The 69,937-nt window shown below is 53.0% G+C and overlaps 2 protein-coding genes across 6 annotated transcripts; both read right to left on the reverse strand.

The window, feature by feature from the left end:
* Window positions 1–20,511: 20,511 nt before the first annotated feature.
* Trim56 (tripartite motif containing 56) lies at window positions 20,512–32,555 on the reverse strand. 5 transcript variants are annotated; one of them, XR_008221823.1, is made up of 4 exons: window positions 32,414–32,555; window positions 30,773–30,899; window positions 26,392–30,662; window positions 20,512–21,493 (listed from the first exon to the last, which is right to left on the reverse strand). XR_008221823.1 is itself a non-coding variant. In XM_052754055.1 (3 exons), exon 3 carries the CDS (start codon window positions 30,659–30,661, stop codon window positions 28,439–28,441), a length of 2,223 nt encoding a protein of 740 aa, XP_052610015.1. In that variant the 5' UTR covers window position 30,662; window positions 30,773–30,899; window positions 32,414–32,555; the 3' UTR covers window positions 21,610–28,438. The 5 variants fall into 5 exon arrangements, 4 of the variants coding, with proteins under 4 accessions (XP_052610015.1, XP_052610018.1, XP_052610017.1 ...); XM_052754055.1 differs by lacking the exon at window positions 20,512–21,493 and having other exon boundaries at window positions 21,610–30,662; XM_052754058.1 differs by lacking the exon at window positions 20,512–21,493 and having other exon boundaries at window positions 21,610–30,662; window positions 30,773–30,933.
* An 18,537-nt stretch (window positions 32,556–51,092) lies between these two features.
* Window positions 51,093–64,279, reverse strand: LOC128120776 (mucin-17-like). The gene is made up of 11 exons (XM_052754985.1): window positions 64,168–64,279; window positions 61,519–61,713; window positions 60,389–60,510; window positions 60,012–60,070; window positions 58,646–58,797; window positions 57,497–57,565; window positions 57,215–57,377; window positions 54,264–54,425; window positions 53,996–54,090; window positions 53,061–53,140; window positions 51,093–51,134 (listed from the first exon to the last, which is right to left on the reverse strand). Exons 1-11 carry the CDS (start codon window positions 64,277–64,279, stop codon window positions 51,093–51,095), a joined length of 1,251 nt encoding a protein of 416 aa, XP_052610945.1.
* Between the last annotated feature and the right edge of the window lie 5,658 nt (window positions 64,280–69,937).

Below are 69,937 nucleotides of genomic sequence, written 5' to 3' on the forward strand. Positions count from 1 at the left end.
GAACTCACTCTGTAGCCCAGGCTGGCCTCGAACTCACAGAGATCCACCTGGCTCTGCTTCCCGAGTGCTGGGGTTAAAGGCGTGCGCCACCACCGCCCGGCCCAACACATTTTGTTTTTAATTAAATGTATAGACCTGGTGTGTGTGTGGGGGGGGTGTATATACATGAAAGAAGACACCTGAGGGAGACTGATCCTTCAGAGCTGGACTTGCAGGCATTTGTGAGTCACCTCCACGCATGCGCCGGGACTGACTGACCTTGGGTCCTCCGCAAGAGCAGTACGTGCTCCTGACCACTGAACCACCTCCTGCTCCTGCCGGGACGGAGGCCACGAGGACGGGCTGCCCCAGTCCCCCACGCCTGCTTCCTCTGCCCGCGTCCACTCCACCTCTGGTCCCGTATCCGTCCCTGCTAGAGTCCTGCCGTTGTTTAACGTCCGGGTTAGATTCCTGGCCTCGGGCGGTCCTCAGAAACAAGGACATCCGAGAATCGGGGATGCGGCTCAGGTGGTAGACGCAACCCTGGGTCCCACCCCCAGCATCACTACCCTGGGCGTGCTGGCGCACCCCTGCAATCCCGGCATTTGGGAGTGGAGGCGATATCAGGAGTTCAAGGTCGTCCTTGGCTGCATGTGGAGCTGGAGCTCGGGCTGGGCCGTTCACAAGTGCGTGCGTGCCTGTTCACGACATGGAGTGTGTGTGTGGAGGTCAGAGGACAAGTCAGAAGGAGGAGTCAGTTCTCTCCTCCCCCCATGTGGGTCTCAAGGACTGAACTCAGGTGCTCAGATTTGGTGGCAAAGACCCTTGTCTGCAGAGCCATTTTGATAGCGTTTTATTTATTGTTTTATTTATTTATTTATTTATTTATAGGCCATCTCTTACTGACCTCGGAGCGCACCGATTCGGCTAGACTGGCTGTGTGGCCAACCCGAGCATCCTCCTGTCTCTGCCTCGCCAGCTTTGACGTTACCAACACACACGGCACCTGACTATTACATGGGCACCAACGGGCCAGCCTAGGTCTTTGGCTTGCACTGTAGGTGCCCTACCCACTGAGCTCTCTCCCAGCTCCATCCCTTGGGCTCTTGGTGATAGGGGCCAGGACTCCTGCACTATCAGAGGTGTGATGAATGAATGATGAGTGAATGAATGTCCTTCAGTGAGGAGACCCCGGAAGCCGAGCAGAGGGAGGGGAGGTGGTCGGTCTGGGTCAGTGCTAGAGTAAGGAAGACCACCAAATGTTCTACTTTTACCTGTATCCAAACAGCAGGAAAGGAACCAGATGTTTGCCAAGAGCTGTGGCTCATTTAATCACCGTACTTGGGAGACATTGAAGCCAGCCTGGTCTACATAGAGTCCCAGGGCAGTCAAGGCTACATTGTGAGACCCTGTCTCTAAAACAAACCGACAAATATGTATACACACTAATTAATTAGTTAATTAATTGAAGGTCTCAGATGAGAGAATCATTACTATGCAGGGAACTTGGACCCGAAGCAGAGCCTTCAGGTTGGTACTCGCTGTGGCCCCACCTACTCCAGGAACCTCCTGGAGAGTTAAGGCTCACTCTCCTCCCTTCCTGGGGGTGACTCTGCTGCACCCCTGCTGTGCTCCCCAATCTGGGTCAGGAACCACCAGACTGGGTGAGTAACTGTTATTCATATCACACTCTGAAGCATGGCCTTCCTGGGGCCCTGGGGGAGGGGCTGGGGCTGCAGGAGCAAGGGGAGCTGAGGTGGCAGATATGAGGCAACTTCTGCTCAGTGGCTGGAGGAGCAGGGTAGCCTGGGGTGCATTTTGTATGCCAGGAATCACACTGGGACTCTTGAATTTCGCATGTGAGGGTGGGAGCTTCAAGGCCAGAGCCAACCCTCATCCCTGAATCTGCTCCTTCTCCCTTACCTTTGCAAACCCCGCTGGGTCCAGCATGGTGGCCTACACCCAGAATCCCAACACACCAGAGGCTGAGGCAGGAGGATTTCAAGTTCAAGGACAGTCTAGGCTACAAAGCAAGACCCTGTCTCAAGAAATTAGGAGGCCAGGGATACAGCCCAGCTGGGTAATGCCTGCTGGCCAGGGATACAGCCGGGCTGGACATGCCTCCCCAGCACGGCTGAAGCTTTGGACTGAATCTTCAGCTCTACATAAACTGGCCATGGTGATGAACGCCTGCAATCCTTTTACTTGGGAAGTAGAGGCATGGGGATCAAGAGTCCAAGGTCATTCTCAGTTATGTAGGGAGCTAGAGGCCAGCCTAGGCTACCAATGAAGTTAGAGGCTAGCCTGGGCTACATGAGACATGTTTCAAATAACAAAGAGGAGGAGGGATAGAGGGGTAGAAAGAGGAGAGAGAGAGAGAGAGAGAGAGAGAGAGAGAGAGAGAGAGAGAGAGAGAGAGAGAGAGAGAGAGAGAGAGAATGAACAGGACGTACCATGGGAAGGAGATTTGGTGCAGGGGTTGGGTAGACCTACTTCTGCCAAATGGCGCCCTTGGTCACTGGTTGCAGTCTCTGTCTGAGCATGCTGTCTCCTTCCACTGGAGGGAGGGCTCTTCATCAGATTAACTACCAAACTAGTGGGGGGAGAATGAAGTCTTCAGTGGTAGAGTCTGCCCCTCCGTGTGTGTGTGTGTGTGTGTGTGTGTGTGTGTGTGTTTCCTCACCTGCCCACCCCAGGCTTGTACCCCAGCACCAGACTTTCCTACTGCGTAGGGGATGGCTTTCTGTCCCTGGGAACACACCACCCAAAGTGGACACCCAAGAAGGCGCTGGGATGGAAGAGTCCCATTTCCTGCTTCAGTCCGTTGCTGTCTTCAAGCTGCTCCACCAATGGTCAAGCCTCTGGCTGGCGGCCAGCGCCTGTCTGGACAGGAGGAAATGGAGATAGGGGGAGCGGTACACGGTGTCCTCAAGAACAGAAATTCCACCGGAAAGGAAACAATAAGCTGAGGAGAGTCATTCTCCAGAGAGCAGAGGTCCTGGAGACGGCAGGACCTTCCTGCCTCAGCAGGATAAACAAGCCCCCTGGGGAAGCCCCAGCGGTTCACTACCCTCCAGGTGTGCACGTGGGAGTCTGAGCAGGGGCAGTTGCTGGGGGGGTGGTTGCTGGGGGGTGGTTGCTGGGGGGCGGTCCTCTGCTTTGACACCATTGGGGAGAAGTTCTCTCTTGCATCGTGGTCTAGCCATAGGTAGATGAACTCCCAAGTAGCAGAATAAGTTCAGTGGGGGCCAGTGAGATGGCTCAGCCAGTCAAGGAGCTTGCAGCCAAGTCTCATGACCAGAGTTCGATCCCTGAAATCCACATGATGTAAGGAGAGAACAAGCTCCCCAGAATTGTTCTCTAACTTCTTCTTCCTCTAACAACTTCTTCTTCTTCTTCTTCTTCTTCTTCTTCTTCTTCTTCTTCTTCTTCTTCTTCTTCTTCTTCTTCTTCTTCTTCTTCTTCTTCTTCTTCTTCTTCTTCTTCTTCTTCTTCTTCTCGTTGTTTTTTGAGACAGGGTTTCTCTGTGTAGCTTTGGAACCTGTCCTGGAACTCATTCTGTAGCCCAGGCTGGCCTTGAACTCACAGAGATCCGCCTGGCTCTGCCTCCCGAGTGCTGGGATTAAAGGCGTGCGCCACCACCGCCGCCGCCGCTCGGCTGTTCTCTGACTTCTACATGTGTGCTGCGGGGCGCATCCCCTTCCCCCACAATAAAATAAACAAATATATTTCAAAGAGTTAGGGTCAGGAGGATGAGAGCAAGGCCAAGGGCAGGCTGAAGAAGCATCTGGCTAGAGAATTTCAAGTGTGGAAGCCAGGCCAGCCGTAGTGGCCAGGTGCCTTTTAGGCACCAAGAAGGCAGGCAGTTCTAGGTTTTAAAGAAATTCAGACAACTCTATGGGTAGAAGGGGTAGATGGACAGAGAAGGCTAGCCCAGAGTCCCTATCTAGGGAACTAAAAAGAGCAACTAACTTCCTCTCCTTCCTCTTTTCCTCCTTTTTTTTCTCTTAAGACAAGATCTAGCCTTATAGCCTGGGTGGACCTTGAACTCTCCCTGTTCCTCCCGCCTCAGCCTCCCCAGTGATGGCATTACAGGGTTACAAGCATGTCACCATGCCAACTCTTCCTTCCTTCAGGGCTCAGACACAGTTTGCCTTCAGGAAAGGTACAGCAGAGCAGGAAGGAGGAAACCTCAAACCTGAAGAAGCCATGCGTGGAAGGAACAGAAGAGGCCTACAGGGTACAGTGTCCCTCAGGTTCCCAACCCAGCATGCTGTGCCCAGCAAGACTGGAAAGGGTAGCTTAGGGCCTGGATCAGTGGTAGAGCACCTGCCTAGAATCCCCCAGTGAGGGGCTGGGGTGTGGCTCAATGGTAGAGCCCCTGCCTAGAATCCCCCAGTGAGGGGCTGGGGTGTGGCTCAGTGGTAGAGCCCCTGCCTAGAATCCCCCAGTGAGGGGCTGGGGTGTGGCTCAGTGGTAGAGCCCCTGCCTAGGATCCCCCAGTGAGGGGCTGGGGGCACCATTCAGTAACAGAACACCTGCCTAACATTCATGGGGCCCAGCATGCAAAAGCAGGCTGAAGTAAAGACTGATGCCCAGAGAAAACTTGTGCGCAAAAGTCTGTGTTGGTGTTTGGTCCTTGGTTAGTGTGGTAATTTTTCACTCCGAAAACTCACTCATTTTTAAGATTTGGGGGTCCCCTTCCCCACATTTCAATAACGGCCGTGGCTAAAACATGTGGGCTCATTGCCTTGGTCAAACCTTGCTTCACACCCGTTATTTATTTCCCCCGTCACGCTGCTCAGAAATGGGTGTGGTTTGGCTTCCTCGCACGTGCATAGAGAAACAGACACACAGAGCGGCTGATCTCTGGCAGTGATCAAAGCTCTCTGAAGAAGCCGGAATCTTGAAGATTCCCCAGGTTTACTGGAAGTTGGAGATTCTGAAGAGATGAAATGGTGTCGTCAGAGAGGCAGGTTATCTGGGACTTCTCGACAACCCCTCTATCTGACCTAGCATCTCTGTGACTTAGTAGATGAAACATTTGAGCTCCCAGAACCCACGCTTCTCCGTCCCCAGATGTGGGGAGTTGACCGACACACATGGCCATGCCCAGCTCTTCGAGCGCTGAAATCCAAACTCAGGTCCTCAGGCTTTGCGCAGCAGGCCCTTAGCCACTGAGCCGGCTGCCCAGCCTCCTCCACCTCTGCTTTTGAGACATGGTCTCTCACTGAACCTGGATCTTGCTGATCGACTAGGCTGACCCACCAGTGCATGCCTGGGATCTCTCTGTCTGCCTCCCCAGTGGTGAGATTTCAGGTGTGTGCCACCAGGCTTGCTTTTTAGGTGGGTGCAGAGGATCAATCTGGGTCCTCACGTTTGCCTAGCAAGTGAGCAGTTGGCAGACTGCGCCATCTCCCCAGTGCCTTTTCCAGGCGGTTTTGAGCTATCTGGAGCCCTGAGCACCCGTCCCTGACGATTCTTATCAGAATTCTAGGGCGCAGATGCTTTGGTCTTGATTTGTTTTTCATTAGCCGTCGTTGAGGCGTATCTAGATGGAGATGACGGCAAACGGGTGTGGTATTTCAGGTCCTTGCTGCCCTGAGGCAGGTGCTGAAGTCAGCGTCCCCAGTCACACTGGGACCCAGGGGTTAGGTTCAGTGCAGACCTCAAGGGCCTGGAAACAATTCAGTCAACTTCGTAGGAATGTCACAGCTGGAGACGTGCTGGGAAGTAGACCAGGGCCACTTTGGGTCATTAACATGATTTCATCCGCAAAATTTTCCTCTGCCCTGGGGCCCAGAAAAGATGTATTGTTTTTATTTGTTTTAAATGGTTACTCTTTGTCTTTTTAATATTTATCTGTCTGTGTTAGTATATGTTTGGCACACGTGTGTGCAAAAGTGTGTAAAGCCCAGCGGTCGACACTGGGTGTCTCCTCTACCACTCAACACCTTACTTAGTATGTTTGAATTTTTAAATTACATCTTAGTGTGTGTGTGTGTGTGTGTGTGTGTGTGTACGCCTGTTGGAGGTTGGTATCAGGTGTCTTGATCATTATTGATTATTGATAATTGATTATTCTCCACCTTCCATTTTGAGGCAGGGTCGCTCATTCGCACCTAGTTCTTGCCAGTTTCTCTAATCTAGCTGGCCAGTTTACTCCAGGGATTATCTGACCTTGCCTCCCAAGGTTACAGGCAGCTCCCCGCCCCCCACAATCACACAGCACTTCAGGTGGGTGCTGGGGACCTGAACTCTAACCCTCACATTGGAGCAGCAAACGTTTTCCTGGCTGAGGCCTCTCCAACCATCCATCTTCTTTCTTGACACATGATCTCTGAGCTCACTGATGCCGCTATGCCGGCTAGCAAGCCCCAGGATCCTCTTGTCTCCGCCTCCTCAGAGCTGGGGTCACAGGCTTCCATATTCTACTGTGTCTGGCTTTGTTGTTGGTACTGGAAATGGAACTTAGACCCTCATGCATTTTATTGACCATTTTCCCCGTCCGCCCCACTCCCTATTCCTGCCAGCTCCCAAACAGAAATTTTAAAAGGGATGAGGCTTCTAGGTGAGTCCATGACAGTCGCCTCTTAAAACGGGGAATCCAGCAAGGAGTAGGTGGGGTTTGGGCCAAGCAAGAAAAAGCCCACAGACTTGACCTATGGGTAGTAAGAGTGTGGCACGTGGAACAGAAGGGCTTGGAAACGGGGTTGGGGGAGCCCTGCTGGGGGATTGGCACACAGGGAGCCTGAGGGAACCTTTTTTCCCCCGCCTGTCACTCACCTGCCCCGACCTGCTGTATGAGTCAGCACCAGGTGCTCCCTCCCCTGCCGTTCCAGGGCAGCGATGAGGCCCCCGTTATTCACAGACTGAACCTCAACTCCCAGGGTGCAGCCCAGGCTGCCAGCTCACTGTTCCCTTGTAGCTGGCCCCAGATCCAGACAGCCCCGGGCGTGCCCAGGTCAGGCCCCTAAGACAGAGCCCTCAGCTGGCAGTCACTGACCTCCAAGGAAATTGCAGAAACCAGTCAAAGCAGGCTTTCAGGTTCAGGAAATGTGGGCTCTTCCTTCTCACTCCGAGTCCTGCTTAAAATGTACATATGTATATGATTCATTCATTATTGTCTATGCATTTATACAAAATGTCTCTTTTTCATTTTAATTTAACGTTATTTACATGTGTATGGGTATTTTGCCTACGTGTATGCCTATATACCACATGTGTGCAGTGCCTACGGAAGAGGGCCCTGGACCCCCTGGAAGTGGAGTTACAGACGTTGTGAGCTGCCATGTGAGTGCCGGGACTCAAACCCAGGTCCTCTGGAAGAGCAGCCAATGCGCTCAGTCACTGAGCCATCTCATCTCCAGTTCTTGCTGGTATTTTTGTTTTTGAGATAAAGTCTTATGAAGTCCAAAATGGCCTTTAATTCACTCTGTAGCCGAGGATGACCTTGAACTTTGACCCCCCCCCCTCCAAGTGCTGAGGATGTATGTGCACAGGCAGATCCGGTTTATGCAGGATGGGAGATGGGATCCAGGGATTCATGCATGCTAGGCAAGCACTCTACCAACTGAGCCCCAGCCCCAGCTGCCTTAGTGGTGTGTGTGTGTGTGTGTGTGTGTGTGTGTGTGTGTGCACTGCAGCCCTGACTTTGTGTGTGTGTGTGTGTGTGTGTGTGTGCACTGCACCACTGTCATAGTGGTGTGTGTGTGTGTGTGTGTGTGTGTGTGTGCACTGCAGCCCTGACTTTGGGGTGTGTGTGTGTGCACTGCAGCCCTGCCTTAGTGGTGTGTGTGTGTGTGTGTGTGTGTGTGTGTGTGTGTGTGTGTGCACTGCAGCCCTGACTTTGGATGTGTGTGTGTGTGTGTGTGTGTGCACTGCACCACTGTCTTAGTGGTGTGTGTGTGTGTGTGTGTGTGTGTGTGTGTGTGTGTGTGTGTGCACTGCAGCCCTGACTTTGGGGTGTGTGTGTGTGCACTACAGCCCTGCCTTAGTGGTGTGTGTGTGTGTGTGTGTGTGTGTGCACACTGCAGCCCTGACTTTGGTGTGTGTGTGTGCACTGCACCCCTGATTTGGTGTGCGTGTATGTGCGCACGCGCGTGTGCACACGTGTGTCAGTTTCATCATGACATTTTCACATATGTGTACCACATGCTTAGTTCAGTCACTGTGACTCTCTCTTGTCCCCTCCCACTGAACCCCCTTTTTTCCCAGCAGCCCCTCTTCTGTCGCCGTGTTTGATCTGAAAAGCACCTGGCTTCCAAGTCTGTGAAAATCCACCCAACCTTTGTCTCTCTGGGCCTGGCTTCCTTCACTTAACACAAGGACCTCTGGTCCCACCCACGGTCCTGAAAATGACATCACGTTGCTCTGTCATCGTCTTTTTAAGACAGGGTCTTCTATGTAGCACAGGCTGGCCTTGAACTCACGATCTTCCTGCCTCGTTTCCCAAGAGCTGGGATTACAGGAATGTACCACCCCACCTGACTGACTTTTCTTTCTTTAAAATAATTTATTACATTATTGTACGTCTTGTGGGGGAGCACACCCGTGGAGGTCAGAGGATGACTTTGGGGAGTCTGTTCTTTCCTTGCACCATGTGGGGGTCCCAGGGATAGAATTCGGGTGGTGAGGCTTGTCAGCAGCGCCTTTACCCACTGAACCGACCTGCTGGCCCGCATTGTCTCTGTAAAACTCCCTTGTGTAGAGATGATGAGTTCTACTGTAGACCAGCACGTGCTTCCCGTCTCTGAACTTAAGTTGCTGATGCCGATCTCAAGGTACGTTATTTCTTCAGGAAATGGCGTGCCAAACTTTGTTTTGCTCTTGTCTGGTGTTGGAAGTGGCTCACTGACTTGGGGGAAATGAGTGTGGAGATGGGAGGCAGGACCTGAGCGTGGATAGAAAGTTCTGGAAACTCCCAGTTACTCTTCCTGAGAATCCCAAGGGGCTTGCAGGTGAGAGGTTATGTTGTGTCTAGAATGCCTGGCTGCCTTTCCGGGCTGATTCAGGGCCACGGTCAGCGGCCTCGCAGCAGGTGGAAGGCAGGAAGGATTTGGCTGGACAGAGTTTAACTACCCTGCAGAGACAGTCCCAGCAGCTGTACAGATGTGTGTGTGTGTGTGTGTGTGTGTGTGTGTGTGTGTGTGTGTGTGTGTGATGAGCAACTGCCAGGTCTATGTTTTCTGTTTTTGTTTTTATGAGACAGGATCTGACTTCATACCCCAGGCTGGCCTATAACTCATGATCTCCTGCCTCAGCCTCCTGAGTGCTGGGATTACAATTGTAGGTGTGTGCCGTGTTAATTACAGGGCATCCCTGAATATGATGAGTTTCTTTTGAAATAAATATGGGTTGTTGTTGGTGATGATGATGCAGTACTAGAGATACTTAAGGCCTCCGGCATGCTACCAAAGCACTCATATTATCGTGTGTATGAGCGTGGACATGCATGTTCCTTGGATGCCTGAGGAGATCAGAGCACAATTTCAGGGAGTCCATTCTCTCCTTCCACTGTGGGTTCCAGGGATGGAACTCAGGTCACCAGGATTGTGTAGTGTCTTAGTTAGGGTTTCTATTGCTGTGAAGAGACACCATGACCACGGCGACTCTTATAAAGGAAAACATTTCACTGGGGCTGGCTTACAGTTCAGAGTTTCAGTCCATTATCATCATGGCGAGAAGCATGGCAGCATGCAGGCAGATGTGGCGCTGGAGAAGGAGCTGAGAGTTCTGCATCTTGATCTGCAGTCGCAGGAGACTGCGAGCCACACACTGGATCTAGCTTGAGCATAGGAGACCTCAAAGTCTGCCCGCACGGTGGCACACTTCTTCCAACAAGGCCACGCCCACCCCAACCAGGCCACGCCCACCCCAACCAGGCCACGCCTCCTCATAGTGCCACTCCCTGCAGGCCAAGCATTCAAACATTCAAAATGGTCCATGGGGGCCATTCCTATTCAAACCACCACTTCTGGTGGGCAAATACTGCTGCTCAGCTGTCTTGCCAGGCCCCCATGGTGACATTCTTCATTTCGTTTACTTGTTCCCGGAGTCTCACGATAGGTCTAACAACGTTCATTTTACAAATGTGGCGCAGGAGGTCTGCGGAGGTCACACCACCAGTGAGTAGCGGGGTGAGCAGTGGGTCGGAATTCAGTCCAGCTCTGTTCTCCGTGCTCCCCCTCCAAGGAGAAGAGGGGTGTATTAATGACGACGTGTGACGTCACTGTGACGAAACACCCGAGGAGACCAACTTAGGGGAGAGACGTCGTTGTGGCTCCAGGCTGCGGTCAGTCCACCGCGGTGGGGAAGGCCGGCCGGGCGGCAGGGGCTGCGAGGCCAGCCAATCACATTCCATCTGAAAACAGACCACAACAACCCTCTGTGTTGGGACAGAGGCCTGGGAGAGAGGGAGGGCTGAGATGCGTGTGACAGGATGTCCTAGAATGCGATCCTCTGAGCACGCCTGGGAGGGGCGGTCTAGCTGAGACTGAGGTGGGAGACCCACCTTGACTGCGGTGGCTCCATGTCATGGGCTAGGGGCATGGGCCGCATACAAAGTGTGAAGCGTCCTGACTCGGGGTGCAATGTGACCAGCTGCCCGGAGCTGCCACAGTGGACTGCACCCTGGATCTGGGAGCCACAATGAGCCCTTCCTCTTTGGTCAGGTACTTTATATATATATATATATATAATTTATTTTTGTGTGATGTGTGTGTGTGTGTGTGTGAGCCTGTGTGTGCATATTTGTGCCACGATGCATGTATGGAGGTCAGATGACAGCATTCTACCACGTGGGGTCCAGGGATCAGACTCAGGTCGTAAGGCTCGGTGGCAAGCGCCTCTACCTGCTCAGCCATCTCGCTGGCCCTGGGTCAGGTCTTTTGCTGCAGCCACAGGGTAAGTAAGTACCGCAGGTGGACAGGACAGGCAGACGCTCGTGGAGGAGCCCCGCGCCCGGTCCATACCCCGCGTTCAGCCTTGGTATTGGCAGCTGTGGCCCTCCGCTGAGGACGAAACGGTAGGAAATGAGCTTCAGGGGGAAATTCCAGTCTTGATTATTCGAAGAGGCATAATCTGGCAGGGTGCCCTGACTGGGAACACCCTGATAGTCCAAGTTTCATTTCTGTGGCTGTGGTAAAATAGACTTACAGAAGGCGAAAGGCAGAGAGCTTTAAAAATCTGCCGCAATCAAGAGCAGAGAAATGAATGCAGGCAAGCTCACAGCCCAGGATCTCCTGTCTAAGGGATGGCGCTGCCCTCGATGGGGCTCCGTCTCCCACATCAATTAACATCATAAAGAAAATCCCCCTGCCCCCAGGCTTGCCCACAGGCCAACCTGATCTAGACAATCCCTGGTTGAGACTTTCATCCCAAGTGTTTCCAGGTTGTGTCTGACAAAACTAGCCATCACATCCCTTCTCCTATGTAGACACGGATGAGGATGATCTCCCCTGGTCCCATGCAGAGTCCCATGTATGAGTTTCCAACATGGACACCGGTTCTCCTTGGATGAAGTCTCACAGCTCTGTGTCTCCCTGAGCATAGGCTGAGCATCTTCAAATCTGCTAATGCTCTTGATCGACCCCCCCCCCCCTTGTTTGTTTTTAGACAGGGTTCTACTATGAAGTGCCACTGGCCTGGAACTCACTCTGTAGACCAGGCTGGCCTCAGACTCACAGAGCTCCGCCTGCCTCTGCCTCTCAAGTACTGGGATTAAAGACACGCGCCACCACACGTGGCCTCTCCCATCTTTCTCACAAGGGCCACACAGGAACATGTAACTGAGGAGAGGCCAATGTCTACCACAGCCAGATTGGATCAGTTTTCCCCCTGAGTTTTGGTAAGGACTAAGGTTTGCATGAATTCATGCCCCAAGTAATTTGTCTGGTCAGTATTTTCCTTTTAAAATATTTTTAAATTATTTTTTTAAATTTATGATTATATGTGATGTGTGTGTGTGTGTGTGTGTGTGTGTGTGTGTGTGCACATGTATGGAGGCCAGAGGACAATTCTGTGGAGTCGTCTCTCCTTTTGCCCTTGTATGTGGCGTCCTGGAGTTGAACTCGGGTCATCAGGCTGGAAGCACGGGCCTTTACCAGGTGAGCCCTCTCGCTGGCCCCACCTTATTTATTTAAATTTTTTTTTTTTTTTAAAGATTTATTTATTAATTATGTATACAATGTTGTGCCTTGCCTGCGTGTACGCCTGCAGGCCAGAAGAGGGCACCAGATCTCATTACAGATGGTTGTGAGCCACCATGTGGTTGCTGGGAATTGAACTCAGGACCTCTGGAAGAACAGCCAGTGCTCTTAACCGCTGAGCCATCTCTCCAGCCCCCTTATTTAAATTTTTATTTATTTATTTATATATGGGTGAGTGTTTCCCCCTGCATGCAGGTCTGGGCACCACACATACACATGGTGCTCGCAGGGTCCAGAAAGGGCCTGAGAGAGAGAGTTATAGACAGTTGTGAGCCACCATGTGGTTGCTGGGAATCAAACCTGGGTCCTCTGGAAGAGCAGCCAGTGATCTTAACCACTCTTCAATGCCTACCTTATTTTTTGAGTCATGGTCTCTCACTGACCCTGGAACTCTCTGATTTGTTAGATGAGGCTGGCCAGTGAGCTCCAAGGAGCCACCGGTTTCTGGAAAGTGCTGACGTTACTTGGGTGCACAGCCTTGTCTGGCTTTTACACCGGTTCTGGGATTTGAACCAACGTCTTCGTGTTTGTGCTTTAACCAACGGGGCCACCTCCCTGGCCCCTTTTCTGCTCTTTCGAAACAAGGTCTCACTGTGGAGAGCAGGCTGACCTGGACATCGTAGCTATCCTCCTGCCTCTGCCTCCTGAATGCTGGGATTATAAACCTGTCCACCGTGCATGGCTGGTCAACATTTTCCTTCCCCGGGATCGTCACACATAACTTGAAATCACCTGCAAAAGTCTTCCTTTTACCTTTATGGGCAACTTTTCTTTGATTGCAAAGATTTTTTTTTTCTTCCTCTTCAGAAAGTAAAAGCTGGTGGGTGGATGGGGGCTGGTAGAGGGCTGAAGAGACACACCCAGTGTTACACACTGTAAATATAACCCTTTGGTTCCCATATTGATGTTTGGAAAGAAGGCCTGGGGAAGTAATACTAGATGAAATCCTAAGCGTGGGGCCGCTGCCCGCCTCTTAGAATTCGAGAGACATGACACAGGCTTCTTCTGTTTCATCATAAGACGTCTGTCATGGTAATGTAGCAAGAAGACCCCATCTGATGTCAGGGCCATGTCCTTGAACTTCCTCTCGTCTGGAACTGCAAACTAAGCAAACCCACTGTTTTGTGTTGTTTATTGAGACAGGGTCTCTGTCTGGAGCTGCCTTGGGACTCAGCGTGTAGCCCAAATTGGCCTCAAACTCATTATAATCCTCTGGCTCAGTCTCATAAGAGCTGGGGCTACGAGTGTGAGCCACTGTACCCAGCCACTTATAAATAATGGCTGGTCTCAGGCGTTTGGTTATAGCAACAGAAAATGGGTGGTTAATTTTTTTGCATGGCTTTGTCTTGTAGACATAAACATCTATTCATCTCAGATAGGAAGAGTCCCAACGAACCAAATAAAGGCTTCTCTTCAAGGCCAGCCTGATGAACCAGTGAATTTATTGGGGTAACTTTCAGGGGCCTGGGTGACTCACAGGTGGCTGAATCCCTGGAAAGTCCCCTAAGTGACTTACAGACAACTACGGCCTGGAAATGTCCCATCCTGGTTCATTGTCTACCATGTATAGAGTGGGGATTGGAATGTCCAGGAGGGGAGGGGCCTCATGCCCTGATCTCAGGAGGTCATCATAACGCCTCAGCTTTATTATGGTGGAGGTCATGTTCAACCCAGAGGAAAGAGCTATGCTGCCCAGGTCAAGGCCACTGCAGAGACGAGGCAGCCAGAGTGTGTGGGTTTGTATTCAAACTGGCCCGAGGCATGTGGGCCCAAGGACCCCCTGCCCTTAAACCAGAACGGGGGCAAGAAGCAAGCACTCTTCACAGTGAACCCCAACTCTGATCCCGGCCCTAGACAGACTGTGCGGTGGCTCCCCAAAGCTCAAGTGCAGGGAAGGGGAACTCACCCCAAACCAATTTTCTGTGGGTTTCCTGCTTGGGAGGCTGAACTCCAGCACAGGAAAGGCCCTGCTGACCATAAAACACCAGCGAGCCAGGAGGAAGGGTGTGGTGCCAGCGAGGCCTCATTTGGTGAAGTGTTTACCATGAAAATATAAGGACCTTGCTTTGAGCCCCAGAACCTACACAAAAAGTCAGGCATGAGGGGTGCACGCCTGCAATCCCCGTCCTGGGGAGGCAGAGACAGGAGAATCCCTGGGCCTGGCTGGCCAGTCGGTTCAGCCAAATTGGTGAGCTCCAGGCCAATGGGAGATCTTGTCTCAAAGGAGGTGAGTGGCGTTCCTGAGGACACCTTCCAAGGATGTCCTCTGACCTACACACACACACACACACACACACACACACACACACACACACACATGAATGCTTACATACACGTTCATCCCTACGTACGTGAACATTAGCAGTTAAGAGGACATACTTCTCTTAGAGAGGACCAGAGTTCAGTTCCCAGAACTCCGTCAGGTGGTTCACACCAGGTGACTGACTCCAGCCCCAGGGAATCCAGAGCTCTTCTGGTCTCCAGGGGGACCGAACATGCAGATACCCCTCCCCCAACACACACACACACACACACACACACACACACACACACAAACACACACACACACACAGAGGGATCATTTTAAAAAAATAAATAAATCTTAAAGACAGAAAACAACAATAACAACACATAAGCTCCAAGACACCAGGTCCTCTTGTCTCTGCAGGTGGAGGGCAGGGAACAACCTGAAGCTCAGGCTAGCTCGAAGGCAGATCCCCTTCCCCATCATCTGCCACCCCCCAACCCCCACCCCCACCATCAATTCCTATTTCTCCCCAGACAAAATGAATCTGCACATCATTTTGTGCAGATTTGGGCTGGAATAGTGTCCCGTGAGAAGTTGGAAAGACATACACACACCTCCACACCTCCACACCACACACACACACACACACACACACACACACACACCACACAGAGAGAGAGAGACTGGCCAGCCATCAGATATGGAGTGTGGTGGTGTAGCTTTCCCTTGTCTGGGTGTGGTGACAGCTGGCCTCAGTCGGCCCTGAGGGCTCTTGTCTCTGCCTGGCTCCTGGTGATTCTGCGTGTGTTACACAATTCTGTACTCTCTCCTTTCTCAGCATGGAAACAGGCGTGACAGTAAGGCCAGCCTTGTAGAACCGGGAAGGAGAGAATTTAGATAACACACACAGTGAGTAGAAAAGGGCCTGGCTTAGACTTGGTGCAACTAGGTACCGTTGTCCGTCCGTCCATCCATCCATCCACCCATCCATCCATCCACCCATCCATCCATCCATCCATCCATCCATCCATCCACCCATCCATCCAATATGTTCTATGTATATCTCAGGAACCATTCTTTTTACATTTTAACTTGTTTTAATTACTTTGTGTGTATGTGTGTGTATGTATGATGTATGTGCGCATGCATAAGTGTGTCTGTGTGATGTACATGCACACACGAGGAAGATGTCTGTGTCCTGCCACTCTCTCTCTCACTCCCTTGAGGTGGTGTCTCTCACTGTCCCTGGAGCGAGGCAGGGATCCCCAGTGATCCCGCTCGTCTCTGCCCTCCCCTTACCCCCACAGCACTGGGGTTCCAGGCTTGTGTGTATACCTGGCTTTTTTAGGTGGGTGCCAGGGAATCCAACTCGGGCCTTCATGTTTGGGCCCCAAGTTTCTCTTACCCACCACACCATCTCCTCAGCCTCTCAGGAGTTATTCTAAGGAATTACCATCTATCCATGAGTGAACAGAGTTCCTAGGGGGTGCTCAACCCCAACGTTCAGGAGGCAGCGACCAGAGGATCCGGAGTTTGCGTCCAGCTCAGGTTGCATGGGAAGGCCCTGTTTCATAAAGCGGAAAGGAACCAGCGTGGTGGCTCCTCCATACAATTCCAGTACTTGGGAAGCTGAGGCAGGAGGATTGTCGCAACTTTGAAGCCAGCCTGGGCTACAGAATGAGACTCTGCCTCAGGAAACAACGACCACCAAAAAACCAAACCAAACCAAAATAAAAAACCCAGCCACCCCACAAAACAAAAAACAAAAACCCAGGGCAGGGTTGGGGCTGTATCTCTGTTCTGTGGGTTCTTGGCTTGCCTGGCATGGTCTCCAGCACCACATAAACTGTCTGTGGTGGTGCACCCCCATAATCCCAACCATTGGGAGGCAGAAGCAGGAGGATCAGAAGTTCAAGGTCATCCTCAGCTACAGAGCGAGTTTGAGGCCAGCCTGGGCTATCTGAAACTGTTTCAAAAAACACTCAGAAGAAAGTTCTCCTGGGTGAGCTTGCCATCTTTTCTCCCCAGACGGGAGCTACCTCAGTCTTACTCATGCTTACCTCCCAAGGAAAAGGGATCCCTGTGTTTGGCCCCAGGGCCTCACCCCAACTACGGAGTTGCCAGGAACCCCTAAGGTCTGGTTCAGGTTGAACAAAAACAGCTAGACTTGCCACAGACTCATGATGTGTTTTCTCAGCCTGCAGACCTCTAAGGAGTACCTGCCCTTGGCTGAGTCAGAGTCCTTATCCTGTTATGCATATAAGCCTGTCCATGCCAACAAGGCACGGGGATGCCAGCAAGGGCCAAGGTTGGAGGGAGATGGCCTGTGTGACCTTCTCTTTGAATGACCACGCCACGGCCATGGCTTCTCTCTCTCTGAGGATGCTGTTCTTCTTCTCAGTCCTTTCCTTCTCCTATCCATGTGTGCTCTTTGTTTGGGACAGTCTTGCTATGTAGCCCAGGCTGCCCCTTAAACTCCATAATCCTCCTGCCTCCACCTCCTAGGTGCTGGGGTTACAGGTGTGGCCCACCATGCCGAGCTGGGGATGTTCTCCCCGCCATCACTCCCCCCCCCCAATAGTTCATTGAACCATCCCTACGACTCTAGAGAAGAGAAAATAGACATTATCACTTCTGAGTCTGCCATGGTGTTTTTGGAGTTGGCCCCTGAGAAAAGTCAAGGCTGATGACCTCCCTTCCCAGCTTCTCAATACAGGCAGGGAGCTAGAATCATCATCCATCTAGCATGTCCCCAGCCTGGGATGAGTCCCTCCACCCCCATGTCTCTCTCTGTCTCTCCTGCTCTCTTTGAGACCCAGCTTCTCCCCGTAACAAGGCTTTTCACCAGAGCTGTGGGCGGCAGAGGTGGCCCCTGGCTCTGGTGTAGCTGAGTGCGCAGCAGGATGAGCAGGCTTGGCTGGAGGAGGCTCGTGGCCATCCGGCTCACAGCACGAGCCCCTCGTGGGTCTGACCACAGAGGCAGGCGCTCCGCCTTGGGGTTGGAAGCTGGGAACTGGTTGTTCCCTTTGTAATCTTGGCTCACATGGACGGAGGCTGTCTCCTGTCGCCAGGCCCCCTCAGCTTGCTGCTGAGTCACGTTCCCCGGGGTTCGCCCCGGCGCCCAGGTCCAGGCTTAGTCATCGGAGAATGAATTGCAGAATTCTTCTGTAGGCTGTCACTGCAGCAGTGAGGCCCTGTTCCCGAGCCAGGCCACTCACAGCATTCCCTCCTAGGCTGCCATTCTTTCTCCTTGTTGGGGGTCCTGGCTGGGAGAGCAAGGCAGGAGAGGGAGCCGGGAACGGGAAATGTCTCAGGTCTATCCTCCTATACCCCCATGGCAGACTTCTTCAAGGCCTCGAGTCTCTTTTGTTCACTGTGTCTTCCTGTTTTGTGTGTGGGCGTTCCTGAGCACGTGTGTGCCAGCGTGAGCCATGGGCTGTCGGTCCTCAGGCACCATTCACCTTGTGGTTGTGAAATGGGGCCTAAGACTCCAGACATCCATTCCAGAGAATCCAAGAATCTAGAGCTAGGATTATAAGTGCATGCTACCATGTCTCGCTTTAAAAAAAAATTTACATTATGTATTGAGTATGGTGTGCATGCATGTGTGTGTGTGTGCGTGTGTGTGTGTGCGTGTGCATGTGCGTGTGTGCGCGTGCCACTGCATATGTGTGGAGATCGGAGGACAACCTGAGGGATACCCTGTGGGCTTCAGAGACGGAGCTCAGGTCATCGGGCTTGGCAGCAGACATCTTTACCTGCTTACCGGCTCAGTGCCTGACTTTCAGGAAGGCGTAGATCAGCAGTGGCTCCATTTGTCCTGCAGAAGAAGCTGAGCTGAGAGGAGGCTGGATCACCGGGGGCCATCGTGTTGGTCGCTCTGGCTTCTGCAACGTCCCCAAGGAATCTGTGCGGCCACCCTGGGAGTGACCACCAGGCGACCATGACAATCTGACTCTGCTTCTCTGGTCCTGGTGTGGCACATTCTCCGTGTCTGTGAACTCATCTGCCTTGGTTTGGGTCTGAAATGTCTCCCACGGCCTCGTGTTTTGAGATTTTATTTATTTATTTTCAATTATGTGTATATGTGTGTTTGGGTATGTACACTTGCATGCAGTACCCAAAGATGCCAAAAGAGGGCGTCAGATCCCCTGGAGGTAGAGTTAATGGAGGTTATGAGCAGGTGGGTGCTGGGAACTGAACTCAGGTCCTTTGCCAGAGCAGTATAGGCTTTAACTGCTGAGCGTCTCTCCAGCTCCAAGCTTGTGTCCTTGGCTTGTGGTACTATTCTGAAGGGGGGGGGCTTTAGGAGGTGGGGCCTGACTGGTGGAGTATGTCACCGAGGGTGGGCTTTGGAAGGTAACACCTGCCCTTGGCTTCAGTCTGCACTACTTCCTGGCTTTCTCCGATACATGGAGTCTCCCTCACACACTCCCATTGCCACGGCAGACCGAGACCTCTGAACCTGTGGGCTGATATGCAGTGCTCCGCCCTTGTCTCTGCAGGGTCACGGCGTGTGTGTGTGTGTGTGTGTGTGTGTGTGTGTGTGTGTGTGTGCGCGTTTGTGTGTCTGTGTAGCTGTGTGTATGTGTGGGGTGCATATACACATGTAAGCCAGAAATCAGCATTGGGTGTCTTTCTCAATTGCTCTTTCAAACACACACGCAATCACACACACACACACACACACACACACACACTTTGTTATTTTGTATTTGTGCGGGAGTGGGGGTAGAGGGCACACACATGCCATGGTGAACATGTGAAAGCCAGAGGACAACTTGCAGGAGTCATCCTTTCCTCTACCCCGTGGATCCCAGGGATCAAACGCAGGTCATTAGGCTTGGTGATAAGCACCTGCTGAGCTATCTTGTCGCTGTATAACTGAGAGAGGGCCTCTCATCTAGCTGGAAGCCCACTGATGCAGTGAGGCCACTGATGCAGCTAGCCCACTGATGCAGCGAGGCCACTGATGCAGTGAGGCCACTGATGCAGCTAGCCCACTGATGCAGCGAGGCTAGCTAACCAATGAACACAGAGATCTGCCGTCTCACTCCCCAGCACCCGGGATCAGACACACATCCCTAAGCCAGGGTTTTTGTGGGTGCTAGGGGGTCTGCATTCAGTTCCTCCTGTGTGTTTGGCAAACATTTTACTCACTGAGCTTTCGTGAGCTCACTGTCAGCCCCTGTGAGGTAATTTTAGTCACAGCCAGTGTGCTGGATAGCTGGAGAGCTTTTTTTTTTTTTGTCAACTTGACACAAACTAGAGTCACCTAGGGAAAAGGACTGTCAGCCGAGGAGCAGTCTCCCTCAGACTGGCCAGCAGGGAAGCCTGGGGGGCATTTTCTTGATTGATGTTGGTGGAGGAGGGTCCAGCCCGCTATGGGTGGTACCACCTGTGGGCAGATAGACCTGAGTTGCATTAAAACAGCAAGCTGAAGGCCTGGAGGGATGGCTCAGTGGTTAAGAACACTGGCCGCTTTCCCACAGGACCTGGGTTCGATCCCTAGTACTCACATGGCAGTTCACCCACAGCTCTAACTCCAGTCCCAGGGGATCTGACCTCTGGCCTCTGAGGGCACTGCACACATGTGCCACACAGACTTACATGCAAGACAAATATCTACACACATGAAATTAAAAAGAAAAATGTGTGTTTAAAAAAGGGCAAACTGGCCGGGCGGTGGTGGCGCACGCCTTTAATCCCAGCACTCGGGAGGCAGAGCCAGACGGATCTCTGTGAGTTCGAGGCCAGCCTGGGCTACCAAGTGAGTCCCAGGAAAGGCGCAAAACTACACAGAGAAACCCTGTCTCAAAAAACCAAAAAAAAAAAAAAAAAAAAAAAAAAAAAAAAAAAATGGCAAACTGAGCAAGCCAGGGAGAGCAAGTCAGTCAGCAGCATCCCTCCATGGTCTCTGCATCAGTTCCTGCCTCCAGGTTCCTGCCTCGGCTTCCCCTGATGAGGGACAAGCTGAAATAACCCTTTCCTCCCCAAACTGCTTTTGGTTATGGCGTCTTTCTCACAGCCATAGAGAGCAGATGAGGCCAGCCACACAGAAGTAATTACCACAGAAATGTTCCAGAACTTTATTGAGAAACAGGAGGTACAACATAGGCAATGTGAGTCTTCACAGCATAGGCACTTGGTCCCATGGCATCGGAGAGAAGTGGGCAGGGCTGACCCTCAGGCCCTGTCTTCGAGCAACCCCCTCCTGGCCCCTGAGATAACCCGCTACAACTTCCCGAAGTTCCAGCTTCTTCTGGTCCTCTTCCCTACACAGGCCCACCCTCCTCTACTTGGTCACCAAGATACCTCACCGGGTGCATCGGGAGAGAAGGACGTCAGTGAACGTTCTCAGCTCCTCCAACCCCCGGTGTCTGGAAGTCCCTGAAGATCTAACCTTTCTTCCCCCCGGTGCATTTGGATAAACTAAGTCCCCGGGTCAATCAGATGGGCTGATTCTGGTAGCGTCTGTCCAGCCCACTTCTGAACAGGGTGCTCTCCCTGGCAGCTTAGTCCCAGCTAGGGTGAGACAGCTTTCTCCCCATTTCACAGGTCTGCACCCCTTCTCCAGTCCCCAGTGAAAAGACTGTTTCCACCCTCAACTTCCCAGCCAAAGAGAGATGGCCAGGCACCTTGACCCCGGCACCCCTCAATCAAACTCGCCGCTAGCTCAGATCACCAACGTTATCCATTTCCTTAAAAACAATTTTTTAAACACTTCCCTTGACCGTCTGTACCTTCAGAACTGTGCCCACAGGGACTGAGGAAGTGATACCACTTCACAGACAGAACAGGTCCACAGTGAGAGGGCGTCATCTTGCCCCACCGCCCCCCGAACCATATTTTCTCTATAAACTATACAAAGATAGGATACTCTCGTCATTTTGTTTTTCACTCTCCCCAAATGGCGACGGTAATCGGTCCTCATTGGGAACAGCCGACTCCCAGCCGGCTTGGCGGATGGCCCTGACTCTCAGCCAGCCGGGCTGCTGGTCCCTTGTGCTCCTGTGGTCACTTGTGTGTTTTGGTGAGTGGCTTGTTTGTATCACTTCTGGAAATTAAAACAAATATTATCCCCAGGAGAAGGTTTACAATGTAGCCATAGCCAGACTTTCTTAGGAATGTTATTTTTCCTTTTCTTTTCTTTTTTTTTTTTTTTTTTTTTTTTTTTGGTTTTTCGAGACAGAGTTTCTCTGTGTAGCCCTGGCTGTCCTGGAACTCACTCTGTAGACCAGGCTGGCCCCGAACTCACAGAGATCCGCCTGACTCTGTCTCCAGAGTACTGGAATTAAAGGTGTGCACCACCACCGGCCAGAATGTTATTTTTCTAAACATTTATTTTTAATTATGTCTATGTGTGTGGCTGTATGTGTACGTAAGTGCAGTGTCCTTGGAGGCCAGAAGATGGCGGTAGTTCTGGAGCTGGAGTTACAGGCTGTTGTGAGTCACCTGATGTGGGTGCTGGGTATTGAACCCAGGTCCTCTCTGAGAATAGCAAGCACTCTTAACCACTGAGCTATCTCTCCAGCCCTTGTTTTGAGACCAAGTCTCACCCTGTAGCTCAGGCTGGCATGATCTCCACGCTTCAGCCTTCCCAGCATTGGGGTTACAGGTACGCCCAGCTCTTGGTCCTGTATGTCACAACACATGTTTGCAACTCCCCCCATTCAGGCCTACTCCAATGAAGGAGCAGAGCCATTTGAATATAAAAAAACACAGACATGTTCTCTGTTGCCTTGCCTCCCTCCCCAAACAACATCGGCCTGTCCCCAATCACATACAACCTGGACTGTTCCAATCAGGAAGAGAATGATTGATCAAGTAGTTGCTATGTGGTTAAGATATTGGTTGAAGACAAAGAATGATTCTGAGTCTGGGTGGGATCCACCAGGAATCACAGGTCAGTTAAGGTGTGGATTTCTACTTCCAAATTATGCTCAAGGCCACCCCTTCCCTCACCCTCCACATTCTAGTGTGCGGTGCCTTCCAATCCTCACCCCTTTAAGTTCACACTTCCCTTCATCTTCCAAGGTCCCCCGAAGCCCTTGGTTCTGTCTCTTAAGCATTTGTGGGATTCTCTTTCAGACCAGGTACCTCCCTCTTCCTGGCACTGGGTATTGAATCCAGGACCACATGCATACTACTTAAACCTCTACCACTGAGCCACACCCCAGCCCCTCACTTGGGGATTCTAGGCAGGTGCTCTACCACTGAGCCACACCCCCAGCCCCTCATTGGGGGATTCTAGGCAGGTGCTCTACCACTGAGCCACACCCCAGCCCCTCACTGGGGGATTCTAGGCAGGGGCTCTACCACTGAGCCACACCCCCAGCCCCTTACTGGGGGATTCTAGGCAGGTGCTCCACCACTGAGCCACACCCCCAGCCCCTCACTGGGGGATTCTAGGCAGGTGCTCTACCACTGAGTCACACCCCAGCCCCTCACTGGGGGATTCTAGGCAGGTGCTCTACCACTGAGCCACACCCCAGCCCCTCACTGGGGGATTCTAGGCAGGTGCTCTACCACTGAGCCACACCCCAGCCCCTCACTGGGGGATTCTAGGCAGGCGCTCTACCACTGAGCCACACCCCAGTCCCTCACTGGGGGATTCTAGGCAGGCGCTCTACCACTGAGCCACACCCCAGTCCCTCACTGGGGGATTCTAGGCAGGCTCTCTATCCCTAAGCACTCTTTATTTCTCACTCTGAAATATAGTCTAGCCAAGTTACAGAGGCAGGACTTCAATCTCCTATTCTCCTGCCTCAGCCTCCCAACTTGCTGCACATCAGGCCTGGCTCCACTTCTAAAGGCCTCTCACTGAATTAGCGCCCCCCCCCCCCAGGTTCCCGTGCGCCTCTGCAGCACTGCCGCTACCCAAAACAGCACAGGAGCCCCTAGAATCTTGTCCCTTACTCCCCCTTCTCCTAAAAGAAGCTGGAAAACCACAATCCTCTGTTTTTGAAGTCTTGCCTTAGGAGGCGCAACAGTGCCCCCTACTGGAGACTTCCCATCAGCCACGATTTCTACACAATTTGGCTTAAAAGGCTGTGGCCGAACAGTCTGACCCCCTCTCTACACGTTAATTCATTTCACAGACGTTTATTGAGACTTACAGTTGGCTATCACGCTACCTGAAGAGACTCGGGGCAACACACACACTATCTGGGCCTTCATCCAGCTCCTCGGATCGCACCCCGTTCTGTGACCCCACCACTTGGTCTGGATGGGTCGGGAGAATTCAGCCAGACTTCCGGAACGAACGCTGGGAACTTCACAGCCATCCTGTCCCCTGTGGAGCCCACCCACAATAACTCAAAATAACAATCCTCCTCCGGCCCTCATCCTACGTGCTAGAGTTCCCGGAGCGCACTACCACATCTGGCCCAGTGGTTAGTTATTCTTAAATAGTATTTATAGAAGCATATTTTCTTGAAGTACTCAAGCATATAATACTCACTGAAAAAGAAATGTGCAGATGTGAATACCAGCTCAAAATAACTCAAAAAGACGTAACCTCCGAAATCACTGGCTATTTACAGATTAGGAATCCATTGTCTGCTCGGTAGCTATTCAGACGTATCTCACCTGTTGACATTGTGCAGTCAGAACGCTCCAGTCAACCACCCTCTTTTCTTGTGTGTGCAGGCAGGCACAAGGTCTAGAGGACACCAAGTGTCCTTCCCTGTTACTCTCCACCTATAACTTCGACACAAGGTCGTTCACTGAACCTGGAGCTAGCCTGGCAGCAACCAAGCCCTGACTCTGCCCCTCCCCCCCCCACCCCCCTTATAGCTCTGGTACCTGGCTTTTTGTGTGGGTGCCGGGGATTCGAACTCGGGTCCTCGCACCTGTATAGCAAGCGTTCTTACCCACTGAGCCGGCTCCCCAGCCCCCCACTCCCTCTCTTCTCTCCCCTGATGACTGCACCACATACCATTTATTTCTTCCAAATACTTTTCATAGTTGTTATCCACATGAATTCATTCTTCCGACAGACCCACAGCCTACTCAGCCGTCACCCCACCATGGGGCAGTTAGTTTCCAGTTAATAACAGCAAACATTTTTCTGCCCCTGAATTAATTCTCCAGAATGTATTCCCCAAAGTGGGATAACATATCACCCCCCCCCCCCGCCCCCGTGCTAGAGAGGGGACAGGAATCAAGGAAGCACTCCCCCACTGCGCCACTCACTGGGGGATTCTAGACGGACCCTTCAGCTCTCAGCCCCCGGTGGATTCTAGGCAGGCTGAGATTAATGTAGTTTTACAATCATTTAAAAAAAAAACAAACCTGTGGCAAATATTGCCAAATGTCTCTCCGGGAGGCATCGGTTTACAGTGCCAGGAATCTACGTGTTTCTTCAGAACACATTTTTAACTTTATCTCTGGCGCATGCCAGTGGTTTTATTTAGCAAATTCTTTTTCATTTTACCAGTCCTTGCTAGTAGATACCCCCCTCCCCCCCGCCCCGTCCTGGGTGCGTGAACTATTTTGTCTTTGTCCAAACAGGTCTCTTTTTTTAAGGGGTGCACTGGTGATTCCGTTTTTCCTGATCAAATCGAAACTCCATGTTGTTTTGTGATCCTACTGGCTTCCATGTCTTCCTTTGTACTTTGCTGTGCATGTATCTTTAGATCTGTTTTAGATTTTTTTGCTTGTTTGTTTGTTTTTAGAGCCAAGGTCTCGTGTAGCCTAGGCTGGTTCTGAATTTGCTATATAGCCAAGGATAACCTTGAACTTCTGATTCTCCTGCTAGGCGTACAGGTATGTACTAGACCTGTTTTTATTCAGTGCTGGGAATCAAACCAGAGCTTCGAGTACGCTAGGTAGGCACTCTGCCAACAGAGACTACAGCCTCATCTGCTTCTTGTTTCTGAGCGTCTTACTGCGGAGCCTAGGCTGGCCTCCGGCTCACAAGTCTGCTGCCATCTCCTGAGTCCTGGGATCACAGACTCGCCCCACCCTGTCCAGCGTTTAAAATTTATATGTGCTCAGAGTTGATCATCTGGACATTGGTGATTTCCTGTGCTGGTTTCTACAAACAGGAAATGTGTCTCCCAGAAAAAGACATCCTTTCTCTACCCCTAAACTTTCCATCCGGACCTGTCCCAAAGCCCCCTGGATCCCACACGCCCTGCGTCATCGCCATCCCCTAAGTTTCTCTTCAGCGTCATTTCTCCACGTGCCACACACGTCATCTCTACCATCTCCGTTCCGAAGCTGCCACCACAGATCAAAGGACCGTGGTAGCTACTGTTTACCTCCAACTGTATCCCTCTCTAGATTTTTACACCCTCCCCATCGTAGGTCCCCCCTCCCGTGCCCCTACGGTGACTCCCCAGATTCTGCTTGGCACCCCAATCCCATCCTGGCCTTTAGGCTTCAGTGGCTTCCCCCCCTCACCCATCCCGTCACTTTACTTCATTCACATAAAGGCGAAAATTTTCTGAAAGCGAATTTTGCTCAGAAAGCTAAGGAAAAGCAATAAATAAGATTCTTGGAAACATACAGAAAGCATCAGAAAGGTATTAGATTATGGAGCTTTCATACCCTATTTAAATGTCTCTTCTGATTGGCTCAACTGTGTTTAGCTGTTTTCTTTTTATATATATATCTCTAACATTCTATATTAAAGATCCCACGTTTTTTTGTGAGTATAAAATCCCACTGTTTGCATCCAACCATCACTACCATTTCCCCGCTGAGCCCCATAATGGCCTTAAAAGAAATATGGTGTTTCTCTTATTTGAGGGCTAAGGAAACATGGCTGAGTCTTTATGGACCTTGAAATGCGGTGACACTGTTCCTCCCTTAATCTCTGCCCCCACCCCCACCCCAGTGCAGAGATGGGGGGAGCACCAGCAGCTCTGGGGGTCATCTGTGCCTCTGCTAAGGTGAGCTGAGGTGTGGGGGCAGGGCGGTGGGCCGCTGGCGGTCCTCCAACTTTACCTGGGTGAGGTGCTCGGCCAGCGCTGTTAGGCAAACCAGGATTCTCGGTCTTTCTTGGTGTCGGTGCCTGTGATCTTGCAGGCGATGGCAGGGGAAGGGCTGGGGTGTGTGTGCAGATCTCGTAGGTCGTCTTGTCCTAGCCAGGCACCTACTCAACATCGTTCATGCTCACTGTAGACATGCCCACACGTTCACAGCGCCATCGAGGTCGCCACCCTTCACAGCCTGCAGGGCAGCGGTCAGGGAGTCCTCCAGACCCACCCTCACCACCGTCCAGGTGAGGTCACTGGCCAGCACACCGTCCACAATGTCCCGCTTCTAGGACTCCAAGGCTTGAAATGTGCTGAAGTCCTGGGTCTGTTAGAGTCCCTGCATTTTCCCAAGGCCCAGGACAATGACCAGGAAGGATCTGATGCTCCCTTACCATCTTCTGACATTTACTCTGTCTTCTGAAGACATTGGGCATCTCCTTTTTGAGGGGATGGATGATGCAGGCACAGACCTTGGCCAGCCTGGCCACTCACTGGGTCACTGGGCTTCCTGAGGGCGGCAGTTCAGGGCGGACTGGTATATTTGAAAGGATTCTGCTCTCCTGCCCTAAAGAACTTCTTGGTCATCAGCCCAGCACCAGTTGATGTAAACTTGGACCACCTCGGGAGGGAGGTCGATGGGCTTCACCAGCAACCACAAGCACCCCTCATTCCGTCAGCTGCTGCATCTCAATCCAGTGAGCCTTACTCGGCACCACGTGGGTCTTATTGTCACGGTTTCTGGGGGCCTTGCTGGTGTCTGAGAACTCGCGAGATGTCTGGCTTGTGGGCACTGAAGGGCAGGATGATGCAGTCCGTGCACATGGTGGAGCACTGGAGGACAATCACAAAGTCACAGCCCTGCCCATGCACACCTCTCTGGACAGGATCCCACCAGCGTTGATGCTGACACCGCTCAGCCACCCTCTAGGAGGGTTAAGCTCCCCTCACAGTGGGCATCCTCACTGATCCAGCTGAACATGTGGCCACCAGAGATGGAGCTTCTGTGAGACAGACTGGTGCTTGAGAGTTGGGAGAGGAGTCCAGCCTTTTACACACAGTCTCTGCAGGCAGCACAGGCTTAAGCTCACATGTGTGATCCTCCTGCCTCAGCTTCCCAAGTGCTGGGATTACAGGCGTGCTGTGTTGCCACATCTGGCTTTAACCTCACATCTATAGCCTCTCCGATTGTACCTGCACTCTCTGACCTCTGACACCTTGAAACCCACCCCAGTCCTTCACTAAGGGAGTCTCGACGCCCTGGTGGTGGTTGGCAGAACACGGCAACGTTATCGCCATTCTGAGATCTCTGGCATCCTGTGACCCCATGTGCCCCTGTGAGAATGGCCAGTTTTCACCCCATTTCCACCACGTCTTGACATATGCTGGGTCTTTCTTTGCTTGGAGAATGACACAAGTCATCTCTCTAGGAGACTCTCTTTCATCCACTCCATCAGTCTTTTTCCCCCCAAGGAGGAGGGAACATCTAGGAATTGACCTCAGGACTTCCTGCAGGCTAGACAAGCCCTCTACCACTGAGCCACGCCCCCAGGCCCTCACTGGGGGATTCTGGGCAGGTGCTCCAGCCCTGAACCACGCCCCCACTCCTCATTGGTAGAATCTAGGCAGGCGCTCTACTATTGAGCCACACCCCCGCTCCCCAGACCCTCATTTGTGAGTTCTAGGCCAGTGCTCTACAGAGTCATGACCCCATCTCAGGAATGGTTTTGAAGACTACAAATCAAGAATCACTTATAAATCTCAAGACACCTAAACTACACAGCAGCAGCCGCAGCTGCGGGCATCATTGAAAAGCAAGCGGTTTGGTTGACTTCAGGCACCGGCCGTGTGCTCCTGAGATTATGGACACATCACCACTACCGCTCTTGGAATCTTCTATCCCTAGACATCAATCACAGAAGGAGCAAGCATTCTGCCAGCTGGGAAAATGCCCTCGGCTTCGTCACCTCCCTCCCTTCCCGCCTGCCCCTTCCCCCCCATCCCAGCCCTGAGCCCCCTTAACTGTCGGGAAACCTGACCCTAAACACATGGATAGTCCCGTTACTGAGGGACACCACCAGATATTTGCCGTCTACCATGGTGGTTACCCGGGGCTTTTCCAGGCCATGATACGCTGTTAGGAAGTCACCAAGAAGTGACCCCTTGGGGTCCAGGATGACCACCTTGTTGACCTCCCGAAGGGTCAGAAATATGTAGCCTTTCTTATCCACGGACACAGAACCTGGCTGGCAGCCATGTAAACCAGGGCCCTTGTATTCCCATATCACCTGGCCTAGCCCATCACAGAAAACCACGCTGTTTTGCTGCCAATCGGACCCTACAAAATTGCCCTGGGGGCTGGTGGTCAGGAACACCAGTGCCCGCTGGCCCCGGCTAGCCTTGCCTCCAGGGATAAACCGGGTGGCCAGGCTGCCATCCTTCTTGTACACCTCCACGTGGCCTGCCACGCTGACGGCGACCCGGTCTCCACAGGGCATCGCGGCCACGGCGTGGCTGGACTGGGTGAGGCTCAGGGATCTTCGCCACTGAACCTCCCCCTCGGGACTGACGAGGTAGAGCCTGGCATTGGCGGAGAAAGCCACTGCGTTCTGCAGGGCAGCCACACTGCATGGGGAACTGCTCTCGGGCACCGGCACTGTGCCCTTGTAGTCGCCATTGAGGGAGAAGCGTTTCAAGACCCTGTTCTGCTCATCCGCCACCAGGATCTCCTGGGGGCCGTAGGGACAGAGCCCGGTGATGCGCGGGGAACGCTTGTCTCCGGGCATCCTGGTGGGGAAACTCCAGGAGAAAACAGGCCGAGGGAGGAGGCTTGAACCTTCTAGGTTTGGCCTCAGGATGGGGCTGGGCTCCCGAGAAACGGGCTTGCCCCGCCCTTTGCCCTTCTTCTTCTTGTTAGATCTGTTACCCCTTTCGATTTGGACCTCGTCATCCTCTTGGGAGCTCTGGGCTTTGCCTTCTTTGGGAGTTGAGGCTCCATCCTTGCACAGGGGCTGGGTTCCACCCTGCTTCCCCGTCTTGGCTCTCTCCTCGCCTTGGCTGGGAGCCTCATCTCCTCCTTGGGTCCCGGCTCCACCCTTCGCATTGTCCTGCTGGGACGGTTTTGGCTCCTCAAAGGAGAGTCGAAGCAGGTGGCAGGTCTTGTCCTGGAGCCCAGGATGGAGCTCCAGCTTGGGCAGCAGACAGCGGGTAGGCCCGGGGGCCCAGGGACAGTCTTGAAGCTGGCGCAGGCGCTGCGTGATGGCCCCCTCCAGCGAAAGGATCTCCGCCTCCAGACCCAGGCTGAGCACTCGGCGGGCAAAGGCTGCGGCCGCCTTGGCCACTTGCTCCTGGCCCTCGATCTTGGTCAGCCTCTCCCTGGTAGCCTCCTCGGCAGCCTCCACATGGGCCCGGAGCTGTCCCAACACTTCCTGCTTCTGGGCCAGCAGGGCCTTGAGGACTCGCTCAGCCGCCTCCTCCACCTGCGCCCCCACGCTGGCTGCCTGCTCCCGCAGCTGGGCTAAGGCTTCCTTTTCTGCCACCCGGGTGGCCTCGAGCTCAGTCAGATTGCTGTCCACACCAGCCAGTAGCTCCTCGAGGCCCGGCTTCCGGGAGCGCACTGCCTCCGCCAGGGGCAGGCAGGGGTGATCCAGATGCGGCCCCAGACGGCAGTCCTTGCAGAGGAGCTGAGAACACGGTTGGCATAGGAAGAGGAGGGTTTCCCCCGGGTGCTGGGGACACTGGGATGCCTGGCGCTCGCGGGCCTCTTCGTCATACCACCCGGCTCTGTAACCCACCAAGTCAACTACTCGGTGCTTATGGGTCTGGCGGGAGCAGCGATGCCCGTCGGCACAGGCCTGGCATAGGTCGTCCGCGCAGTCCAGGCACCGGGCTGTGGCGGGCCCTCCAGAGCTCTTGCCTCCCACCAGAGGGCACAGAGCGCAGGTGGGCTTCCCCGAATGCATGTCTCCGGGAGCCCTGGCCTTGACGAGGTCCAAAAGCCCATTGACAAAGAAGTTGGTCTTGAAGGCGGCCACACCCTCGGGAGGAATAGGCACAATCTCCCGACACTCGGGGCAGCGGACCTGGCCACCGACGTCCAGTTGGGCCAGACAGTCCTGGCAATAGGTATGTAGGCATGGCAGTGTCTTGGGCATGTGTAACTGCTCCAGGCAGATTTTACAGGCTAGGAAATCGCTGCTCAGAGCCTCCAGCAGAGTAGGGGAGGAGACTTTGGAGACCATACTATAAGGCAAGGGGCAGAGGTCAGAGGCACCCTGGCCACGCCCCCACCTCGGTTCCCCGCCCCCTTCAGCCTGGCCCCTCCCCTACTCTTGGCTGGTCTCCCCACTCACCTGGAAGGTTGGGAAGTTCTGGCTTCTGGGAGACACTGGATACCAGGGGAAGGAGGTCTTTCTTCCACTTCGTCCTCTTTACACTCAGCCAAATGTAAACATGCAAAAGCTGTCGGTAGCGCTGATCCTGTGGAAAAAATGAGACCAGGAAGGCCCCAGGCCTCAGAGATGGAATAATCTAATTATTAACATACCAGGTCTTGGGCCAAAGGTAAGGGTAGCCCAAGCCCTTCCGGTCTCACGTAGCCCAGACTGGCCACGACGTTGCTATGTAACCGAGGATGACCTTGAACTTCTGAACTTCCTGCCCCTGCTTCCTGAGCTCTGGGATTACAGGTGTGTGCCAGCACACCAGTTTTTATGTAGCACTGGGGATGGAACTTAGGGCGTCTTGCATGCTGGCAAGCACTCTAACAAGTGAGCCACACTCCCAGGTTCTGGGGTGAAGCCTACGCTCCCCCTTCCTCACCCTCCTAAGCGCTGAAATTATAGGCATGTACCACTACTATAACACGAATCTTAAAAGGTCTTATAATAAAAAACCCAGAGCCAGATATCGGCATGAAAGCTGAAAGATCAGAGAAGCAGAGCAGCAGCCACTGGTTCTTACCTCTACAAAATCCTCAGTCTAAGGAGAGTGAGTTCCTGTTTCCTCACGCCTTATATACCTTCCTCTGCCCTGCCATCTTACTTCCTGGAATTAAAGGTGTGTGCCACCACTGCCTGACTAATTTAGTGGCTAGCTCTGTCCTCTGATCCCCAGACAAGCTTTATTGGGGTACACAATACATCACCACACACCACGTTTATCTTGGTGTGGGGTCCTGTTATGAGTGGACACTAGTGGTTTGGGTGAACAGAAGCACCCGGCTTTTCAATGTTGGGACAGGGTTCTACAGCCTTAGTTTCCTTTTCTGTCCATCTGTCTGGGAGAGTGTCCTGGGAGGGTAGGAAGTCCTACTTCCTGCCCCAACTATTTTTGAAAGTAATTCCACAACAAGACAAAGGCTCAGGGGGGAAAATTCATCTCCTTTCCTTCTCCTGGACCTCGGGGTCGTGGAGATCTGGCCTTGACCCCGGGAGTCACCTAATTTTACCCTCTCCTACCAAATGCATCCTAGAAACTTCTGGGGTGGGGGGAGGCATTGCGAGTCCCCAGCACGGTGGGGACTTAATAGAGAAAGCTGGTAGAATCCTCGCACTCAGGAGGCTGAGGCAGGAAGACCGCCAGGAATTCAAGGCTAGCCTTGGTTACAAAAGGAGTTTTGGGACAGCCTAGGGCTACAGTGGTGAGTTCTGGCTGAGCAACAGAGCGAGACCCAGCCTTAAAAAAAAAAAAAAAAAGAAGAGAAGTAAATAAGATTGATTGATTGCACTTCCCTTTTCCCCCCGGGGTTGGGAGGGGAAGCTCGGGGGTGGGGGTGCGGCTGTCCGTACTCGGGGAGTGTGGGACACCCCACACGGGGCGGGAGGTTGAGGCACAGGGCCTGCCACCTGCCTCGCCCTCTCGAGCCTTCCCGGTCCCCCCTGCTCTCCCTCCCCTCCCTCCCCTCTCCTCTCCCGGGCTTTCTCACTTCCCTCCCCTCCCCCCAGACCCCTCGTCTTTCTGGGTCCCGGCTCTTACCCCCGATCTCTCCTTACCCAGCCACTGCTGAACTTGGACTCTGGCAGCAGGGCCCGGGGAGCCCCGAAATCCCGCGACGGCCGGCAGCCGACTGCCTGCCTGCGAGGGAAACAAAACTGAAAGTACGGGGCTGCAACTTCCGTCCCCGGCCCGGGACAGCCACTCCGGGGCTCAGGCCCCGCCTTCCTCCCCACCCCACCCTGGGACGCTCCCTCCCAGGCCCGCCGGGCTCTGCGGCTGGACCCCCTTCCAAAAGGAAGGCCTGGTGGCCCCAGGCTCGAGCTGTCAGCTTGAGTGTGTGTGTGTTTGTGTGTGTGTGTGTGTGTGTGTTGCAAGCAAGGCACAGTGCCCCAGGGCAGGTTCTCTGAGCCTGTTTATTGGGTGGGATGTTTATGTGTGGGAAGGAATGACAGATGGGTGATCCGGCCAGTGGGCGAGGCTCCTCCGTTGACCACAGTCGAAGCTGTGAGCCCCAGATAAGAACACTTTCCAGGGTTTAGGGCAGGCTTCCAGGAGAAGGCTCTATCTAGGGACAGGTTTGAGGAGGTTCCCGGGGCAAGGGCTTTCTGAGAGCAACAGGTGTGTGTTGGGGGCGGGGGGGGGGGGGGGCACGATCAGAGGAATGAGATCCAAAATCTTCAGTCAAGTGTGGTGGGCACAGCTGTAATCCCAGCACGCGGGAGGTGGAGGCAGGAGGATCAGAGGTTTGATGCCAGCCTTAGCTACTTAGTTAAGTTTAAAGGCTTGTGGGAGCTGCTGGAGCCCCTGTGTGGAAAAAAGGATTACACAGACCCCTCCACACACACACACACACACACACACACACACACACACACACACACACACACACACACACGAGCGTCTGTAGGATGATGTGTGAGAAGGAGACATTGTGAACGGTGGTAGATGAGGCTGTGGAGGGAGGGACTGACTGACATGGTCGGATGCCACAGGCCAGGTAGAAGGTCAGAATGAGGAGAGGAAATCATTCAGGTGGTACCTGACTTAAGATAGTTCACTTTCTTAAGCCAATCTTTCCACTTTCCCCCCTCCCAATGTTCTGCTTCACGGTGGTGTAAAAGCAATACATTCAGTTAAAACTGTGCATTTGCTGTTGTTTTTATCTGTTTATTTAGACAAGGTCTTGCTGTATAGCACAGGCTAGCCTCAAATTCAAGATCCTTCTGCCCCAGCTTCTTAAGTGTTGGGATTACAGGTGTGCACTACGACACTCCATCTTTGAATTTTGATATTGAGGAGGAAAAAAGTATTCTAAGGGGAAGGCCTGGAGAAGTCAGACAGCCTAGAAAGAAAAAGGAAATTCACAAATGGACAGTAGCATCAGGACATGATATCATGAATGCAATAAATCAATCCAATTAATGTAATTAATGATCACATTAAATATAATTATGGAATGAATAATGTGAATGTAATTAATAAATACCACTAATGTAATTAATACCAGGAGTGTAATTAATGAATATCATGAGTGTAATTAAAAGTAAATAAATAAATAAATAAGTAGAGAAAGGAAATTAAGGGTGTATGGGGGTGGACTGGGGATGTGTCTCATTCGGCAGAGTGCTTGCCTAGCCTGCATGAGGCCCTGGGTTCCATCCACCACATAAACTAGCTGTGGCGGTGCACACTTGTGACCCCAGCACGTGGGAGGTGGAGGCTAGAAGTCACACTCAGTATACAGCAAATTCCAGGCCAGCCTGAGACCCATGAGACCCTGTCTCAAACAAACCCAAAAGGATGTGGACTTTGGCGCACTGGACTGGAAAAGTCGCTTGCTCCCAGGTCTGATGAAAGCTTCTTGCCGGCTGAAAAGCAAGAATTTCAGCAGAGCTGGTACCTTTTCTGTGACGGTTGCCCAACTCAAAGGCCATCCTTGTAGCTAGAGACACAATAATAGAAATTTCAAATAAGTGTGTTAAAAGAGGGGCCGGCAAGATGGCTCAGCAAATAAAGGGGCTTGCCACCAAGCCTGAGGACCCAAGTTCAATCCCCAGGACCCACATGGTAGGAGGAGGGAATCGACTCCCATCATCAGACCCCCCCACACCTAGGCCACGACACTTGTGTGCCCACGCACATTAATAATCAAGTTAAACCCTTAAGACGTGTTAACATAGCAATGAACACAGGACCCAGCACCGCCTTTCTCCTCTCCCAGCCAGCCTGTAACTGTCAGAAATCACAGCAGGCCCTTGTACTGTAAATTGTGTCTTAATTCCTTGTGTAAGCCTTGTGAGCTGTGGTTTTACCTTGTAGCTTGTGAACCTACCCCAGCGCCTCCTCCAGAGGCACCCCGCAGCCTCATTTACAGATAAAGAAGGGGGGTCCCTTAGCCGCCTCTTGGATGGCTCCCACAGACCAAGAGGGGCCACAGGCACAGGTGGGCCTCGCCAGACTTCCCCATTCTTTCCTTTCCTTTCCTTTCCTCTCCCCTCCCCTCCCCTCCTCTCCCCTTCCCTTTCCTCTCTCTCCTCTCCCCTTACTTTTTCCCCAGTCTTATTCTTTCCTGACAGTTTCCACTTAGCCCAGGCTAGCATGAAATTCAGTGTTACCCAGGCTTGAGCTTAGAAGTCCCCTGCCTCAGCCTCCCAAGTTTCTGGTGTTGCAGGGTCCAACCAGGCTTAATTTGGGTTTAATTTACCCTTCTCTGTTGCTCTAATTTTAAATGGTCTTATAATTTAAAAAAAAAAACCCAGAGCCAGATATTGGGGTAAATGCTGAAAGATCAGAGAGACAAAGGAACAAGCCACTGCTGTGCCCCACCTCACCAACTCCACGAACCCTCAAACTGAGAGCCCCTGAGTCCTCCCCCGAAAGGGTCTCCGCTGAACCGCCTTAGTTCCTGTGTCCTTATATACCTTTCTCCGCCCTGCGTCACTTCCCGGGATTAAAGGCGTGTGCCACCACTGCCTGGCTCTGTTTCCAGTGTGGCCTTGAACCCACAGAGATCCAGACAGGTCTCTGCCTCCCGAGTGACAGGATTAAGGGTGTGTGCCACCACTGCCTGGCCTCCATGTCTAATCTAGTGGCTGGCTCTGTCCTCTGATCCTCAGGGAAGTTTATTAGAGTCCACAGCATATCACCACTCTTCTTTGAGTTTCTTGAGGTGAAAGGTTAGATTATCGATCTTTGATTTTTCTTTTCTTATCATTTTAAATTGTTTTACTTAATCATCCATTTGTTTGTTTGTTATTTGTGCTCAAACACGCCATGTTTGGGGCTTCAGGGGATAACTTGTAAGAGTTACTTCTCTCCTTCCACCACGGGGGTGGGGGTCGGGGTCGGGTCACGGGATCGAACTCGGGTTGTCAGGCTTGGTGGCAAGCTCCTTTATCCCCTGAGCCGTCCTATCAGCCCCTCCTAGTTCTCCTTTTCTGGAATCGGCTTTTAAAGCTGTGCGTTGCCCTCGAAGCCTTACTTTATCTGCGGCAGTCTACGCTGGTCAACGTTCACTACCTGGCTCTCGGAGGGAAAAAAAAAAATCACCGTTTGTTGCATTTGCAAATTCTGGTTTATTTTTTGAGATAGACCCAGGCTGACCTCGCAGTCCCTGTATAGCAGAGGCTGGCCTCGAACTCCTGATCTCCCTTTCGTCGCCAGCCTCTGCAGTGCTGGGGCTGCAAGGGTGCACGGCTGCTCTTGGCTTCATTTACACGGCTTCATTCTGTGGTGCAAATATTCCCGCCCTGGTGGATTTAGGATGTCAATGTGAAATTATAGAACATAAATTTGGAAAGGGACTCACAGGACTTCCCACGAGCCAACGCCAACCGGCCCAAGGGGTCACTTCCCGTGGCCTATTTTTAGCTGTATTTTTCTTTTCTGTTTAAAGGGATTTCTTTGTCACAATTATTTATCTCATGTGTGTATATGAGTGTGACAGTGCCGCTGCACATCTGTGCAGACCAGAGGACAAAGTTCACAAGTCGAGTCTCTTCTTCCACCACGTTGTGGGGCCCAGGGATCAAACTCAGGTCGCCAGGCTTGGTGGCAAGCTCCTTTACTGCTGAACCTTATCTTTGGCCCTTTATTTGAATGAAAATAAAATATTTTGTTACTATTTTTTCTTTGATCCATGAGTCACTTAGAAGTATGTTGTTCAGATTTTGTAGTGTGTATGTGGTGTGTGTGTGTGTGTGTGTGTGTGTGTGCATGCACTCACTTGATGGGGTATGTGGGAATGTACATGCACATGCGTGTGTGCTCTTGGGTACAGGTGGAGGCCTGAAATTGATATCCAATGTCTTCCTCCATTGCTCTCCACTTTATTTATCGAGACAGTCTCTCAGTCGAACCCAGAGCTCCCCTTGCAGCATAGGGATTACGGGCATGCACCCCCCTCGGGTTTATGGGGATTCTGGACTTGAACTCAGGTCCTCAAGCTTGCCCAACAAACACCTTCCCAACTGAGCCATCTTTCCCAACTGCTGTGACTTCTTTTTCTCTAGGACCTTAGTTTCTTGAGAGGCAGATGTGACAAATGCTATTCAAAAAAAAGGGGGGGGGGCTCAGTTTTAACTAGGTGGCACCTAGCCTGGACTTGTTCTTAGATCAAATAAGCCCAGAATGGGGACAGGAAACCTTTTGCCACCACAGTCAGGGGACACAGCAGAGTTCCAAAGATCAGGGAAAGCGTTTCCATGAAACACGACCGTCTTCCATGTCACACGACTGATCCCATGCACGACCAGCCTAAAATTTGGTTTCTTCTCCACTCGGCTTTGGCGATGGCCACCATTCTGCAGCAACCACGATTCTTTTTTTCTTAAATATTGTCTGAGCCTATATAGAGGCTTCTCACGGGGGCAGAGGTCCTTAGACTAGGTTAGATTTGTGTATCTGCCACAGAGCGCGGCTTCCAATAATTGGTTTTCAAGACAGGGTCTTATATAGCCCAGGCTGGCCTCATCGTTTCTACGTAGCCGAGGCTGGCCTTGAACTCTGATCCTTCTGCCTCCATCTGTCAAGAGCTGGGATGACAGGCAGGTGTCACCAATGACTTACTGGAGTATAAAGGCAAATGTAAATAAAAATGTTTTTAACTTGGGCATGGTGGTGCACACCTTTAATCCCAGCATTCCAGGGCAGAGGCAGGCGAATCTCTGAGTTTGAGGCCAGCCTGGTCTATGGAGTGAGTTCCAGGACAGACAGAGCTACAGAGAGAAACCTGTGTGGGAAAGAAAGGAAGAAAGAAAGAAAGAAAGAAAGAAAGAAAGAAAGAAAGAAAGAAAGAAAGAAAGAAAGCCAAACCAAAACAACAACAAAAAAAACCAAAGTGGACTGATACAAAGGAATGGCACCCAAAGTTGAATCTTGACTTCCACATGAGTGCCCCTCATACTTACAAGCACATGCGCGTGTACACACACACACACACACTCACACACACACACTTCAGAATTGCCACATTAAAAAATCCTGTTGAGCCGGGCGGTGGTGGCGCACGCTTTTAATCCCAGCACTCGGGAGGCAGAGCCAGGCGGATCTCTGTGAGTTCGAGGCCAGCCTGGGCTCCAAAGCGAGTTCCAGGAAAGGCGCAAAGCTACACAGAGAAACCCTGTCTCGAAAAACCAAAACAAAAAAAAAATCCTGTTGAGCTGGAGAGATGGCTCAGCGGTTAAGAGCACTGGCTGCTCTTCCAGAGGCCCTGAATTCAGTTCCCAGCAACCACACGGTGGCTCACAAGCATCTGTAATGGGATTTTATGCCCACTTCTGGCGGCAGGCGTACATGCAGACAGAACACTGCAAAACAAACAAACAAACACATAAACAAATAATTCTGTCGTTCCACAACAGGTTTCCATTAGCTCACTGAGCGGCGTAGGCCGCAATCTTTTTGTCTTCACTGAATATTCTGCTCGCTTATTCTCTCCCTTCTATATGTTGTACCTGATGTTGTAGGCAGGCCTCTTAGGCTCTGTTTATTTTATATTACTTTACAGACAGGGTTTCATGGAGCCCAGGCTGGTCTCGACGTCCCTAAGTAGCCAAGGATGACTTTGAACTCCCAATCCATGGGCTTCCACCTTCTGCGTGCTGGGATTATAGATGTGGCTTGTGAGATGCTGAGATGGAAATGGGGCTTTGTGCATGCTACGCCAGCATTCCACCCACCCACCGAGCCATCCTCAGCCCTACTCTTGCTTTTGACACGACTTCAATATATTTTTTTAATACCGAATGCCGTTTATTGAAGGAGGGAAGCAGTCTTAAATACAGGCTTACAGCACAATGGGAGAAGCCCAGTGGGCAGAAGTTTGCTACCGATGTTTTACAATCTTGTATCTAAACTGTTAATGCCCATTATGCAGGATACACAGACAAGGAACTTCCCTTAAGCATTCAGGAGGGTGAAACCCAGGAGGGAATTAGCATAGGGAGGATATCAAGGTCAAGGTCAGCAAGCAAGGCAACAGTTACCCAAAACGGGGGCCAGGGCCCTACAGGTCCCCCTTTTACTAAAAAATGAGCTTCTGACTTAGGTTGTGTGGGACGTCAGCAGGTCACCTTACCCGTCATGGAGACGCCTGCCCAGGCCACACAGGCGCTCTGTCTTAGGTTGGTGAGCGCCCCCCAGGCTTTGCCTGTCTCTGAATACTCATTATCATACAGGCTCAATCGTGTGTGAGCTGCAGAGTTAACTGCTGCCAAAGATCTCAAAGTGGTGCTGGGCTTGCAGTCTGTGTGTTCGACACAGAAAAGACCAACAGAAGTCCTATCCCACCCATAGCCAGTAGGCTAAAGGCAACTGAGCCATTCCCTTCCTTAATGAGCCTTACTGCAAATTGGAGTCCTTGTAAGATGGTATCCCAAAAGCAAATGGAACTTGAGTTTATAAATTTATAATTTTCAAAGCCAATCAAAATGTATATAACTATTGAATTAAATTTATCATGCCCAATAGAATGAAAGATTGACTAGCTGTGGTAGCTACTTTATATTTTGTCTCCCTAGTGGTGTATGGCTTCTGATATCTCCACTTGGGTTTTGTGTGCATGTGTGCATGTGTGCTTGCATGTTTTTGCATCTGTGCAAGCGCATGTACACATATGTGCATGTATGCACCTGTGTGTGTGAGAGCAGGTAAAGAGGCTTATTTCAAGACTGACAATCTGAGTTCGATCCCCAGGAAGGACCCACACAGTGGACGGAGAGAACCAACTCCTGAAAATTGTCCTCTGATATCCAGATGTGTGTGGCGACACATGCATGCCCCCCTTCTCTCATAAATAAATAAAAATAAAACAAATGAATAAAATAATAAAAAAATTTTTAAAAAGAATGATTTACATTCTTGGGATAGTAATACTTAGAATAGCATAGACTAAAATGACTCAGAATGCTCATTTAAGGATTTTAAAATTACGTTTACTTATTTTTACTTTGTGTACTGGGAGGAGGCACGCGTGGAGATCAGAGGACAACTATCGGGAGTTGGTTTCCTCCTTCCACCGTGAGTGCCTTGGCCACCGTGGTCAGTCTTGGTGGCACCTTTACCTCCTGGCCCTTAGTGCTCCTTTGAAAGTGCATCCGAGGCCTGGTGTGTGGCACAGGCCTGTAATCCTGACACTTGGGAGACCGATCAGTAAAAGGAGTACAAGGCTATCCTGGGCTAAAAAAAAAAAAAATTCAGGCCCAGGGCTGGATCCCCAGCAGGACCAAAACAAAACCAAACCCCAACAAAACAGAATTGCAAAGATCCGGGACCGCCTCCTCCAAAGCCGTTTTTACGGCCCTTGCCCACCAGAGGGCGCCAGGCCCCCTCCAAAGCTGACCTTAACCGCTGAGGGCCCCGTAAAAACCGCCCCTCTTCCCTTCCGAACCTCGAGGTCCTTGTTTCTGCGCCCGCCCTGGGATTTGCAGCATCCACCTAACAAATCATGATGTTGTCATGGCAACTCCGCCATCCTTATGTTTTTCTCCTTAGCCAATTGGCTAGGAATCGAAGGACGCCCTGAGGGAGACTCCTCTGGGGTTACACTCAGAGGTTCTGAGAGGACACCGGCTTGGGGTCCTTAGGGTGCACAGAGCCCGGGTTCCAACCCCAGCACCACATGCACCGCATGCACTGAATGCACCGCATACATATACCACATGCATCACATGCACCACACATACCACATGCACCACATACATCACATGCACCACATGCACTACATACATACAGCACATGCACCACATGCACCACATACACCACATACACCACATGCACCACATGCACCACATACACCACATTCATACACCACATGAACCACATGTACCACACGCACCACACACACCATATGCACCACATGCACCACACACACCACATGCACCACATGCACCACATACACCACATTCACACACCACATGCACCACATGCACCACACGCACCACATGCACCACACACACCACACGCACCACATGCACCACATACATACACCACATGCACTACATACATCACATACACCACATGCACCACATGCACTACATACACCACATTCATACACCACATGCACCACATGCACCACATATACCACATTCATACACCACATGCACCACATACAGCACATGCACCACATACAGCACATGCACCACATACACCACATTCGTACACCACACGCTCCACATGCACCACATACAGCACATGCACCACATACATACACCACATGCACCACATGCACCACACGCACCACATGCACCACATACATACACCACATGCATCACATGCACCACATGCACCACATACATACACCACATGCACCATTATACCACATACACCACATGCACCAGCATTGGCTCCACACCTGCAATCACAGCCCTGGGGAGGGAGCGGAGGGAGGGTCAGAAATCCAAGGTCAAGTTCAAAGCCAGCCTGGGCGGTCCCAGACCCAGTTTAATCTTCTAATCCCGGCACTCCGGAGGCTGAGGTGGATCCCCATAAATCCAAGGACAACCAGGATTACATAATGTCTTCCAGGCTATCCAAGGCTCAGAGTTAGATAGACCTTGTCTTTTTTTGTGTTTTTGGTTTTTCGAGACAGGGTTTCTCTGTGTAGCTTTGGAGCCTGTCCTGGAACTCACTTTGTAGACCGGGCTGGACGCGAACTCACAGAGATTCACCTGCCTCTGCCTCCTGATGAAAGGCGTGCGCCACCACGGCTGGCCTAGATCTTGTCCTTAAAAAAAAAAAAAGAAAGCCTTTTCCTGGCGCCTGCCATGGTCAGCCCTCGGGGGCAGGTTAGGTCTTGGTGAACCTGTGGGCGGCCACTGTCGGAAGTCCCATTCTCCACGTCGTGTGTACGCATTTCCGGGACTGCGGATGGCCTCGGCGGTAGAGCGCTTGTCTAGGGTGTGTGGGGCCCTGAGTTCTAGTCCAAGCGCCACCTGAACCGGCGAGGGGGTCAAGCCTGCGATCCGGCCCTCAGGAGGCGCTGGTGTGAAGACCACACGTTCACGGTCGTCCTCCACTGTGCAGAGGCTAGCCTGGGCTACAGAAGACTGTCTGAGGAAAGAACTGGTCCATTTCACACCCACCGCGGTCGTCACACCTGCCTTTCACCGCTGCGGTGCTGACGAACCCCGGGCCTGCTTGTGAGTGAGTTCTCACCTGGATTAACGACGAGGTGGGGGGTCCGCCCTGAGCGTGGGCAGCAGCGTCGCACGGGTGGGGTCCCGCTCTGTAGATGCCGCGTGACGGCTGCCGCACACTCCTGCCGCACACTCCTGCCGCACACTCCTGCCGCACACTCCTGCTGCACACTCCTCCTGTCGCACACTCCTCCCTCACACTCCTCCCTCACACTCCTCCCGCACACTCCTCCCGCACACTCCTGCTGCACACTCCTCCTGCCGCACACTCCTCCCGCACACTCCTGTTGCCGCACACTTCTGCTGCACACACTCCTGCCACCGTGTTTCCCCACTGTGACAACCTCCCCTCCAAGTGTGAACCCCAAGAAGCCCTTCCTTCCTGAATCACTTTGATCAGGCGGTGAAGGAGGGGCTGAGTCATGACAAGTGTAGAGACGAGTGTGTCTGGTGACGAAAAACACTCCTTTACATGGTGTGTGTGTGAGTTTGTGTGTATGTATGTGTGTGTGACTGTGTGTGTATATATGTGTCTATGTGTGCATGCTGTGTGTGTATGCGTGTACATATTTGTATGTGTATGTATGTGTGCTCTGTGTGCTCTGTGTGTGTGTGAGTGTGCTGTGTGTGTGTGTGTGTGTGTGTGTGTGTGTGTGTGTGTGTGTGTGTGTCTTGAATGCACAGAGGTCAGAGGACGACTTGCAGAAGTCTTTCCCGGGATGGAACTCAGGCTTGACAGCAAGGGCCGTTACCACCCTCTCACGGTCCCCAAACTCAGTTTGTCTGCTAACGTTGACGGTGTTCAAGAGACGGTTCGGGGGCTGGAGAGGTGGCTCAGCGGTGAAGAGCACTGACTGCTCTTCCAGAGGTCCTGGGTTCAATTCCCAGCACCCACATGGCAGCTCACAACCATCTGTAATGAGATCTGGTGCCCTCTTCTGGCCTGCAGGGACATATGCAAGCAGAACACTGTATACATAATAAATAAATAAATCTTTAAAAAAAAGAGAGACGGTTTGTGGGTAAAGCACTTGAGTGGGGACCGGAGTTGGGATCCCCAGCACCCACATAAATACCCAGGGGGGCACTAATGTCCGGGCTCTAACCCCAGAGCCCAGGAGGCAGAGGCCAGGGTCCCCAGAGCAGGCTGTCTGGGTGTGTTAGCTGCATAAGTGAGCTCAGGGTTCAGTGTGTAAGAGGGAGAGCAGTTGAAGACACGTGACGTTAACCTCTTCACGCTACACACACATGAACACGTGTAATTTAAAAAATGGATTTTTTTTAAAGGACAGAATTGGGATTAGCGATTTTCTCTGCCTCAGACTCTGATGGGTCTCTGCGGGGTGTCCCCCATGACACCCACTTAAGGACTCTCTTCAGTTACCCCACCCCCACCCCGCCCTCTTGCGACATCTCAGTTTCTTTAGCTTATCTTGCTTCTTAAAATAGAAGAGGCTTCTAGACCCCCATTTCCCCTGCTAGCGTCCCGGCTCACATAGCTGACGCAGAGGAGGAATTTCATGACCCTCCTGACTCAACCTTCCCAGCCCTGGGACCCCAAGTGTCCTCTGACACGCTTGGCTTGTGCTGTTTGCAGGAAATGGAGCCCTTGCCGGGCAAGCTCTCCAAAGGGAGCCACACTCCAGCTCTGTCTTCTCGACCCTGAAGTTCTCAGCGTCTTTATCTCCTTCTCTCTTCACACTTCCTCCCTGCATGAGCTCATCCGGTTTTATAATCCAGTTATGGTGCATCTTTTATAAAACGGTGTCTCGGACTGGAACAAACTACCCAGGGCGGGGCGACCTTGTAAGGGAAGAGAGGTTTGCTTTGGGTCATGGTTCTGGAGGCACAAGGGTGAAGGGCGGCGTCCGGTCATCAGAGACAGGGAGCCTGGACACCGTACCACACACAACACACACACTGTACAAACACATACCACACACACACATAGATCACACACACACACACACACTACCGCACACACTGTACAGCATAACCCACACCCACCACACATACAGACACACACTTACCACACCTGTACAAATACACACTGTATGAACACACATACATATCTACCACACACACCATACACATACCACACCCCCATACTGTCCAAACACACACACATCACATACACTCACATGTATCACACACATACATCACACACACACCACATATATACACATATGTCACACACATACATCACACACACCACACATACACACATGCACCACACACACTGTACACACATACACACCACACCCACTCACACATAGACCACACCAATACCACACACATACTGTCCACACACACCCACTACACACATACACATACCACATGCTGTACAAATATACATTGTAAGAACACACACACGTATCTCACACACACGACCCCTCCCCCACACCCCACAGGTACACACATACATTCTTAAAACTAGAAGCAGCCGTCCATCCTCCGTTATTTCCTGACGTGCTGTGGAAGCCCCGCGTGTGCTGGTGTGTCTGTCTTTCTTCCCTGGTGTTCCCTAGGACGCACTTTAGGGTCCAGTAAGTGCCGGGGTCTCACAAACATTTTATCTGTGTGCGAGGAAAACGTCTGCTCTTTACATGCCGGGGTCCGGCCAGAGAGTAAAAGCACTTGTGTGAGGATCCAGGTTTGGACCCGAGAACCAGCGTGAAGCCGGACGTGGTAGGACACGCGTCTGTGCTCCCACATTCCCTGCGTGAGGAGCGAGGTGGGGACGGAATCCGGGAGGCTCACAGGCCGGCTCCCTGCCATCGGCAGCCGGCAGCAGACGAGAGGGAGGGGGTGCCCGTCTCAAACACGATGGAAGGGGAGGAATAACGCGGGGGGCTGCCCTCTGACCTCCACACACTCGCATGGCATGTGCACACTCACCCACACGCTCACACACACACACACACACACACATCCCATATATACATACAAAGGTGAAGTGAATAAGTAAATCAAGAAATCGCTGGCATCAGTGTGTGCGTGTGTGTGTGTGTGCGTGTACGTGTGCGTGTGTGTGTGTGTGTGTGGTGCACCTGTGTGTCGTGCATGTGGAGGTCGGAGGTCAACCTCGGGCGCCGGCACCAGGACGTCACCCACCTTGGGTTCTGTTCTTTGTGTCGGCCTCTGTTAGCCCTGCCTTGGGTTTGCTTTTCTTTTTTCTGCCGGGATAAAAACACCCCGACAAAAGCAGCTTACGGGAGAAAGGGCTGGTCCGGGTGCCGGAGGGCTCAGGCGGGTGTCTCCGCGGGGAGGAAGCCGCGGGTCACATCCCACCCCGTCAGGACGCAGAGAACCATGAGCGTGTGTGCGCGGCCCTTCACTTACACCACCAACTCCACCGACACAGCCCCGGATCCCAGCCACGGTGGGCGGGTCTTTCCACCCCACTTAGTGTAAACGAGATGATAAAACACGCCCGCTGGGCACGTCCAGAGGCCCGGCTCTCAGGTGGCCGTCGAGGCTAGCCCTCACACCTGCAGCACCCTGGGTCTGCTAAGCTGGTGGCCAGCTAGCTCCCGGGACCCGCCTGTCTCCCCAGCACCCCCACTCTCCGGTCAAGGCCCCTAGACAGGGCACTCCAGCCCCTGCCTGCCACACAGAAGCCATCCTCTCAGCCCCTCTCCCCTTCCAGAATCGTCCTCCCTAGAATCTGACTCCGTCCCCCTTCCTCCAGGAAGCCCTCCGGTACCCGAGTCTCCGCTGCCGTGCGAGGCACTTGGAACGTCCCTCTCATCCTTCTCTCCGTCCTGTCTGGGCGTGAGATGAGGGTCTTCCCGCCCCGGGTGTCTCCCCGTCCTGTCCCGCCACCCCCAATGCCTCACATGGTGCCTTGTGTGTGGAAGATGCAATTCTGGCTTGTTAAGCTTAACTGAATCACCGCCCGTCTCTAAGGAGCTCTCCGGCTTCCTGAGCAGGGCCAGGCCTCCGCACCCTTCCTCTGGAAGGAAGCAAAGGGCTTCCTTCCCCATCCCAGGGGACCCAGGATCTATAAACCCTGCCGCTCCCTCTCTGGCTCTTTTCTGGTCACACTTTATCTCTAAAGACCTGAGGGGTGGGGAGGACAGAGTATGAAATTAAAGCCTCGGGTTCGGACTTCATCGTGCAATAAATAAACCACAAGGGATGCCTGCGGCCTGCCCCCGAGCCTGCAGAGATGGGCACGGTTGGGGGAAAGGGTCGGATCTCCGAGTCCATTAACGGTGTGGTGTTTTGGATAGCTGTGAGGGGTTTGGCTTCCGGGGGGGCCCCCCGTGGGGGATCCTGCCTAACCCACGAAGGTGCAGTGACTCTGTAGGTGGAGTTGAAGTGGCACCCCAGGTGGGGCAGGGCTGACTCATCTGCGATGATACAGCAGGTGGGGGGCGGGGAGGCCCTGCCGCCAGACAGGAGGCTGGTCTCACTGGGGAGCCCAACCGAGGAGGAAATTTACAGCCTGTGTCGGGGCCAGAGAAAGTGGAACTGAACCTGGGCGATAATCAGTCTGATTAGGTTTGTGCCTCCTGGAGGGAGCCGAAGAGAGGGAGGGAGGGAGGCAGAGCCAAGGGGGGTGGGGTGGGGTGGGGGTGGGAAGCCAAGCTAGCTAGCCTAGAGGTGGAAGCCCAAGAGGTTTCCTCAGGTCAAGAGCAACTGGAGCAACTGGAGGCGCATTTACCTGGGAGGAGGAGGAGGAGGAGGAGGAGGAGGAGGACGAGGAGGAGGAGGAGGACGAGGAGGAGGAAGAGGAGGAGGAGGAGGAGGAGGCAGGAGCGTTGTTCAAAGTCCCAGACCAGCCCAGGCTACACCATGAGTCCTGTGCCAGCTGAGAGTACACAGAAGGACCTGGTCTCCCTCCGCCCCACCCCAAGAACAGACAATGGTCAGGGAGATTGTGTGGATGAGCAAACCCCAAATGGACAGGGAGGGAGGGAGGGAGTGCGAGCAGTTACCAGGCCGCCGGCCGGGCACACGTGGGCTCAGGTGCATGTGGTAAGGAAGCTGGGGGGGGGAAAAGGCTGTGGGAGGAGCTGGAGTGTCCATGACCGTCTTCTCCCCGTGTGGGCTTACAAGGCAGGTGCAGACCTGCTGTGATCCTTCTTGGGAGACCGGAAGCAGGAGGATGGAAGAAAGTTCAAGGCCAGCCTGGCTACTTGGAGAGACCTTGTCTCAAAACACAAAGAAAAGGCTACGGTAGAGCACCTGCCTAGAGTCCCCCAGTGAGGGGCTGGGGTGTGGCTCAGTGGTAGAGCACCTGCCTAGAATTCCCCAGTGAGGGGCTGGGGTGTGGCTCAGTGGTAGAGCCCCTGCCTAGAATTCCCCAGTGAGGGGCTGGGGCGTGGCTCATGGTAAAGTGCCTAGGGAAGGCATGAGGGTTTGTCTCTGGTTAAAGTGCTCAGCACACATGAGACACTGGTTTCAATCCCAGTACAGGGGAAGCACACACACACACACACACACACACACACACACACACACACACCCCTACACGAGCAGTGTCCACTTCATCTTGCCGCCCGTCTCTGGTGTCCTTGGCTCGTGGCCTCACCACCTTCCCCTCATCACATCTCCCCATTCTTGGCTGGCACCCCCTCAGCATGTGTCTGCGTCAGAACGCCCCCTTTTGGTAAGGACACCTTTTAAACTAGGGGTTCACCCTGTTTTAGTATGAGTCTACCTGTTTGCTGTCCTAGTTGGTTAATTCTCAGAGGCAGGGTCCCACTATGATGCCCAGGCTGTTCTTGAGCTTGTGATCCTCTGGGCAAATCACTGGTCTTTGCCTCTGGTGCCCTCATTTATGAGACAACGGCCACTCCATTTTCCACATTTAGTTAATTAATAATTAATTTTTGTGAGCGTGTCTTGGTGCACGTGTAGAGGTCAAACAACCGCTTGCAGGAGTCAGTAGTTCTCTCCTCCTACCGCGTGGGTCTCGGGAATCGAACTCAGTTGCCGGGTGTGGCACGTGCCTTTACCCACTGAGCCATCTGGCCGGTCCTGGCCACTCCGTTTTTTTCAAGTGAGACAACAGGGTTTGGAGGAAGACGTGACCTTCGCACACTTACCCAGGTGGCCAGTGGCTGCTGAGGGTGGGAGCCGGCAGGAAACGGTGCTGACGTGGGTAATGGGAGGCAGCGTCGACAGCCCCGTGAAAGACCTCCTTTTGGTGCCGTGGCCCACGCCTGTCATCCCAGCACCCAGGAGGTAGAGGCAGGAGGATCGGAAGTTCAAGGCGGAGCTCACCTACATCTCAAGTGGGAGACCAGCCTGGTCTACAAGAGACCGAGTCTCAAAAGAGAAGGAGAGGAAAGGTCCCCTCCCGTTTCGTGGATGTGCAGGCTCATGAGAGAGAATTCCTTCCCTCCATTAAAAAATGACTTGTTTTTGGCTGGGTAGTCGTGGCGCACGCCTTTAATCCCAGCACTTGGGAGGCAGAGGCAGGTGGATCTCTGTGAGTTCGAGGCCAGCCTGGTCTACAGAGTGAGTTCCAGGACAGCCAAGGCTGCACAGAGAAACCCTGTCTCAACAAAACACACACACACACACACACACACACACACACACACACACACACACACGCAAAATCACTTGTTTTATTTGTGTGCATGTGGGTGTGGGTGTGTGCACACGTTCACCTGCCATGGCCAGCAAGGAGTTGGTTCTCCCCTGCCCTGTGGTCCCAGGAATCAAACTCAGGTCATCAGGCTGTGGGGCACATGCCGCTGCCAGCTGGTCCGTCTCGCCACCTCCCCGAGAGGCAGCTCTTAACGTGAAGACATCTAGATTCAGCGAGCTGAGGATTTTGAGGGTAAAAATGAAAAAAAAGAACCCGGTGTGGGCTGCAGATGTTCTCCGGGAACGCCTGGAAACCGACCAGAGCCTGCAGATGCTCAGAATGCCCACGAGGGGGCGGCAGAGTCCGGGCTCTGTCTTGGGCAGTAAGGGCGGCTTGAAGCCGGAGGCCTTCCAAGCGCAAAGCCGACCGGAAGCGCAGAGAACGAACGTCCCCTGCTTCCTGGGCCGCGCCTTCAATCCAGCACCCAGGAGGCAGGTGGATCTCCGTAAGTTAGAGGCCAGCCTGGTCTACACAGCAAGTTCCAGGCTCGCCAGGGCCGCAAAGTGAGGCTCTGTCTCAAAAACACACCAACCTCACACGACAGCTCACAACCGTCTGTCACTCCAGTTCCAGGGGACCCGACGCCCCCACACAGACATACACGCAGGCAACACACCCATGCACACACCCGTGCACACACCCGTGCACACACCCGTGCACACACCCGTGCACACACCCATGCACACAAAAGTAAAACGAAATAAATAAAAATAAAACAAAACCATCCCCGAGGGTTGGAGGGAGCGCTCCGTGGCAAAGTGCTTTGCTGTCCAAGTGTGAAGACCTGAGGTAGGATCCACAGTCACGTACAGATGGACCGGCAGCACGCATCCGTAATCCCAGGTTCTTCTTCTGAGTGTCTACATGTGTGCACACGTCTGTCACGGTGCGCATGTGAGAATCAGAGCACAGTTTCCGGGAGCTGGCTCTTTCTGTCACGTCTGGCTTGGCAGGAAGTGCCTCTACCCATTGAACTATCTCACCAGTTTTCCTCCTCTTAACTTGGCTTCGGGGGATTTGAACTCATGTCTTCACGCTTACCCAAAAAGTGTTCTTTTTTAAAAAATAATTTATTTTTATTTTATGTGCATTGGTGTTTCACCTGCGTGTAGTCTGTGTGGGGGTGTCAGAAGGCCTGGAACTGGAGTCACAGACAGTTGTGAGCTGCCATGTGGGTGCTGGGAGTTGAACCCAGGTCCTCTGGAAGAACAGCCAGTGCTCTCAGCCACTGGGCCATCTCTCCAGCCCCCAGAGAGTTTGATTCTATGTATGCTCATGTGTGTGAACAGATGTGTTCCTGCTTCATGACATTCCCCAGAGACCAGCAAGTGATGCAGGGGAAGGCTGGGGGTGGTACCTTTTTGTTTGTTTGTTTGATACAGGGTTTCTCTGTGTAGCTTTGGTGCCTTTCCTGGATCTTGCTCTGTAGCTCAGGCTGGCCTCGAACTCACAGAGATCCGCCTGCCTCTGCCTCTCGAGTGCTGGGATTAAAGGCGTGTGCCACCACTGCCCAGCATGGGTGGTACCTTTCTTAGGTGACAACATTCCCTCTCATGGGATTGGGGGCTGAATCACATCTGGACGGAAGAGGAGGACAGAGAAACCAGCATATGTGGTCTGGGAGCTGGTACAATGTGACAAACAGAGCAAGTGCCCAAATCTGTAAAACTTGGAACCAACTTGCTTTGGTTGTTTTTAGTTATTATAAGCATGTATGGGGGATAGAGAGACGGTTAAGAGTGTGACTGTTCTTACAGAGGAACTTGAGTTCTCTTCTCAGTACCAAATAAAGGCTCATAATAGCCTGTTACTCCAGCCCAGAGGATCTGATGCCCTCTTCTGGCCATCACTGGCAATTGCACTCATGTTCACACACACACACACACACACACACACACACACACACACACACACACAATTAAAAACAAAATAAATCTTAAAAAAATAAGCATATAATTGTATTTACATAGGAAAAATTAGAATGCACCAAAATAAAAGCTTTAATTATACCCAGTACCAGAAAGAAACTCAAAACTAAGCATGCCCTTGTGAACAGAGATAGTCTATATTAAAAACGGTGTTTCCCATGGAGATGGGATTAATCTTTCTTAGAGGAGTGTTTTGCAGATGGTAAAATGCAATCCGGTGTCAAAGCAATCATTTTAGCAGCAACGGGTACGGGGTGGGGGGGTGGGGGGTGGCGGCGGCACTGTCCTTGGTGCTGAATCCAGCTCAGGAGCAGAACATCTCTGGACATGGGATTCCGGGAGGCATCGCCCACCATCATGACATGCCCACTGCACTTTCCATACTGTTTGACCTTCCATCACTCTTGTCTCTCGTATTCAGTCTTGCCAACTACAGGATCTATTTCCCGTAAGTCCCCCATGGGGATTTCTCAATGGAGGGCGTGTGCCACCATGCTTGACCCAGTGGGGTTCTCCTCAGTCCTCAGCTCCACGGATCCATGCGAAACCGCTTTCGTGGTAGTGTTTACAATGATGTCATGACCACCTGGGGCCTCTGAATCTGGATCTGAAGAGAAAAACAGAAGCAGGTGAGGGCTGAGCACAGGAGAAATCTAGTTTTGGAAGCACCCAAGGGTCTACAACCCTATAACTACTCAGGCCCAGATCCAGGGTTATAGGTTAGCCCACCCCAGTGTCCACCCCATCTGTGATCTGCTGGAGCACATGAGGGGACCGGTCCTGCAGACCCAAAGCTGCAGGATCTCCACGACACAGGGCAACTTTAGGATATCCAAGAGGAGTCCCAGTGAGGCCCAGCATCAATAGTGAATCAGAAACCTGAGGCCTTGAACCAGACCAATGACTCTGCAGTGAACACTTGCACGTACAGATACATGGACAAAGGGTTTACTGCGTAACTCACTGTGTCACACTAGAGCTTCCATGACGAGATTCCCCCCCCCTTTTCTTTTTCTCTTTTCTCTTAAATTTTATCTGGGGCGGGGGCTACAAGGGCAGAGGGCAGATACCCAGGGACGGGAAGTGAACGGGATGGAGATGCATGATGTGAAAGACACAAAGAACAAATAAAAAGGAAGTTAAAAAAAACTTGGGTCTATGGAAGCACTCAGCTGGAACCTGTCTCTTTAAAAACGTTGTCACATTTCCTTCCTTCCTGCCTTCTTTCCTTCCTTCCATCCTTCCTTCCATCCTTTCAAGACAGGGTTTCTCTGTATAGTTCTGGCTGTCTTGGATCTCGCTCTGTAGACCAGGCTGGCCTCCAACACACAGAGATCCGCCTGCCTCTGTCTCCCAAGTGCTGGGATTAAAGGCGTGTTCACCATGTTGGGCGCACATTTTATTTCTGGGGTGGGAGGTGCACATGAGCAATGATATGCATATGGAGGTCCAAGAACAGTAAGTGGGAATCAGTTTCCTCTTTCTACCGTGTGGGTCCTGGGGATTGAACTCAGGTCATCAGGCTTGAAGGCAAGCATCTTTGCCCTCTGAGCCGTCTTGCCAGCCCTGGAATTTGTCTTATTTTTTGGAGTCTAGAACAAACAAGTTGCATCCTTCCTTCCCCGACAGTTGGGTTTAGTAATAGCCCTCAGGGTCTCTCCTGTCCTCAAATATTTTGAATATTTGAAAAGAAATATTTGGAGATGGTCTTATGTAGCCCAGGCTAGCCTTAAACTCATGCCCATAGACAAGGAATTTCCGATCCTCCTGCTTCTGCCTCCCAAGTGCTGGAACAACAGGTGTGTACCCCCAGCTTATGAAATGGTCGGCTGGAACCCGGGGTTTTGTGCATGCTAAGCAGGCACTCTCCCAACTGAGCTGCATGCCCAGCAGTAAACTATAACTTTAAAGAGTATAATGACTTGGTGATGCACACCCATAATCCCAGCACTCAAGAGACTGGGGCTGGAGGAGGGAAGTTTGATGGTTAGCCTGGGCTACACAGTGAGACCCTGTCTCAAAAAATTGTAAATTCTTTTTTTTTAAAAAAGTTATTTATTTTATATTTTATGTGTATGAGTGTTTGCCTACATGGATGTATATGCACCATGTGCATGCCTGGTGCCTATGGGGGTCTGAAGAGGGTGTCAAGTTCCCCAGAACTAGAGTGATGGATGGTTATGAACCATGATGTGGGTACTGGGAACCCAACATGGTCCCTGTAAGAGCGACAGGTACTCTTCCTCACTGAGCCGTCTCTCCAGACTCTCCCCACCAAATTAAATTTTAAATAACTAGGGCATGAAGGACTTACCTAATGCACAGAAAGATACAGAATCTGAAGCCAGGGAAAGTGCTGGCTTCCTCTCCCCCAATTTCTGCCCTTCTAAGTAACACTACTGCAGCGTGCCCCAGAGACCGCTGCCTGGACTATAGACACTATGGCTTTGCTCGCCTGAGGGTCCCACCAGGTGGAAGGAACATGGCGGACGCAGGGCACAGGAGGTGGGTGGTTCATCTGGGTCATTCTTACCTTTCTTTCAGGGTTTATATGTCTTAGGGATGCCTCGAAGTTGCTGTACATGGAGTCCAAGTGGACGTAGTCTTCTCGTTCTGAGGGAAGAGGAAGCCCAAGGAGACGGGGTTAGAAAGACAAGTGTTCATCAGACCCTCGAGCCCCACTGATGGGGAGGGTGTTCGTCCCCACGCCCATGAAACAAAAGCCAGTGGGAGTGTGGTGGCCTAAGTCAGTCGCTCTCCAATAGCTGCCTAGTGCTTTAAAGTTACAGTCAGGAGTGTTTGCCTGTAGTAACAGCACTCGAGAGGCAGAGGCAGGAGGATGACAAGTTTGAGGTCAGTATGGGCTACAGAGAGGGACTGTGTCTCAAAAATGATGTAGACAAGACTGGGTTTGAACTTCAGAGATCCCCTCCTTCAGCCTCCCGAGTGCTGGAACTAAAGGTGTCCCCTACCAGGCCGGCCACTGTTTGTTTTTGAGACAGAGGCTCACGTATCTCAGGCTGGCCTCAAATTCACTGTGTAGCCAAGGATGACCTGGACTCTCCTGTCTGCTGGGATCACACAGGTGTGCCACCATATTTGGTTTATGTGGAACTGGAGACCAAACCCAGGACTCCATAAATGCTATCCAAGCCCCCCACCCACTGACTCACACCCCCAGCCCCATTTCTTGTCACTTGATGAGCATACTCGGCCCTGGGCCCTCATCTACGCCCCTGTAGGCAAAGTTTTATGTTCTGGAGAAATATGCACCATCAATTGGCTCCGGGCCCCCTAGGGTGTTGCCATGTATTACCCATGTTGTATCTCGCTCAGGTTCTAGGTAAGCTTTTGAATGTGGCACGGAGTGTTCGAGGATGGGTAATGATCCCTGTACCTCTCCCAGGTCTCCTGTGTCTCCCACCCTACCCATGATGCTGAGTCTGAGCTCCGCAGAGATGCCAGTACCTTCGTTGTGGTCGAAACCGACGTTGTGGAAGGCTCCAGGGTCCCGGCCCTCCTCCTCATTCCACCTCTGCAGCTGAGACACTCTGGACCTTTGCCTGTTGGTAGAAAACACCACGGGACCCAGTCACGATCACAGAGACCCAGGATGAGCTACATCTCCGCTGCGGGCAGCTCACCGTCGGCCTCGGGAAGCGAGTTCGCAGCCCGAGGGGGGACGGAGAGAGGGAGGGCGATGAGGATGGCGAAGGAAGGGGCGCCCGCTGCTTACCTGTTGGCCTCTCTTCTGAAGCGGAAGGAGAACACGCCCAGGATGACGAGGATCAGCAGCAGCACCGCCGCCCCGGCTCCCACGAGCCCGTAGACCAGGCTCTTCTGGATGCCCCAGTCGCAGGTATCCCCGCTGTACCAGTGCGTGTCTGTGGTCAGGCAGCTGACAGGGGCAGAAGGAAAGACAAGAGTCGGTCACCTCAGGCCTCGGGAGTGTCCGTGGACGGGAGTGTCCGTGGACGGGGGTGTCCGTGGACGGGGGTGTCCGTGGACGGGGGTGTCCGTGGACGGGGGTGTCCGTGGACGGGAGTGTCCGTGGACGGGAGTGTCCGTGGACGGGAGTGTGCATGGACGGGGGTGTACATGGACGGGGGTGTCCGTGGACGGGAGTGTCCGTGGACGGGGGTGTCCGTGGACGGGGGTGTCCGTGGACGGGGGTGTGCGTGGACGGGAGTGTCCGTGGACGGGAGTGTGCATGGACGGGGGTGTGCGTGGACGGGGGTGTCCGTGGACGGGAGTGTCCGTGGACGGGAGTGTCCATGGATGGGGGTGTGCACGGATGGGGGTGTGCGTGGACGGGGGTGTCGGTGGACGGGGGTGTCCGTGGACGGGGGTGTCTGTGGACGGGGGTGTCCGTGGACGGGGGTGTCTGTGGACGGGGGTGTCCGTGGCCGTTTGACTAGAGCTCTGGGGAGCTGAACGGCTGCACGTGTGGAGACAGAGGCCATCCACAGGCGCCACCCCTCAGGCGCTGTCCACAGGACAAGGTCTCCACATGGTTGTAGTGAAAAGTGCCCCCCACACTATGTGAGTATTTGGCCCACATTTGGTGGTACTGTTTAGGGAGGTTATGGGACCTTTAAGAAGTGGAGCCTTGTCGGGCGGTGGTGGCGCACGCCTTTAATCCCAGCACTCGGGAGGCAGAGCCAGGCGGATCTCTGTGAGTTCGAGGCCAGCCTGGACTACCAAGTGAGTTCCAGGAAAGGCGCTAAGCTACACAGAGAAACCCTGTCTCGAAAAACCAAGAAGAAGAAGAAGAAGAAGAAGAAGAAGAAGAAGAAGAAGAAGAAGAAGAAGAAGAAGAAGAAGAAGAAGGAGGGGGGGGGGAGGAGGAGGAGGAGAAGAAGAAGAAGAAGAAGAAGAAGAAGAAGAAGAAGAAGAAGAGGAGGAGGTGGTGGTAGAGCCTTGCTAGAGGAAATACGTCTCAAAGTGGCTTTGGGGGCTTATGGCCTCTCCCCATTTCCAGATTGCTCTCTCGGCTCCCTGCTGCTCTGGCCACCTGCTGGCCATGCCTTCCTGTCCATTATGAGTCTCCCTCCTCTGGAGCCACAAAACAAAAATAAATGCTCTTCCGTAAGTTGCTTTTGGTCACGGTGTTTCATCAGTGTGGGCAAAGAGGAATTAATAAGCTGGTCTGCAGCTTGATAAGTAGTCCAGGCCGGCTGGCCAGCAAGTCCCAGGAATCCACCTGACTCCGCCTCTTCAGCTCTGGGATTATAAGGATGGGCTACTACGGACATATTTTTAGAACATTATTTTGAATTTTCAAAGTAAATTAATTTCTATTTTACGCAGGTGAAAGCTGCCTGCCTGTATACGTGTGCACCATGTGCCTGCAGTACCCAGAGCAACCAGAAGAGGGCATCACATTCCCGGGAACTGGAGTCACAGGTGGTTGTGAACCACCAGGTGGGCGCCCATTGCTTCTAAGACATCTCTGCAGCTCGTGTGTGGCTTTGTACGTGGGAGCTGGGAATCTGAACTCAGGTCCTCACGCCTGCGTGGCAAGCACTTTACCAACTTAGCCGTCTTCCCAGCCCTTCCCAGTCCTTGATTATTATTATTATTATTATTATTATTATTATTATTATTATTATTATTTTTGAGACAGAGCCTCTCGGGACAGCTCAGACTGATTTTAGACTCATGATCTTCCTGGTGCCTCTGCCTCCCAGGTGCTGGTATCACGGACATGCACCGCCACACTCAGCATTCAGTTCATAAGGCCTTTCTTCGGCTTCCTATGTCTATGACTAGGATATACAGGTTCCCTGTTGCCATGGAGACACATAGAGCCACGATGACCAACAGCATGTGAAGATGCCGGTAAGCCACGAGCCACATGGCAAGGTATAGATTTACAGAAATGGATTAATTTAAGTATAAGAACAGTTAGCAAGAAGCCTGCCACGGTCATACAGTTTGTAACCAATATAAGTCTCTGTGTTTATTTGGTTGGGTCTGACGGCTGTGGGACTGGCAGGTGAGAGAGATTTGTCCTGACTGTGGGCCAGGCAGGAAAACTCTAGCTACAGGACATTTTTTTTTTTTTTTTTTGGTTTTTCGAGACAGGGTTTCTCTGTAGTTTTGCGCCTTTCCTGGAACTCACTTTGTAGACCAGGACTCACAGAGATCCGCCTGCCTCTGCCTCCCGAGTGCTGGGATTAAAGGCGTGCGCCACCAACGCCCAGCTGACATTTTTTTAAAAATTATAAAATTACATTTATTTACTCTGTGTGTGTGCGCGCGCACGTGCACACATGTGCGTGGATGTCGGAGAACAACCTGCAAACGTTGGCTCTCTCTTTCTACCATGTGGGTCCCAGGGATCACGCTCAGGTCACCAGGCTTAGCGGCAAGCGTCTTTACCCACAGCGGCACCTCCCGGGCCACGGGCCACATGCTCTTTCTCTGGAAAGGAGGCCCTGTGCTCTCTGCTAGACTGGGAGCCTCCCGAAGCTGGAGCGTCCATCGCTCTCTCCGTCTCGGAGTTTTTCCTGCCATGCTGGACATTCCCTGACCCCCTTTGCTCTGGACTTGGCCATGCCTGTCCCTTTAACCCTCCAATCGGGTTCTCTCACAACTGTATACTTTCAAGAGATGCAGGGATGCAACCTCATGACCTTGGCCTCCAGGAGAAGACCCACCCCACGGGCAAAGCGGGGTACTCACAGGCACTGGGGGCCACTTCGCTGCAGCTGGCACTTGCCATAGTGGCAATCCAAGGAGGCTTTGTAGCCGGATGAGCAGGGCGTGATACAGTGCAGCTTATCGTCCTTGTACTCCAAGGTGACATACTTCGCAAAGTCCTCTCCAGCCTCCCTCTGGCATGCCTCTGAGGGGAACATGGGAGAACAGCTAAGAATCAAGAGGTCTGTCTCCTCGCTGCCGGCTCCTCCCTGCCCCACCCCTCTACCTTTCCAAGCCTTTCCCAGAACCACTCACATGACATACCTTCAGGAGTTTCAGTGATGGAAACCTTTTGCACACTCGTGGCAGTTGAGTTGAAACACAGCATAAAACCTGTGAAGGAAACACAACGCCGATGTCACAGAGGCTCCTTCAGTACCTTCGATGTGTGTGGGAGAGGGGAAGGGCTGAGACAGTGCAGTGTGAAGTGTTCGTGGCAGACTTGTGTGTTTGGACACTTGTTTTTCAGATGATGACCCTGTTTGGAGAAGTTGTGAGACCTTTGAGGCATGGGGCTTCCCTGGGTCAATGTGGGAGCCAGGCTGCAAGCTTACAGACTACCCCACTTTCACACGAGCCTTCTGCTTTGAGGATTTTTTTTTTCCAGAGACGGGATCTCATTGTGTAGACAGCCCTGGCTGCCCTGGAATTCAATATGTGACCAGGTTGGCCTCGAAGTCACAGAGACCTGCCTGCCTCTGACTCCCCCAGGGCTGTGTTGAAAGACACGGCCACCACATAGGCCAGGTCAGGACTTCATAAGGAACAGTACGCAGCAGACATCTGCTACCACAGGGCTGCCTGTGCCCATGCCTGCCCACTGGGGGATACTGTATCCCCGCAAACCAGGAACCAGGCATCTGCTTCCACTGGGCTGCCTGTGGCCATGTCTTCCCATCCAGGGGAGACTGTATCCCCGAAAACCAGGAACCCAGAGAAATCCTTCCTCTTTGGCCTTGTTTCTGCCAGGTTTGGCCACAGCACTCGAACTAGTGGGCGTGGAAGCAGGAAAGCTGCCAGGCTCCCAGCTCTCCGATGAACCACACTCACTGGGTCCTGCGGCTCAGAGGGCCTCAGAGGTCCCACACCCCCCTCTGCCAGAATCCCCTCACTACTCTTTGTATTCAGAAGATTCACTATGTAGTCAGTCATGTGATGCTCCAGCTGTCCTGAATCCCCTTAAAGTTGATGCTCTGCAGGAATTCTCCATCTTTGTACTGCTCTGTGCCCTCCCACCCAAAGCTTTCTTGGAATCTGACGGGGGTGACAGGCCCTAGCTCTGGACCCAGATCCCAGTGACCCACAATCTTGCCTTCCTTCACTGTGCCTGACCTGTCCCAGGGTCAAAAATCAGAGAGGTGGGGAGATTAGCAAGTCACCCTCTGAGAGCACCTCCCTCCGGGAGTACTTTACCTGTACAGTTATTATCAACAAGTACTTGTTGTGCGGTCGCATTCTGGATTTTTTCCCTCACATTAGAGCTGATGTTCTGTAGCGCGTTTTCGTATCCTTCAGTGTACGGGGCCTTCAGGATGACGTCATAATCCACCACGATACTGCCCTTCCTGGGGAGAGAGGGGAGACCTTGAGCATCCTCCTGTGGTCACACCTATCGTTGACATCCCTTGCCTCCTCTACAGTCCTGGGAGGGATTCCAGGCCAGGGGACTGAGAACTTGAGGCTAACCTGGGCTATGTAGTGAGTTCACGCTAGCCTGGACTATAGAGCAAATATAGGAAAGGCAGAGACAGAGGGAGAGAGGGAGATGAGAGAGACAGAGACACACAGAGAAGAGAGAGAGAAAGAGAGAGACAGACAGACAGACAGAGGGAGAGAGAGAGACAGACAGACAGACAGACACACCCATATGTATTGGGGAGTGCTAGTCAATGAAGCCTCTGTCGTATAAACACAGAATTCAGGCACTCATGTAAAAGCTGGATGTCATGGCCTGTTGTTCAAATTTCTAATAATCTTTTAATTAAAAAACCCAGAGCCAGATATCAGGATGAAAGCTTTTAAAGATCAGAGAAGCAGCCACTAGTTCTTACGAAATCTTCAACCTAGAGAGAGAGTGAGTTCCTGTTTCCTCACTCCTTATATACCTTTCTCTGCCCTGCCATCTTACTTCCTGGGATTAAAGGCGTGTGCCCACCACTGCCTGGCCTCTATGTTTAACTCTGTGGCTGGCTCTGTCCTCTGATCCCCAGACAAGCTTTATTAAGGTACACAACATATCACCACAATGGCATGCATCTGTAACCCCAGCACCAGGGAGAGCAGGGGCTGGTGGATCCCTTGACCTCCTTGGCCAGGGAGCCTAGCTGAATTGATGATCCCCTGGCTAAGTGAGAGACCCAGTCACTAAAAATAGGGTGGAGAGAGAGATGATTGAGGAAGACACCAGTGTGGACCTCCGGCTTCCACAGGTATTCACACGTATGTACACATGTACCTACATACACACACACACACACACACACGCACATGCACACACACACACACGCATGCATGCATGCACACACAGAGGCATGCACAGACACATGTATGCACACACAAATATGTATATATGACAAACACACAAAATTTGGCTAGACAGAGAGACAGCAGAGATTGCACACAGAGGACCCAGGGAAAAGGCACCGTCCCTTGATCTCAGACGTCCAGGCCCCAGAGCTGTGAGCTTAGAAGAGATCTCTGTTGTTCAAGCTACAACCACTGGTGTTCCTGCACAGCACCCACTGTGGGCTGACGTGGCCTGCCAGGCCCAGGTACTCACCTCAGCCCTCTGATGACAACCCCGTCATACTCAGGGATTCCGGCATAAATTATCGCCATCTGAAAGGCAAGGGGCCAATGTGTCATGGCAGAAGTCCCACCCTGAGGACTTTCTGTGGGACATCAGAACTCCTCAATCCTCACCTCACCTCCCAGCGGCACAGAAACCAAAGAGAAAGTTCCCTTGTCAGAGACCTGGCCTGACCTGGTTCCCGCTTGCAGCTCCCAGGCAAATCCTGCTTCCCATCCCTCACCTGCCCCGGCTAGCTGAGAAGCACACGTATCTAACACACTCGGCTGCCATCTTCATCCCTCCACAGGATGCAGTGTGGGGCGGGGGTTGAATGGCCCGGGGGGGGGGGCGGTCTCCAGGGTTACCTGTTTTGTAAATGTCTCATTGAACTCCTTGAATTCGTCGGATTGTGGGTTCTGTAGCTCATCACTGTAGTTTTGGCTGGTTACCGTCACGGTCACTTCCACGGATGCAGAGACCGTTTGCTCTAAGGGGGACAGACAGAAGCACTGACCATTGAGAGGGACCCTTACCAACGAAATCCTCACCCCCTGAAGGCCCACCCTGGATGCAGGGAGTGACACAAGCCTCCTCCAGCAAACTGTCCCCTGGAAGAAGAAGGGGGGCATACTGTATTCCTGAGGGCTATGGATGGCAGCTTGATGGGAGCTAGAACGCCCCTGAGCATCCTGATGAGTCCGCTACATGCTGAACATTTCATAAATGAAAACCGTGTTTAACCTGGGCATTAATCTGGGGATGTAACTCAGTGGTAGAATGCTTGCTTAGCAAGCACAAACCTCAGCTTTTGTCTCCAGCAAAACACACACACACACACACACACACACACACACACACACACACACACACACACGTCATGCACACATGTATGCATGGACACATAACATTCGACCCATGTAACCTACAGCACACTTTTTTTTTTTTTTTTTTTGGCTTTTCGAGACAGGGTTTCTCTGTGTAGCTCTGGCTGTCCTGGATCTCGCTCTGTAGACCAGGCTGGCCTTGAACTCACATAGATCCGCCTGGCTCTGCCTCCCGAGTGCTGGGATTAAAGGCGTGCGCCACCACCGCCCAGCTCTTTAACATTTTTACCACCAAGGTAAAAGTAAAATATGGGGTGACCACAGTGATTAACAGTGCGTTCGTATTGCTTTTGTGGGAGACTGGAGTTCAGTTCCCAGCAGCTTACTGTCAGCTGTGACTCAAGTTCTAGGTGACCCAACACTCTCTTCTGGCCGCTGTGGGTGCCCACTCCTGTGGCACATGCAAACGTGCCCCCCACATGCTCACACATGCACACACACTCGCCCCCGCCCCCCACCCCCTACACACATGCTCACACACATAAATCTTTTTTTAAAATATGGGCCATAAGAGGTAGGGCAAGGGCAGGGGCCTGATGGGGACTCTCTATGCTTGGTGTGGGGAGGGAGGCCCTGCCCACACTTGGTGGTTCTGTGGGATTTTCACTCACCTATCTCAATGCTGTCCACCACGTCCTCACACCTTGGCCCATAGAAGAGGCTGGGGCACTGGCATTTGAGCCCATCCCACGTGCCTCCGTTCTGGCAGACGACCACGGGAACTCTGTCCTGGCAGAGGTTCCCCGTGAAGCCGTTGGGGCAAAGGCAGACTTGCCCGTTCCAGGACCCTCCATTCAGACAGTTCACTGCAAGAGACCAAGCCAGGGTCTAGCGCACGCTTGTGTGGCATGCTACAGCTTGGCGTGTTTCAGACGTGCCCCCACTCTTTCTTTCCTGGATTTTTTCTTTTTCCTCCTTCCTTTATTCTTTCTGTCTCGTCTTTCTCCTTGTTCGTTCTTTTCCTCTTCCCTCCCTCCTCTATTGTCTGAGACCGTTTCTCACTACGAAACTTAGGCAGGCTTTGAACTCACAATCCTCTTGCCTTGGCCTCCCGAGTCCTGGGATTAGAGGCCAGGACTGTACTGCCGTGTCTGGTTTACAGCGTGTCCTGTGCCATCAGACCCTGTATTCACAGGACAGGCAGCGCCACCCCCACATCACAGACAGAAGCAGTGTAGACAGAGTCCTGCCCAAGCGTCCAGAGCGATGGACTTGACCCCGTCTAGGAGATCAGTTCCCGTCACATCGTCTCACCCGCGTGAAGAGAAAACTGCTGAGAAGTGACATTATATTGGAAACAGAGACAGAGCCTGGGTGAATCCGGGGCCGCTGAGCAGTGGAGAGTCCTCCGAGGGTGAGAACGGGCGTTAAGTTTGCCCTTCAGTGCCCAAGAGGAGCCTGTGCTGGAGCTTTGGGCTGTTGTGAGCGTTTGTAATTCCCGCCAGGCCGAGACGTACAGCCTGACGGAGTAGACGCTGTCAGACGGGCGGGCAGCTGCTCACGGTCTGTGTAGATCAACTAAAATAACTAAAATGTTCGCTTTGTCCTATTTACTAATTAAATGCAGTGTGTGTGTGTGTGTGAGTGTGTGTGCGTGTGTGTGCGTGTGTGTGCGTGTGTGCGCGTGTGTGCGCGCGCGTGTGTGTGTGCGTGTGTGTGAGTCTCTGTGTGTGTGCGCGCGCACACGTCTCTGTGTATGAGTGTGTGTGTGAGTGTGTACGTGTGAGTGTGTGTACGTGTGAGTGTGTGTACGTGTGAGTGTGTGTGTGAGTGTGTACGTGTGAGTGTGTGTACGTGTGTGTGTGTGTGCGTGTGTGTGTGCGTGTGTGTGTGCGTGTGCGTGTGTGTGTGCGTGTGTGTGTGTAGGCTAGAGGTTGTGTCGAGTGTCTCCCTTAACTGCCCTCTGCCCTGCTTACCCCTTTATTTTTGGGTCGTGTCTCACTGAGCCTGGAGCTCCCTGGCTTCACGACCCTTGCTGGCCAGTGAGGCTCAGGGATCCCCCTGTGTCTGCCTCGGACTAGACTGCCCAGCTTTTGACGTGGGTTCTGGGGATCTGGGCTCAGGTCCACATCCTTCCATAGCTGGCACTTTACTGACGGAGCCAACTTCCCAGACTCAATCATTCATTCATTCACTTATTTTTAGGATCTCTCTGTCTCTGTCTCTGTCTCTGTCTCTCATATATAGTCTGGCGCGTACTGTGTAACCCACGTCATCCTCAAATTATCACTTTTCTGGCTTGGGCCTCCTGAGGATGGAGTTCAGGTTCCGGCCACGAGGCTCAGCGTCCGTTAAATTTTGCAGCCTTTCTGTTGGTATGTAACTGAGTGCACGGGGAAGGTCTTCTCTCGGGGTCGGAGGGCAACTATAAAGAATACCTCTCACTACAAAATGCAAACTTTATATAAAATGTGAATTATAATATCTAATAGAACAAGAGGAGAGAGTGTGGGCACGGGAGCCCATCACACAAACTCTGAGCGAAGCTTCTAGAGGCACAGCATGAAAAGCTCGGTGGACTCAGACTCCTCCAAAGGGCTAATGCAGAGTGAGGAGGCGACAGAACTGAGCCAGACTGTGCGTAACAACGGTGGAGGAGAGGAGCCAGGGTACTTGTGACGGGCACTGGTGAACAGGACTTACAAAAGAGAGAAAAACCCAAGTCCTTAACACCCAAGTCCCAGGGACTGACACGGACCAAAGTGTGGTGGAAAAGACGGAGACACAACAACATTAGGGAAAATTTAAAAAAGGAACCGACACAGGGAAACACGAGGAAAAACACGAGAAAGACAAATAGCACCTTGGAAAGTCTGAACAGGTAAGCCTGTGTGTGTGTGTGTGTGTGTGTGTGTGTGAGTGTGTGTGCTGTGTGTGTGTGAGTGTGTGTGCATGTGAGTGTGTGCATGTGTGTGCATGTGACTGTGTGTGCTGTGTGTGTGTGAGTGTGTGTGCTGTGTGTGTGAGTGTGTGCTGTGTGTTTATGTGTGAGTGTGTGTTGTGTGTGTGAGTGTGTCTCTGTGTGTGTGCACGTGCACACGTCTCTGTGTGTGAGTGTGTGTGTGAGTGTGTGTACGTGTGAGTGTGTGTGTTGTGTGTGAGTGTGTGTGTGAGTATGTGTGTGTGAGTCTCTGTGAGTGCGCGTGTGCACGTCTCTGTGTGTGTGTGTGTGTTTGTGTGTATGAGTGCGTGTGTGTGTGCGTGTGTGTGTGTGTAGATGAGTACAAACAGGGTGCGCTGCTGTAGAAAACAAAGGGTACTGGGGAAGGAGCTGGAGGAGGACAGCGGTGATGGGAGAACCACACGGCTGAGGTGTTTCCACCGGACACGGCGCGAGGGAACCGCGACAGAGCGGCACTGGGCCAGAAACATAGAAACGCGGAGAGGGATGAGAGCGGGGAGAGTCACGTGATTAGAGAAACACGTGACGCGTGGAGGAGGAGGATGAGACAACCCGGGAGGAGAACGTGAAAGAGAGTGACACGGAAGGTGCCGGACACAAGGAAATAAACACGCGATCATTCGCCAGATCGGAAGGGAAACCGTGACGACAGGAAGATAGGAGGCGTCAGGGGACGCAGAGAACCGCGGCTTACCGACGGTGGTGGGGCTGGAGGGCGTCGGCGTGGGTTCCGGGGTTGTTGTCGTGGGTTCCGGGGTTGTTGTCGTGGGTTCCGGGGTTGTTGTTGGTTCACGAGTTGTTGTGGGTTCCGGGGTTGTTGTTGTGGGTTCAGGAGTTGTTGTGGGTTCAGGAGTGGTTGTTGTGGGTTCCGGGGTTGTTGTTGTGGGTTCAGGAGTTGTTGTGGGTTCAGGAGTGGTTGTTGTGGGTTCCGGGGTTGTTGTCGTGGGTTCCGGGGTTGTTGTCGTGGGTTCCGGGGTTGTTGTTGTGGGTTCAGGAGTGGTTGTTGTGGGTTCCGGGGTTGTTGTCGTGGGTTCCGGGGTTGTTGTCGTGGGTTCCGGGGTTGTTGTTGTGGGTTCAGGAGTTGTTGTGGGTTCAGGAGTTGTTGTCGTGGGTTCCGGGGTTGTTGTCGTGGGTTCCGGGGTTGTTGTTGTGGGTTCAGGAGTTGTTGTTGTGGGTTCCGGGGTTGTTGTTGTGGGTTCAGGAGTTGTTGTTGTGGATTCAGGAGTTGTTGGTGTGGGTTCAGGAGTGGAAGTTGTGGGTTCCGGGGTTGTTGTTGTGGGTTCAGGAGTTGTTGTGGGTTCACGAGATGTTGTAGGCTCAGGGGTTGTTGCTGTGAGTTCAGGAGGAGTTGTTGTGGGTTCAGCAGATGTTGTGGGTTCAGGAGTGGTGGTGACTTCAGGAGTGGTGGTGAGCTCAGGAGTGGTGGTGACTTCAGGAGTGGTGGTGACTTCAGGAGTGGTGGTGAGCTCAGGAGTGGTGGTGAGCTCAGGAGTGGTGGTGACTTCAGGAGTGGTGGTGACTTCAGGAGTGGTGGTGAGCTCAGGGGTGGTGGTGAGCTCAAGAGTGGTGGTGACTTCAGGAGTGGTGGTGAGCTCAGGAGTGGTGGTGAGCTCAGGAGTGGTGGTGAGCTCAGGGGTGGTGGTGACTTCAGGAGTGGTGGTGAGCTCAGGAGTGGTGGTGAGTTCAGGGGTGGTGGTGACATCAGGAGTGGTGGTGAGCTCAGGAGTGGTGGTGAGGTCAGGAGTGGTGGTGAGCTCAGGAGTGGTGGTGAGCTCAGGGGTGGTGGTGACTTCAGGAGTGGTGGTGAGCTCAGGAGTGGTGGTGAGCTCAGGAGTGGTGGTGAGCTCAGGAGTGGTGGTGACTTCAGGAGTGGTGGTGACTTCAGGAGTGGTGGTGAGCTCAGGAGTGGTGGTGAGCTCAGGAGTGGTGGTGACTTCAGGAGTGGTGGTGAGCTCAGGAGTGGTGGTGAGCTCAGGAGTGGTGGTGACATCAGGAGTGGTGGTGAGCTCAGGAGTGGTGGTGACTTCAGGAGTGGTGGTGAGCTCAGGAGTGGTGGTGAGCTCAGGAGTGGTGGTGAGCTCAGGAGTGGTGGTGACTTCAGGAGTGGTGGTGAGCTCAGGGGTGGTGGTGAGCTCAGGAGTGGTGGTGAGCTCAGGAGTGGTGGTGAGCTCAGGAGTGGTGGTGAGCTCAGGAGTGGTGGTGAGCTCAGGAGTGGTGGTGAGGTCAGGAGTCGTGGTGAGCTCAGGAGTGGTGGTGACATCAGGAGTGGTGGTGAGCTCAGGAGTGGTGGTGACTTCAGGAGTGGTGGTGAGGTCAGGAGTGGTGGTGAGGTCAGGAGTGGTGGTGAGCTCAGGAGTGGTGGTGAGCTCAGGAGTGGTGGTGAGCTCAGGAGTGGTGGTGAGCTCAGGAGTGGTGGTGAGCTCAGGAGTGGTGGTAAGCTCAGGAGTGGTGGTGACTTCAGGAGTGGTGGTGAGCTCAGGAGTGGTGGTGAGCTCAGGAGTGGTGGTGACTTCAGGAGTGGTGGTGACTTCAGGAGTGGTGGTGACTTCAGGAGTGGTGGTGAGCTCAGGAGGGGTGGTGACATCAGGAGTGGTGGTGACTTCAGGAGTGGTGGTGAGCTCAGGAGTGGTGGTGAGCTCAGGAGTGGTGGTGACTTCAGGAGTGGTGGTGAGGTCAGGAGTGGTGGTGAGCTCAGGAGTGGTGGTGAGCTCAGGAGTGGTGGTGAGCTCAGGGGTGGTGGTGACTTCAGGAGTGGTGGTGAGCTCAGGGGTGGTGGTGAGCTCAGGAGTGGTGGTGACTTCAGGGGTGGTGGTGAGCACAGGAGTGGTGGTGACTTCAGGAGTGGTGGTGACTTCAGGAATGGTGGTGAGCACAGGAGTGGTGGTGACTTCAGGAGTGGTGGTGAGCTCAGGAGTGGTGGTGACTTCAGGAGTGGTGGTGAGGTCAGGAGTGGTTGTGAGCTCAGGAGTGGTGGTGAGCTCAGGAGTGGTGGTGAGCTCAGGAGTGGTGGTGAGCTCAGGAGTGGTGGTGACTTCAGGAGTGGTGGTGAGCTCAGGGGTGGTGGTGACATCAGGAGTGGTGGTGAGCTCAGGAGTGGTGGTGACTTCAGGAGTGGTGGTGACTTCAGGAGTGGTGGTGACTTCAGGAGTGGTAGTGAGCTCAGGAGTGGTGGTAAGCTCAGGAGTGGTGGTGAGCTCAGGGGTGGTGGTGACTTCAGGAGTGGTGGTGAGCTCAGGAGTGGTGGTGACTTCAGGAGTGGTGGTGAGCTCAGGAGTGGTGGTGAGCTCAGGAGTGGTGGTGAGCTCAGGGGTGGTGGTGACTTCAGGAGTGGTGGTGAGCTCAGGGGTGGTGGTGAGCTCAGGGGTGGTGGTGACTTCAGGGGTGGTGGTGACTTCAGGAGTGGTGGTGACTTCAGGAGTGCTGGTGAGCTCAGGGGTGGTGGTGACATCAGGAGTGGTGGTGAGCTCAGGAGTGGTGGTGAGCTCAGGAGTGGTGGTGACTTCAGGAGTGGTGGTGAGCTCAGGAGTGGTGGTGAGCTCAGGAGTGGTGGTGAGCTCAGGAGTGGTGGTGAGCTCAGGAGTGGTGGTGAGGTCAGGAGTGGTGGTGAGCTCAGGAGTGGTGGTGAGCTCAGGAGTGGTGGTGAGCTCAGGAGTGGTGGTGACTTCAGGGGTGGTGGTGACTTCAGGAGTGGTGGTGAGCTCAGGAGTGGTAGTGAGCTCAGGAGTGGTGGTGAGCTCAGGAGTGGTGGTGAGCTCAGGAGTGGTGGTGACTTCAGGAGTGGTGGTGAGCTCAGGAGTGGTGGTGAGCTCAGGAGTGGTGGTGAGCTCAGGAGTGGTGGTAAGCTCAGGAGTGGTGGTGAGCTCAGGAGTGGTGGTGACTTCAGGAGTGGTGGTGAGCTCAGGAGTGGTGGTGAGCTCAGGAGTGGTGGTGAGCTCAGGAGTGGTGGTAAGCTCAGGAGTGGTGGTGAGCTCAGGAGTGGTGGTGACTTCAGGAGTGGTGGTGACTTCAGGAGTGGTGGTGACTTCAGGAGTGCTGGTGAGCTCAGGGGTGGTGGTGACATCAGGAGTGGTGGTGAGCTCAGGAGTGGTGGTGAGCTCAGGAGTGGTGGTGACTTCAGGAGTGGTGGTGAGCTCAGGAGTGGTGGTGAGGTCAGGAGTGGTGGTGAGCTCAGGAGTGGTGGTGAGCTCAGGAGTGGTGGTGACTTCAGGAGTGGTGGTGAGCTCAGGGGTGGTGGTGACTTCAGGAGTGGTGGTGACTTCAGGAGTGGTGGTGAGCTCAGGAGTGGTGGTGAGCTCAGGAGTGGTGGTGAGCTCAGGAGTGGTGGTGAGCTCAGGAGTGGTGGTGAGCTCAGGAGTGGTGGTGACTTCAGGAGTGGTGGTGAGCTCAGGAGTGGTGGTGACTTCAGGAGTGGTGGTGAGCTCAGGAGTGGTGGTGAGCTCAGGAGTGGTGGTGACTTCAGGAGTGGTGGTGAGCTCAGGAGTGGTGGTGAGCTCAGGAGTGGTGGTGACTTCAGGGGTGGTGGTGACTTCAGGAGTGGTGGTGAGCTCAGGGGTGGTGGTGACTTCAGGAGTGGTGGTGAGCTCAGGAGTGGTGGTGACATCAGGAGTGGTGGTGACTTCAGGAGTGGTGGTGAGCTCAGGAGTGGTGGTGAGCTCAGGAGTGGTGGTGACTTCAGGAGTGGTGGTGAGCTCAGGAGTGGTGGTGACTTCAGGAGTGGTGGTGAGCTCAGGAGTGGTGGTGACATCAGGAGTGGTGGTGAGCTCAGGGGTGGTGGTGACTTCAGGAGTGGTGGTGAGCTCAGGAGTGGTGGTGACATCAGGAGTGGTGGTGACTTCAGGAGTGGTGGTGACTTCAGGAGTGGTGGTGAGCTCAGGAGTGGTGGTGAGCTCAGGAGTGGTGGTGAGCTCAGGAGTGGTGGTGAGCTCAGGAGTGGTGGTGACTTCAGGAGTGGTGGTGAGCTCAGGAGTGGTGGTGAGGTCAGGAGTGGTGGTGAGCTCAGGAGGGGTGGTGAGCTCAGGAGTGGTGGTGAGCTCAGGAGTGGTGGTGACATCAGGAGTGGTGGTGACTTCAGGGGTGGTGGTGAGCTCAGGAGTGGTGGTGACATCAGGAGTGGTGGTGACTTCAGGAGTGGTGGTGAGCTCAGGAGTGGTGGTGACTTCAGGAGTGGTGGTGAGCTCAGGAGTGGTGGTGAGCTCAGGAGTGGTGGTGACTTCAGGAGTGGTGGTGAGCTCAGGAGTGGTGGTGAGCTCAGGAGTGGTGGTGATTTCAGGAGTGGTGGTGACATCAGGAGTGGTGGTGAGCTCAGGAGTGGTGGTGACTTCAGGAGTGGTGGTGAGCTCAGGAGTGGTGGTGAGCTCAGGAGTGGTGGTGAGCTCAGGAGTGGTGGTGACTTCAGGAGTGGTGGTGACTTCAGGAGTGGTGGTGAGCTCAGGAGTGGTGGTGAGCTCAGGAGTGGTGGTGAGCTCAGGAGTGGTGGTGACTTCAGGAGTGGTGGTGACTTCAGGAGTGGTGGTGACTTCAGGAGTGGTGGTGAGCTCAGGAGTGGTGGTGAGCTCAGGAGTGGTGGTGACTTCAGGAGTGGTGGTGAGCTCAGGAGTGGTGGTGACTTCAGGAGTGGTGGTGACTTCAGGAGTGGTAGTGAGCTCAGGAGTGGTGGTGAGCTCAGGAGTGGTGGTGAGCTCAGGAGTGGTGGTGAGCTCAGGAGTGGTGGTGACTTCAGGAGTGGTGGTGACTTCAGGAGTGGTGGTGACTTCAGGAGTGGTGGTGAGCTCAGGAGTGGTGGTGAGCTCAGGAGTGGTGGTGAGCTCAGGAGTGGTGGTGAGCTCAGGAGTGGTGGTGAGCTCAGGAGTGGTGGTGACTTCAGGAGTGGTGGTGAGCTCAGGAGTGGTGGTGAGCTCAGGAGTGGTGGTGACTTCAGGAGTGGTGGTGAGCTCAGGGGTGGTGGTGAGCTCAGGAGTGGTGGTGAGCTCAGGAGTGGTGGTGACTTCAGGAGTGGTGGTGAGCTCAGGAGTGGTGGTGACTTCAGGAGTGGTGGTGGGCTCAGGAGTGGTGGTGAGCTCAGGAGTGGTGGTGACTTCAGGAGTGGTGGTGACTTCAGGAGTGGTGGTGACTTCAGGAGTGGTGGTGAG

Source organism: Peromyscus californicus, unplaced genomic scaffold (genome assembly GCF_007827085.1).
Source record: "Peromyscus californicus insignis strain IS unplaced genomic scaffold, ASM782708v3 Scaffold_2__1_contigs__length_46816999, whole genome shotgun sequence".
Taxonomy (NCBI): Eukaryota; Metazoa; Chordata; class Mammalia; order Rodentia; family Cricetidae; genus Peromyscus; species Peromyscus californicus.

What these genes read in the sequence shown, in the direction of transcription:
- Trim56 (XM_052754055.1), bottom strand. Translation starts at nt 30,661, where the DNA reads ATGGTCTCCAAAGTCTCCTCCCCTACTCTGCTGGAGGCTCTGAGCAGC.
- LOC128120776 (XM_052754985.1), bottom strand. Translation starts at nt 64,279, where the DNA reads ATGTTTCTGGCCCAGTGCCGCTCTGTCGCGGTTCCCTCGCGCCGTGTC. An exon ending in GTTGTCATCAGAGGGCTGAG is followed by an intron (nt 58,798 to 60,011) that starts GTGAGTACCTGG and finishes CTCTCTCCCCAG; the next exon opens with GAAGGGCAGTATCGTGGTGG. An exon ending in CGGTTTCGACCACAACGAAG is followed by an intron (nt 53,141 to 53,995) that starts GTACTGGCATCT and finishes CTCTTCCCTCAG; the next exon opens with AACGAGAAGACTACGTCCAC.